This window comes from Protomyctophum bolini, assembly GCF_963924005.1.
Source record: "Protomyctophum bolini genome assembly, chromosome: 11".
Lineage (NCBI taxonomy): Eukaryota > Metazoa > Chordata > Actinopteri > Myctophiformes > Myctophidae > Protomyctophum > Protomyctophum bolini.
This window is the reverse complement of record NC_137872.1, coordinates 14,609,747-14,671,379: the sequence shown is the minus strand read 5'-3', so window position 1 is coordinate 14,671,379 and position 61,633 is coordinate 14,609,747. Positions and strand designations below refer to the sequence as shown.

The following is a 61,633-nucleotide window of genomic DNA, read 5'->3' as shown; positions in this document are numbered from 1 at the left end:
GTATCAAATGGGGGGCTCATCATGTTATTTCCCCCAACACTGTCTTCATGTGACTGGCGGTTGTCAAGGGGTGACAGCGTGTTGTCACTATACTCATATGTTGATCTCTTTATCTGTGTGGATTAAATATTAAACATATGTGTACGCTGAAAACAAATAAATAAAATGGTGTCGTTTTTTTCAAAATTTCAAAAAACATGGGCTATAACCCATCGTTTTTGTAATTTCGTATTTTTTTTCAAATCCTCAAAAATGATGAAAAACGGCGCACTATAGTATGCCGTACGATATGGGCTATAGCCCATGGTCCAAAATGATGAGAAACGAGGCTAACTTTTTTTTTCAAAATTTCAAAAAACATGGGCTATAACCCATCGTTTTTGTAATTTCGTAATTTTTTTCAAATCCTCAAAAATGATGAAAAACGGCGCGCTATAGTATGCCGTACGATATGGGCTATAGCCCATGGTCCAAAATGATGAGAAACGAGGATAACTTTTTTTTTCAAAATTTCAAAAAACATGGGCTATAACCCATCGTTCTTGTCAAATTGCGGTAATTGCAGAAATTGCGGAAATGGAAATTGCGGAAATTGCGGAAAAAACATGGGCTATAACCCATCGTTTTTGTCAAATTGCGGAATTGCGGAAATTGCGGATTTTTTTTTCTTCATTTTTTCATTTTTTTCAAATCCTCAAAAATGATGAAAAGCGGCGCGCTATAGTATGCCGTACGATATGGGCTATAGCCCATGGTCCAAAATGATGAGAAACGAGGCTAACTTTTTTTTTCAAAATTTCAAAAAACATGGGCTATAACCCATCGTTTTTGTCATTTCGTCATTTTTTTCAAATCTTCAAAAATGATGAAAAACTGCGCGCTATAGTATGCCATACGATATGGGCTATAGCCCACGGTCCAAAATTATGAGAAACGAGGCTAACTTTTTTTTTCAAAATTTCAAAAAACATGGGCTATAACCCATCGTTTTTGTAATTTCGTCATTTTTTTCAAATCTTCAAAAATGATGAAAAACGGCGCGCTATAGTATGCCGTACGATATGGGCTATAGCCCATGGTCCAAAATGATGAGAAACGAGGCTAACTTTTTTTTTCAAAATTTCAAAAAACATGGGCTATAACCTTTCGTTTTTGTCATTTTGTCATTTTTTTCAAATCTTCAAAAATGATGAAAAACGGCGCGCTATAGTATGCCGTACGATATGGGCTATAGCCCATGGTCCAAAATGATGAGAAACGAGGCTAACTTTTTTTTTTTTAATTTCAAAAAACATGGGCTATAACCTTTCGTTTTTGTCATTTCGTCATTTTTTCAAATCTTCAAAAATGATGAAAAACGGCGCGCTATAGTATGCCGTACGATATGGGCTAAAGCCCATGGTCCAAAATGATGAGAAACGAGGCTAACTTTTTTTTTCAAAATTTCAAAAAACATGGGCTATAACCTTTCGTTTTTGTCATTTCGTCATTTTTTTCAAATCTTCAAAAATGATGAAAAACGGCGCGCTATAGTATGCCGTACGATATGGGCTATAGCCCATGGTCCAAAATGATGAGAAACGAGGCTAACTTTTTTTTTCAAAATTTCAAAAAACATGGGCTATAACCTTTCGTTTTTGTCATTTCGTCATTTTTTTCAAATCTTCAAAAATGATGAAAAACGGCGCGCTATAGTATGCCGTACGATATGGGCTATAGCCCATGGTCCAAAATGATGAGAAACGAGGCTAACTTTTTTTTTCAAAATTTCGAAAAACATGGGCTATAACCTTTCGTTTTTGTCATTTCGTCATTTTTTTCAAATCTTCAAAAATGATGAAAAACGGCGCGCTATAGTATGCCGTACGATATGGGCTATAGCCCATGGTCCAAAATGATGAGAAACGAGGCTAACTTTTTTTTTCAAAATTTCAAAAAACATGGGCTATAACCTTTCGTTTTTGTCATTTCGTCATTTTTTTCAAATCTTCAAAAATGATGAAAAACGGCGCGCTATAGTATGCCGTACGATATGGGCTATAGCCCATGGTCCAAAATGATGAGAAACGAGGCTAACTTTTTTTTTCAAAATTTCAAAAAACATGGGCTATAACCTTTCGTTTTTGTCATTTCGTCATTTTTTTCAAATCTTCAAAAATGATGAAAAACGGCGCGCTATAGTATGCCGTACGATATGGGCTATAGCCCATGGTCCAAAATGATGAGAAACGAGGCTAACTTTTTTTTTCAAAATTTCAAAAAACATGGGCTATAACCTTTCGTTTTTGTCATTTCGTCATTTTTTTCCAAATCTTCAAAAATGATGAAAAACGGCGCGCTATAGTATGCCGTACGATATGGGCTATAGCCCATGGTCCAAAATGATGAGAAACGAGGCTAACTTTTTTTTTCAAAATTTCAAAAAACATGGGCTATAACCTTTCGTTTTTGTCATTTCGTCATTTTTTTCAAATCTTCAAAAATGATGAAAAACGGCGCGCTATAGTATGCCGTACGATATGGGCTATAGCCCATGGTCCAAAATGATGAGAAACGAGGCTAACTTTTTTTTTCAAAATTTCAAAAAACATGGGCTATAACCTTTCGTTTTTGTCATTTCGTCATTTTTTTCAAATCTTCAAAAATGATGAAAAACGGCGCGCTATAGTATGCCGTACGATATGGGCTATAGCCCATGGTCCAAAATGATGAGAAACGAGGCTAACTTTTTTTTTCAAAATTTCAAAAAACATGGGCTATAACCTTTCGTTTTTGTCATTTCGTCATTTTTTTCAAATCTTCAAAAATGATGAAAAACGGCGCGCTATAGTATGCCGTACGATATGGGCTATAGCCCATGGTCCAAAATGATGAGAAACGAGGCTAACTTTTTTTTTCAAAATTTCAAAAACATGGGCTATAACCTTTCGTTTTTGTCATTTCGTCATTTTTTTCAAATCTTCAAAAATGATGAAAAACGGCACGCTATAGTATGCCGTACGATATGGGCTATAGCCCATGGTCCAAAATGATGAGAAACGAGGCTAACTTTTTTTTTCAAAATTTCAAAAAACATGGGCTATAACCTTTCGTTTTTGTCATTTCGTCATTTTTTTCAAATCTTCAAAAATGATGAAAAACGGCGCGCTATAGTATGCCGTACGATATGGGCTATAGCCCATGGTCCAAAATGATGAGAAACGAGGCTAACTTTTTTTTTCAAAATTTCAAAAAACATGGGCTATAACCTTTCGTTTTTGTCATTTCGTCATTTTTTTCAAATCTTCAAAAATGATGAAAAACTGCGCGCTATAGTATGCCATACGATATGGGCTATAGCCCACGGTCCAAAATTATGAGAAACGAGGCTAACTTTTTTTTTCAAAATTTCAAAAAACATGGGCTATAACCCATCGTTTTTGTAATTTCGTCATTTTTTTCAAATCTTCAAAAATGATGAAAAACGGCGCGCTATAGTATGCCGTACGATATGGGCTATAGCCCATGGTCCAAAATGATGAGAAACGAGGCTAACTTTTTTTTTCAAAATTTCAAAAAACATGGGCTATAACCTTTCGTTTTTGTCATTTTGTCATTTTTTTCAAATCTTCAAAAATGATGAAAAACGGCGCGCTATAGTATGCCGTACGATATGGGCTATAGCCCATGGTCCAAAATGATGAGAAACGAGGCTAACTTTTTTTTTTTAAATTTCAAAAAACATGGGCTATAACCTTTCGTTTTTGTCATTTCGTCATTTTTTCAAATCTTCAAAAATGATGAAAAACGGCGCGCTATAGTATGCCGTACGATATGGGCTAAAGCCCATGGTCCAAAATGATGAGAAACGAGGCTAACTTTTTTTTTCAAAATTTCAAAAAACATGGGCTATAACCTTTCGTTTTTGTCATTTCGTCATTTTTTTCAAATCTTCAAAAATGATGAAAAACGGCGCGCTATAGTATGCCGTACGATATGGGCTATAGCCCATGGTCCAAAATGATGAGAAACGAGGCTAACTTTTTTTTTCAAAATTTCAAAAAACATGGGCTATAACCTTTCGTTTTTGTCATTTTGTCATTTTTTTCAAATCTTCAAAAATGATGAAAAACGGCGCGCTATAGTATGCCGTACGATATGGGCTATAGCCCATGGTCCAAAATGATGAGAAACGAGGCTAACTTTTTTTTTCAAAATTTCAAAAAACATGGGCTATAACCTTTCGTTTTTGTCATTTCGTCATTTTTTTCAAATCTTCAAAAATGATGAAAAACGGCGCGCTATAGTATGCCGTACGATATGGGCTATAGCCCATGGTCCAAAATGATGAGAAACGAGGCTAACTTTTTTTTTCAAAATTTCAAAAAACATGGGCTATAACCTTTCGTTTTTGTCATTTCGTCATTTTTTTCAAATCTTCAAAAATGATGAAAAACGGCACGCTATAGTATGCCGTACGATATGGGCTATAGCCCATGGTCCAAAATGATGAGAAACGAGGCTAACTTTTTTTTTCAAAATTTCAAAAAACATGGGCTATAACGGTACCTTTCGTTTTTGTCATTTCGTCATTTTTTTCAAATCTTCAAAAATGATGAAAAACGGCGCGCTATAGTATGCCGTACGATATGGGCTATGGCCCATGGTCCAAAATGATGAGAAACGAGGCTAACTTTTTTTTTCAAAATTTCAAAAAACATGGGCTATAACCTTTCCTTTTTGTCATTTCGTCATTTTTTTCAAATCTTCAAAAATGATGAAAAACGGCGCGCTATAGTATGCCGTACGATATGGGCTATAGCCCATGGTCCAAAATGATGAGAAACGAGGCTAACTTTTTTTTTCAAAATTTCAAAAAACATGGGCTATAACCTTTCGTTTTTGTCATTTCGTCATTTTTTTCAAATCTTCAAAAATGATGAAAAACGGCACGCTATAGTATGCCGTACGATATGGGCTATAGCCCATGGTCCAAAATGATGAGAAACGAGGCTAACTTTTTTTTTCAAAATTTCAAAAAACATGGGCTATAACCTTTCGTTTTTGTCATTTCGTCATTTTTTTCAAATCTTCAAAAATGATGAAAAACGGCGCGCTATAGTATGCCGTACGATATGGGCTATAGCCCATGGTCCAAAATGATGAGAAACGAGGCTAACTTTTTTTTTCAAAATTTCAAAAAACATGGGCCTTTCGTTTTTGTCATTTCGTCATTTTTTTTAAATCTTCAAAAATGATGAAAAACGGCGCGCTATAGTATGCCGTACGATATGGGCTATAGCCCATGGTCCAAAATGATGAGAAACGAGGCTAACTTTTTTTTTCAAAATTTCAAAAAACATGGGCTATAACCTTTCGTTTTTGTCATTTCGTCATTTTTTTCAAATCTTCAAAAATGATGAAAAACGGCGCGCTATAGTATGCCGTACGATATGGGCTATAGCCCATGGTCCAAAATGATGAGAAACGAGGCTAACTTTTTTTTTCAAAATTTCAAAAAACATGGGCTATAACCTTTCGTTTTTGTCATTTCGTCATTTTTTTCAAATCTTCAAAAATGATGAAAAACGGCGCGCTATAGTATGCCGTACGATATGGGCTATAGCCCATGGTCCAAAATGATGAGAAACGAGGCTAACTTTTTTTTTCAAAATTTCAAAAAACATGGGCTATAACCTTTCGTTTTTGTCATTTCGTCATTTTTTTCAAATCTTCAAAAATGATGAAAAACGGCGCGCTATAGTATGCCGTACGATATGGGCTATAGCCCATGGTCCAAAATGATGAGAAACGAGGCTAACTTTTTTTTTCAAAATTTCAAAAAACATGGGCTATAACCTTTCGTTTTTGTCATTTCGTCATTTTTTTCAAATCTTCAAAAATGATGAAAAACGGCGCGCTATAGTATGCCGTACGATATGGGCTATAGCCCATGGTCCAAAATGATGAGAAACGAGGCTAACTTTTTTTTTCAAAATTTCAAAAAACATGGGCTATAACCTTTCGTTTTTGTCATTTCGTCATTTTTTTCAAATCTTCAAAAATGATGAAAAACGGCACGCTATAGTATGCCGTACGATATGGGCTATAGCCCATGGTCCAAAATGATGAGAAACGAGGCTAACTTTTTTTTTCAAAATCTCAAAAAACATGGGCTATAACCTTTCGTTTTTGTCATTTCGTCATTTTTTTCAAATCTTCAAAAATGATGAAAAACGGCGCGCTATAGTATGCCGTACGATATGGGCTATAGCCCATGGTCCAAAATGATGAGAAACGAGGCTAACTTTTTTTTTTCAAAATTTCAAAAAACATGGGCTATAACCTTTCGTTTTTGTCATTTCGTCATTTTTTTCAAATCTTCAAAAATGATGAAAAACGGCGCGCTATAGTATGCCGTACGATATGGGCTATAGCCCATGGTCCAAAATGATGAGAAACGAGGCTAACTTTTTTTTCAAAATTTCAAAAAACATGGGCTATAACCTTTCGTTTTTGTCATTTCGTCATTTTTTTCAAATCTTCAAAAATGATGAAAAACGGCGCGCTATAGTATGCCGTACGATATGGGCTATAGCCCATGGTCCAAAATGATGAGAAACGAGGCTAACTTTTTTTTCAAAATTTCAAAAAACATGGGCTATAACCTTTCGTTTTTGTCATTTCGTCATTTTTTTCAAATCTTCAAAAATGATGAAAAACGGCACGCTATAGTATGCCGTACGATATGGGCTATAGCCCATGGTCCAAAATGATGAGAAACGAGGCTAACTTTTTTTTTCAAAATTTCAAAAAACATGGGCTATAACCTTTCGTTTTTGTCATTTCGTCATTTTTTTCAAATCTTCAAAAATGATGAAAAACGGCGCGCTATAGTATGCCGTACGATATGGGCTATAGCCCATGGTCCAAAATGATGAGAAACGAGGCTAACTTTTTTTTTCAAAATTTCAAAAAACATGGGCCTTTCGTTTTTGTCATTTCGTCATTTTTTTCAAATCTTCAAAAATGATGAAAAACGGCGCGCTATAGTATGCCGTACGATATGGGCTATAGCCCATGGTCCAAAATGATGAGAAACGAGGCTAACTTTTTTTTTCAAAATTTCAAAAAACATGGGCTATAACCTTTCGTTTTTGTCATTTCGTCATTTTTTTCAAATCTTCAAAAATGATGAAAAACGGCGCGCTATAGTATGCCGTACGATATGGGCTATAGCCCATGGTCCAAAATGATGAGAAACGAGGCTAACTTTCTTTTTCAAAATTTCAAAAAACATGGGCTATAACCTTTCGTTTTTGTCATTTCGTCATTTTTTTCAAATCTTCAAAAATGATGAAAAACGGCACGCTATAGTATGCCGTACGATATGGGCTATAGCCCATGGTCCAAAATGATGAGAAACGAGGCTAACTTTTTTTTTCAAAATTTCAAAAAACATGGGCTATAACCTTTCGTTTTTGTCATTTCGTCATTTTTTTCAAATCTTCAAAAATGATGAAAAACGGCGCGCTATAGTATGCCGTACGATATGGGCTATAGCCCATGGTCCAAAATGATGAGAAACGAGGCTAACTTTTTTTTTCAAAATTTCAAAAAACATGGGCTATAACCTTTCGTTTTTGTCATTTCGTCATTTTTTTCAAATCTTCAAAAATGATGAAAAACTGCGCGCTATAGTATGCCATACGATATGGGCTATAGCCCACGGTCCAAAATTATGAGAAACGAGGCTAACTTTTTTTTTCAAAATTTCAAAAAACATGGGCTATAACCCATCGTTTTTGTAATTTCGTCATTTTTTTCAAATCTTCAAAAATGATGAAAAACGGCGCGCTATAGTATGCCGTACGATATGGGCTATAGCCCATGGTCCAAAATGATGAGAAACGAGGCTAACTTTTTTTTTCAAAATTTCAAAAAACATGGGCTATAACCTTTCGTTTTTGTCATTTTGTCATTTTTTTCAAATCTTCAAAAATGATGAAAAACGGCGCGCTATAGTATGCCGTACGATATGGGCTATAGCCCATGGTCCAAAATGATGAGAAACGAGGCTAACTTTTTTTTTTTAAATTTCAAAAAACATGGGCTATAACCTTTCGTTTTTGTCATTTCGTCATTTTTTCAAATCTTCAAAAATGATGAAAAACGGCGCGCTATAGTATGCCGTACGATATGGGCTAAAGCCCATGGTCCAAAATGATGAGAAACGAGGCTAACTTTTTTTTTCAAAATTTCAAAAAACATGGGCTATAACCTTTCGTTTTTGTCATTTCGTCATTTTTTTCAAATCTTCAAAAATGATGAAAAACGGCGCGCTATAGTATGCCGTACGATATGGGCTATAGCCCATGGTCCAAAATGATGAGAAACGAGGCTAACTTTTTTTTTCAAAATTTCAAAAAACATGGGCTATAACCTTTCGTTTTTGTCATTTTGTCATTTTTTTCAAATCTTCAAAAATGATGAAAAACGGCGCGCTATAGTATGCCGTACGATATGGGCTATAGCCCATGGTCCAAAATGATGAGAAACGAGGCTAACTTTTTTTTTCAAAATTTCAAAAAACATGGGCTATAACCTTTCGTTTTTGTCATTTCGTCATTTTTTTCAAATCTTCAAAAATGATGAAAAACGGCGCGCTATAGTATGCCGTACGATATGGGCTATAGCCCATGGTCCAAAATGATGAGAAACGAGGCTAACTTTTTTTTTCAAAATTTCAAAAAACATGGGCTATAACCTTTCGTTTTTGTCATTTCGTCATTTTTTTCAAATCTTCAAAAATGATGAAAAACGGCACGCTATAGTATGCCGTACGATATGGGCTATAGCCCATGGTCCAAAATGATGAGAAACGAGGCTAACTTTTTTTTTCAAAATTTCAAAAAACATGGGCTATAACCTTTCGTTTTTGTCATTTCGTCATTTTTTTCAAATCTTCAAAAATGATGAAAAACGGCGCGCTATAGTATGCCGTACGATATGGGCTATAGCCCATGGTCCAAAATGATGAGAAACGAGGCTAACTTTTTTTTTCAAAATTTCAAAAAACATGGGCCTTTCGTTTTTGTCATTTCGTCATTTTTTTCAAATCTTCAAAAATGATGAAAAACGGCGCGCTATAGTATGCCGTACGATATGGGCTATAGCCCATGGTCCAAAATGATGAGAAACGAGGCTAACTTTTTTTTTCAAAATTTCAAAAAACATGGGCTATAACCTTTCGTTTTTGTCATTTCGTCATTTTTTTCAAATCTTCAAAAATGATGAAAAACGGCGCGCTATAGCATGCCGTACGATATGGGCTATAGCCCATGGTCCAAAATGATGAGAAACGAGGCTAACTTTTTTTTTCAAAATTTCAAAAAACATGGGCTATAACCTTTCGTTTTTGTCATTTCGTCATTTTTTTCAAATCTTCAAAAATGATGAAAAACGGCGCGCTATAGTATGCCGTACGATATGGGCTATAGCCCATGGTCCAAAATGATGAGAAACGAGGCTAACTTTTTTTTTCAAAATTTCAAAAAACATGGGCTATAACCTTTCGTTTTTGTCATTTCGTCATTTTTTTCAAATCTTCAAAAATGATGAAAAACGGCACGCTATAGTATGCCGTACGATATGGGCTATAGCCCATGGTCCAAAATGATGAGAAACGAGGCTAACTTTTTTTTTCAAAATTTCAAAAAACATGGGCTATAACCTTTCGTTTTTGTCATTTCGTCATTTTTTCAAATCTTCAAAAATGATGAAAAACGGCGCGCTATAGTATGCCGTACGATATGGGCTATAGCCCATGGTCCAAAATGATGAGAAACGAGGCTAACTTTTTTTTTTCAAAATTTCAAAAAACATGGGCTATAACCTTTCGTTTTTGTCATTTCGTCATTTTTTTCAAATCTTCAAAAATGATGAAAAACGGCGCGCTATAGTATGCCGTACGATATGGGCTATAGCCCATGGTCCAAAATGATGAGAAACGAGGCTAACTTTTTTTTTCAAAATTTCAAAAAACATGGGCTATAACCTTTCGTTTTGTCATTTCGTCATTTTTTCAAATCTTCAAAAATGATGAAAAACGGCGCGCTATAGTATGCCGTACGATATGGGCTATAGCCCATGGTCCAAAATGATGAGAAACGAGGCTAACTTTTTTTTTTCAAAATTTCAAAAAACATGGGCTATAACCTTTCGTTTTTGTCATTTCGTCATTTTTTTCAAATCTTCAAAAATGATGAAAAACGGCGCGCTATAGTATGCCGTACGATATGGGCTATAGCCCATGGTCCAAAATGATGAGAAACGAGGCTAACTTTTTTTTTTCAAAATTTCAAAAAACATGGGCTATAACCTTTCGTTTTTGTCATTTTGTCATTTTTTTCAAATCTTCAAAAATGATGAAAAACGGCGCGCTATAGTATGCCGTACGATATGGGCTATAGCCCATGGTCCAAAATGATGAGAAACGAGGCTAACTTTTTTTTTTTAATTTCAAAAAACATGGGCTATAACCTTTCGTTTTTGTCATTTCGTCATTTTTTTCAAATCTTCAAAAATGATGAAAAACGGCGCGCTATAGTATGCCGTACGATATGGGCTATAGCCCATGGTCCAAAATGATGAGAAACGAGGCTAACTTTTTTTTCAAAATTTCAAAAAACATGGGCTATAACCTTTCGTTTTTGTCATTTCGTCATTTTTTTCAAATCTTCAAAAATGATGAAAAACGGCACGCTATAGTATGCCGTACGATATGGGCTATAGCCCATGGTCCAAAATGATGAGAAACGAGGCTAACTTTTTTTTTCAAAATTTCAAAAAACATGGGCTATAACCTTTCGTTTTTGTCATTTCGTCATTTTTTTCAAATCTTCAAAAATGATGAAAAACGGCGCGCTATAGTATGCCGTACGATATGGGCTATAGCCCATGGTCCAAAATGATGAGAAACGAGGCTAACTTTTTTTTTTCAAAATTTCAAAAAACATGGGCTATAACCTTTCGTTTTTGTCATTTCGTCATTTTTTTCAAATCTTCAAAAATGATGAAAAACGGCGCGCTATAGTATGCCGTACGATATGGGCTATAGCCCATGGTCCAAAATGATGAGAAACGAGGCTAACTTTTTTTTTCAAAATTTCAAAAAACATGGGCTATAACCTTTCGTTTTTGTCATTTCGTCATTTTTTTCAAATCTTCAAAAATGATGAAAAACGGCGCGCTATAGTATGCCGTACGATATGGGCTATAGCCCATGGTCCAAAATGATGAGAAACGAGGCTAACTTTTTTTTTCAAAATTTCAAAAAACATGGGCTATAACCTTTCGTTTTTGTCATTTCGTCATTTTTTTCAAATCTTCAAAAATGATGAAAAACGGCGCGCTATAGTATGCCGTACGATATGGGCTATAGCCCATGGTCCAAAATGATGAGAAACGAGGCTAACTTTTTTTTTCAAAATTTCAAAAAACATGGGCTATAACCTTTCGTTTTTGTCATTTCGTCATTTTTTTCAAATCTTCAAAAATGATGAAAAACGGCGCGCTATAGTATGCCGTACGATATGGGCTATAGCCCATGGTCCAAAATGATGAGAAACGAGGCTAACTTTTTTTTTCAAAATTTCAAAAAACATGGGCTATAACCTTTCGTTTTTGTCATTTTGTCATTTTTTTCAAATCTTCAAAAATGATGAAAAACGGCGCGCTATAGTATGCCGTACGATATGGGCTATAGCCCATGGTCCAAAATGATGAGAAACGAGGCTAACTTTTTTTTTTAAATTTAAAAAAACATGGGCTATAACCTTTCGTTTTTGTCATTTCGTCATTTTTTCAAATCTTCAAAAATGATGAAAAACGGCGCGCTATAGTATGCCGTACGATATGGGCTATAGCCCATGGTCCAAAATGATGAGAAACGAGGCTAACTTTTTTTTTCAAAATTTCAAAAAACATGGGCTATAACCTTTCGTTTTTGTCATTTCGTCATTTTTTTCAAATCTTCAAAAATGATGAAAAACGGCGCGCTATAGTATGCCGTACGATATGGGCTATAGCCCATGGTCCAAAATGATGAGAAACGAGGCTAACTTTTTTTTCAAAATTTCAAAAAACATGGGCTATAACCTTTCGTTTTTGTCATTTCGTCATTTTTTTCAAATCTTCAAAAATGATGAAAAACGGCGCGCTATAGTATGCCGTACGATATGGGCTATAGCCCATGGTCCAAAATGATGAGAAACGAGGCTAACTTTTTTTTTCAAAATTTCAAAAAACATGGGCTATAACCTTTCGTTTTTGTCATTTCGTCATTTTTTTCAAATCTTCAAAAATGATGAAAAACGGCGCGCTATAGTATGCCGTACGATATGGGCTATAGCCCATGGTCCAAAATGATGAGAAACGAGGCTAACTTTTTTTTTCAAAATTTCAAAAAACATGGGCTATAACCTTTCGTTTTTGTCATTTCGTCATTTTTTTCAAATCTTCAAAAATGATGAAAAACGGCGCGCTATAGTATGCCGTACGATATGGGCTATAGCCCATGGTCCAAAATGATGAGAAACGAGGCTAACTTTTTTTTTCAAAATTTCAAAAAACATGGGCTATAACCTTTCGTTTTGTCATTTCGTCATTTTTTTCAAATCTTCAAAAATGATGAAAAACGGCGCGCTATAGTATGCCGTACGATATGGGCTATAGCCCATGGTCCAAAATGATGAGAAACGAGGCTAACTTTTTTTTTCAAAATTTCAAAAAACATGGGCTATAACCTTTCGTTTTTGTCATTTCGTCATTTTTTTCAAATCTTCAAAAATGATGAAAAACGGCACGCTATAGTATGCCGTACGATATGGGCTATAGCCCATGGTCCAAAATGATGAGAAACGAGGCTAACTTTTTTTTTCAAAATTTCAAAAAACATGGGCTATACGGTACCTTTCGTTTTTGTCATTTCGTCATTTTTTTCAAATCTTCAAAAATGATGAAAAACGGCGCGCTATAGTATGCCGTACGATATGGGCTATAGCCCATGGTCCAAAATGATGAGAAACGAGGCTAACTTTTTTTTTCAAATTTCAAAAAACATGGCTATAACCTTTCGTTTTTGTCATTTCGTCATTTTTTTCAAATCTTCAAAAATGATGAAAAACGGCGCGCTATAGTATGCCGTACGATATGGGCTATAGCCCATGGTCCAAAATGATGAGAAACGAGGCTAACTTTTTTTTTTCAAAATTTCAAAAAACATGGGCTATAACCTTTCGTTTTTGTCATTTCGTCATTTTTTTCAAATCTTCAAAAATGATGAAAAACGGCACGCTATAGTATGCCGTACGATATGGGCTATAGCCCATGGTCCAAAATGATGAGAAACGAGGCTAACTTTTTTTTTCAAAATTTCAAAAAACATGGGCTATAACCTTTCGTTTTTGTCATTTCGTCATTTTTTTCAAATCTTCAAAAATGATGAAAAACGGCGCGCTATAGTATGCCGTACGATATGGGCTATAGCCCATGGTCCAAAATGATGAGAAACGAGGCTAACTTTTTTTTTCAAAATTTCAAAAAACATGGGCTATAACCTTTCGTTTTTGTCATTTCGTCATTTTTTTCAAATCTTCAAAAATGATGAAAAACGGCGCGCTATAGTATGCCGTACGATATGGGGCTATAGCCCATGGTCCAAAATGATGAGAAACGAGGCTAACTTTTTTTTCAAAATTTCAAAAAAACATGGGCTATAACCTTTCGTTTTTGTCATTTCGTCATTTTTTTCAAATCTTCAAAAATGATGAAAAACGGCGCGCTATAGTATGCCGTACGGATATGGGCTATAGCCCATGGTCCAAAATGATGAGAAACGAGGCTAACTTTTTTTTTCAAAATTTCAAAAAACATGGGCTATAACCTTTCGTTTTTGTCATTTCGTCATTTTTTTCAAATCTTCAAAAATGATGAAAAACGGCACGCTATAGTATGCCGTACGATATGGGCTATAGCCCATGGTCCAAAATGATGAGAAACGAGGCTAACTTTTTTTTTCAAAATTTCAAAAAAACATGGGCTATAACGGTACCTTTCGTTTTTGTCATTTCGTCATTTTTTTCAAATCTTCAAAAATGATGAAAAACGGCGCGCTATAGTATGCCGTACGATATGGGCTATGGCCCATGGTCCAAAATGATGAGAAACGAGGCTAACTTTTTTTTTCAAAATTTCAAAAAACATGGGCTATAACCTTTCCTTTTTGTCATTTCGTCATTTTTTTCAAATCTTCAAAATGATGAAAAACGGCGCGCTATAGTATGCCGTACGATATGGGCTATAGCCCATGGTCCAAAATGATGAGAAACGAGGCTAACTTTTTTTTTCAAAATTTCAAAAAACATGGGCTATAACCTTTCGTTTTTGTCATTTCGTCATTTTTTTCAAATCTTCAAAAATGATGAAAAACGGCACGCTATAGTATGCCGTACGATATGGGCTATAGCCCATGGTCCAAAATGATGAGAAACGAGGCTAACTTTTTTTTTCAAAATTTCAAAAAACATGGGCTATAACCTTTCGTTTTTGTCATTTCGTCATTTTTTTCAAATCTTCAAAAATGATGAAAAACGGCGCGCTATAGTATGCCGTACGATATGGGCTATAGCCCATGGTCCAAAATGATGAGAAACGAGGCTAACTTTTTTTTTCAAAATTTCAAAAAACATGGGCCTTTCGTTTTTGTCATTTCGTCATTTTTTTTAAATCTTCAAAAATGATGAAAAACGGCGCGCTATAGTATGCCGTACGATATGGGCTATAGCCCATGGTCCAAAATGATGAGAAACGAGGCTAACTTTTTTTTTCAAAATTTCAAAAAACATGGGCTATAACCTTTCGTTTTTGTCATTTCGTCATTTTTTTCAAATCTTCAAAAATGATGAAAAACGGCGCGCTATAGTATGCCGTACGATATGGGCTATAGCCCATGGTCCAAAATGATGAGAAACGAGGCTAACTTTTTTTTTCAAAATTTCAAAAAACATGGGCTATAACCTTTCGTTTTTGTCATTTCGTCATTTTTTTCAAATCTTCAAAAATGATGAAAAACGGCGCGCTATAGTATGCCGTACGATATGGGCTATAGCCCATGGTCCAAAATGATGAGAAACGAGGCTAACTTTTTTTTTCAAAATTTCAAAAAACATGGGCTATAACCTTTCGTTTTTGTCATTTCGTCATTTTTTTCAAATCTTCAAAAATGATGAAAAACGGCGCGCTATAGTATGCCGTACGATATGGGCTATAGCCCATGGTCCAAAATGATGAGAAACGAGGCTAACTTTTTTTTTCAAAATTTCAAAAAACATGGGCTATAACCTTTCGTTTTTGTCATTTCGTCATTTTTTTCAAATCTTCAAAAATGATGAAAAACGGCGCGCTATAGTATGCCGTACGATATGGGCTATAGCCCATGGTCCAAAATGATGAGAAACGAGGCTAACTTTTTTTTTCAAAATTTCAAAAAACATGGGCTATAACCTTTCGTTTTTGTCATTTCGTCATTTTTTTCAAATCTTCAAAAATGATGAAAAACGGCACGCTATAGTATGCCGTACGATATGGGCTATAGCCCATGGTCCAAAATGATGAGAAACGAGGCTAACTTTTTTTTTCAAAATCTCAAAAAACATGGGCTATAACCTTTCGTTTTTGTCATTTCGTCATTTTTTTCAAATCTTCAAAAATGATGAAAAACGGCGCGCTATAGTATGCCGTACGATATGGGCTATAGCCCATGGTCCAAAATGATGAGAAACGAGGCTAACTTTTTTTTTCAAGATTTCAAAAAACATGGGCTATAACCTTTCGTTTTTGTCATTTCGTCATTTTTTTCAAATCTTCAAAAATGATGAAAAACGGCGCGCTATAGTATGCCGTACGATATGGGCTATAGCCCATGGTCCAAAATGATGAGAAACGAGGCTAACTTTTTTTTTCAAAATTTCAAAAAACATGGGCTATAACCTTTCGTTTTTGTCATTTCGTCATTTTTTTCAAATCTTCAAAAATGATGAAAAACGGCGCGCTATAGTATGCCGTACGATATGGGCTATAGCCCATGGTCCAAAATGATGAGAAACGAGGCTAACTTTTTTTTTCAAAATTTCAAAAAACATGGGCTATAACCTTTCGTTTTTGTCATTTCGTCATTTTTTTCAAATCTTCAAAAATGATGAAAAACGGCACGCTATAGTATGCCGTACGATATGGGCTATAGCCCATGGTCCAAAATGATGAGAAACGAGGCTAACTTTTTTTTTCAAAATTTCAAAAAACATGGGCTATAACCTTTCGTTTTTGTCATTTCGTCATTTTTTTCAAATCTTCAAAAATGATGAAAAACGGCGCGCTATAGTATGCCGTACGATATGGGCTATAGCCCATGGTCCAAAATGATGAGAAACGAGGCTAACTTTTTTTTTCAAAATTTCAAAAAACATGGGCCTTTCGTTTTTGTCATTTCGTCATTTTTTTCAAATCTTCAAAAATGATGAAAAACGGCGCGCTATAGTATGCCGTACGATATGGGCTATAGCCCATGGTCCAAAATGATGAGAAACGAGGCTAACTTTTTTTTTCAAAATTTCAAAAAACATGGGCTATAACCTTTCGTTTTTGTCATTTCGTCATTTTTTTCAAATCTTCAAAAATGATGAAAAACGGCGCGCTATAGTATGCCGTACGATATGGGCTATAGCCCATGGTCCAAAATGATGAGAAACGAGGCTAACTTTTTTTTTCAAAATTTCAAAAAACATGGGCTATAACCTTTCGTTTTTGTCATTTCGTCATTTTTTTCAAATCTTCAAAAATGATGAAAAACGGCACGCTATAGTATGCCGTACGATATGGGCTATAGCCCATGGTCCAAAATGATGAGAAACGAGGCTAACTTTTTTTTTCAAAATTTCAAAAAACATGGGCTATAACCTTTCGTTTTTGTCATTTCGTCATTTTTTTCAAATCTTCAAAAATGATGAAAAACGGCGCGCTATAGTATGCCGTACGATATGGGCTATAGCCCATGGTCCAAAATGATGAGAAACGAGGCTAACTTTTTTTTTTTCAAAATTTCAAAAAACATGGGCTATAACCTTTCGTTTTTGTCATTTCGTCATTTTTTTCAAATCTTCAAAAATGATGAAAAACGGCGCGCTATAGTATGCCGTACGATATGGGCTATAGCCCATGGTCCAAAATGATGAGAAACGAGGCTAACTTTTTTTTTCAAAATTTCAAAAAACATGGGCTATAACCTTTCGTTTTTGTCATTTCGTCATTTTTTTCAAATCTTCAAAAATGATGAAAAACGGCGCGCTATAGTATGCCGTACGATATGGGCTATAGCCCATGGTCCAAAATGATGAGAAACGAGGCTAACTTTTTTTTTCAAAATTTCAAAAAACATGGGCTATAACCTTTCGTTTTTGTCATTTTGTCATTTTTTTCAAATCTTCAAAAATGATGAAAAACGGCGCGCTATAGTATGCCGTACGATATGGGCTATAGCCCATGGTCCAAAATGATGAGAAACGAGGCTAACTTTTTTTTTCAAAATTTCAAAAAACATGGGCTATAACCTTTCGTTTTTGTCATTTCGTCATTTTTTTCAAATCTTCAAAAATGATGAAAAACGGCGCGCTATAGTATGCCGTACGATATGGGCTATAGCCCATGGTCCAAAATGATGAGAAACGAGGCTAACTTTTTTTTTCAAAATTTCAAAAAACATGGGCTATAACCTTTCGTTTTTGTCATTTCGTCATTTTTTTCAAATCTTCAAAAATGATGAAAAACGGCGCGCTATAGTATGCCGTACGATATGGGCTATAGCCCATGGTCCAAAATGATGAGAAACGAGGCTAACTTTTTTTTTCAAAATTTCAAAAAACATGGGCTATAACCTTTCGTTTTTGTCATTTCGTCATTTTTTTCAAATCTTCAAAAATGATGAAAAACGGCGCGCTATAGTATGCCGTACGATATGGGCTATAGCCCATGGTCCAAAATGATGAGAAACGAGGCTAACTTTTTTTTTTCAAAATTTCAAAAAACATGGGCTATAACCTTTCGTTTTTGTCATTTCGTCATTTTTTTCAAATCTTCAAAAATGATGAAAAACGGCGCGCTATAGTATGCCGTACGATATGGGCTATAGCCCATGGTCCAAAATGATGAGAAACGAGGCTAACTTTTTTTTTCAAAATTTCAAAAAACATGGGCTATAACCTTTCGTTTTTGTCATTTCGTCATTTTTTTCAAATCTTCAAAAATGATGAAAAACGGCGCGCTATAGTATGCCGTACGATATGGGCTATAGCCCATGGTCCAAAATGATGAGAAACGAGGGCTATAGCCTATATCGTACGGCATAACCCCCAACCGTTACTTTTCAGGAAACAGGGGGAGAGAGCACCGTCTCCCGATGGTCCTTCCCAGCACCTTGATGTCATGACATGGGACTTGAACCGGCCAACTGTCTGAAGCAGAGGCAACGGGTCAAGCGCTCCACACCATTGAGCCAAGGCACCTTGGGGCATTCAGCAGATGTCTCCTGGTGCTTTTGAGTTTTTATTTTTTATTCAAGAAAGTCAGTGTGCAAAGCAAAGTGTCACAGAGCCACATGACTAATGTGGGATTCGAACCCTGGACCTGTGGATCACAAACACAGACACTCATCACACTGAGCTAACTGCTGGTTACTACAACACAGCTTTTCTGTGCTAGTTGATGTTAGTGTGGAATGCAAAGTGTCAGTAAAGAATGGGGTGGGATTGGCCCCTTTATTTTTTTGTTTGAACCTGAGTGGGGTTTGAACCCACCATCTCCCGATCATGTGGCAGCATTCTAACACACTGATCCACTGGCTCCAGACAATTCACACTTCTTTTTTGTTTCTTTTGTTCTTCTGTAAACTCATAAAGTTTTTCACTCCGTGAGATCAGCCAAAGAGTCGAAGGGTTTTCTGCACCTCATTTGAACTGCCTAAATCCAGGATTGAACCAGGGACCGACGTTTAAATCTTCAGCCTAACGCTCTACAAACTGAGCTATTTCAGCTTGTAAGTGCCACATCCAGAATGTATTTTTCAATTGATTGTTATTTCCTGAACAAATAAAGTCATACAGTATTTCCCCCAGTGAGATGAGCCTGAGAGTCATAGGGTTGTCTGTACCTCATTTCAACTGCCGAAACCCGGGATTGAACCAGGGACCTTTAGATCTTCAGTCTAACGCTATCCCAACTGAGCTATTTCGGCTTGCAAGTGTCAAATCCAGCATTTATTTTTACATTGACTGTTACTTGTTACTTCTTAAAAAAACGCATAAAGTTTTTCACCCAGTGAGATCAGCCTAAGAGTCATAGGATTTTCTGTACCTAATTTCAACTGCCGAAAGCCGGGATTGAACAAGGGACCTTCAGATCTTTAGTCTAATGCTCTACCAACTGCACTATTTCAGCTTGTAAGTGTCACATCCAGAATATATTTTTCAATTGATTGTTAGTTCTTAAACAAAAAAACTCATACAGTTTTCCCCCAGATCAGCCTGTGAGTGATACGGTTTTCTGTACCTCATTTGAACTGCTGAAAACCGGTTCCATTTGTACACTGTCAAAGTAACTAACTTAATACTATCAACATCTATCTATTCTATAGTCCCTCTACAACAGTGGTTCCCAAACCTTTTCTTGTCAAGGACCCCCAAATTTACACTTTATTAGCCCGTGGAACCTGAACCTAACCCTAACCCTAATCCGAACCCCATAAGAGAAGATTGTTACGGATCTAGCAGTGATCTAGAATTATCAATTATATTAATGAAAATGAAGAAAATGAAGTTGAAGAATCACTACAAATCTAAAACAGGCCAGAGTATTTCATCCAGTTGTAAACAAGGAAGTGGTCCGGGACTGCGACCATTTCATTGGAGGAGACAATGTAAGGAGCCCTAGGATTGGGCGAACACTCCGCAATTCATCTTATGGTGGACATGTTTGCCTGAAAAGGAATCTTTGAAATGTGTCATAGTTTTAGAAATATAGTGCTTTCAAATTTGAGACATTTAACATGGGGCTCAATGGCAGCTTTATAGGCACTCAAAAATCACATTCACCTAGAAACTCCATTCACACTTTTTATTATTCAGCTTACTGTGGAGACACATGCTGGAAGTTTTTACTTTGAAATGTTTTGTAGTTTCTGAGTTATTTAACTTAAACGCCCAATGCATTCTCTATGGCAATAGCACAAACTTTGGCATGCTACTAGTCCTACATACTTAAATATCCCATATCGTACGGCATACTATAGCACGCCGTTTTTCATCATCTTTTTTTTAAAACGATGGGTTATAGCCCATGTTTTTTGAAATTTTGAAAAAGAAAGTTAGCCTCGTTTCTCATCATTTTGGACCATGGGCTATAGCCCATATCGTACGGCATACTATAGCGCGCCGTTTTTCATCATTTTTGAGGATTTGAAAAAAATGACGAAATGACAAAAACGATGGGTTATAGCCCATGTTTTTTGAAATTTTGAAAAAAAAAGTTAGCCTCGTTTCTCATCATTTTGGACCATGGGCTATAGCCCATATCGTACGGCATACTATAGCGCGCCGTTTTTCATCATTTTTGAGGATTTGAAAAAAATGACGAAATGACAAAAACGATGGGTTATAGCCCATGTTTTTTGAAATTTTGAAAAAAAAAGTTAGCCTCGTTTCTCATCATTTTGGACCATGGGCTATAGCCCATATCGTACGGCATACTATAGCGCGCCGTTTTTCATCATTTTTGAGGATTTGAACAAAATGACGAAATGACAAAAACGATGGGTTATAGCCCATGTTTTTTGAAATTTTGAAAAACAAAGTTAGCCTCGGTTCTCATCATTTTGGACCATGGGCTATAGCCCATATCGTACGGCATACTATAGCGCGCCGTTTTTCATCATTTTTGAGGATTTGAAAAAAATGACGAAATGACAAAAACGATGGGTTATAGCCCATGTTTTTGAAATTTTGAAAAAAAAAGTTAGCCTCGTTTCTCATCATTTTGGACCATGGGCTATAGCCCATATCGTACGGCATACTATAGCGCGCCGTTTTTCATCATTTTTGAGGATTTGAAAAAAATGACGAAATGACAAAAACGATGGGTTATAGCCCATGTTTTTTGAAATTTTGAAAAACAAAGTTAGCCTCGTTTCTCATCATTTTGGACCATGGGCTATAGCCCATATCGTACGGCATACTATAGCGCGCCGTTTTTCATCATTTTTGAGGATTTGAAAAAAATTACGAAATTACAAAAACGATGGGTTATAGCCCATGTTTTTTGAAATTTTGAAAAAAAAAGTTAGCCTCGTTTCTCATCATTTTGGACCGTGGGCTATAGCCCATATCGTACGGCATACTATAGCGCGCAGTTTTTCATCATTTTTGAAGATTTGAAAAAAATTACGAAATGACAAAAACGATGGGTTATAGCCCATGTTTTTTGAAATTTTGAAAAAAAAAGTTAGCCTCGTTTCTCATCATTTTGGACCGTGGGCTATAGCCCATATCGTACGGCATACTATAGCGCGCCGTTTTTCATCATTTTTGAGGATTTGAAAAAAATTACGAAATTACAAAAACGATGGGTTATAGCCCATGTTTTTTGAAATTTTGAAAAAAAAAGTTAGCCTCGTTTCTCATCATTTTGGACCATGGGCTATAGCCCATATCGTACGGCATACTATAGCGCGCCGTTTTTCATCATTTTTGAGGATTTGAAAAAAATTACGAAATTACAAAAACGATGGGTTATAGCCCATGTTTTTTGAAATTTTGAAAAAAAAGTTAGCCTCGTTTCTCATCATTTTGGACCGTGGGCTATAGCCCATATCGTACGGCATACTATAGCGCGCAGTTTTTCATCATTTTTGAAGATTTGAAAAAAATGACGAAATGACAAAAACGATGGGTTATAGCCCATGTTTTTTGAAATTTTGGAAAAAAAAGTTATCCTCGTTTCTCATCATTTTGGACCATGGGCTATAGCCCATATCGTACGGCATACTATAGCGCGCCGTTTTTCATCATTTTTGAGGATTTGAAAAAAATTACGAAATTACAAAAACGATGGGTTATAACCCATGTTTTTTGAAATTTTGAAAAAAAAAGTTAGCCTCGTTTCTCATCATTTTGGACCGTGGGCTATAGCCAATATCGTACGGCATACTATAGCGCGCAGTTTTTCATCATTTTTGAAGATTTGAAAAAAATGACAAAATGACAAAAACGATGGGTTATAGCCCATGTTTTTTGAAATTTTGGAAAAAAAAGTTAACCTCGTTTCTCATCATTTTGGACCATGGGCTATAGCCCATATCGTACGGCATACTATAGTGCGCCGTTTTTCATCATTTTTGAGGATTTGAAAAAAATTACGAAATTACAAAAACGATGGGTTATAGCCCATGTTTTTTGATTTTTGAAAAAAAAAGTTAGCCTCGTTTCTCATCATTTTGGACCATGGGCTATAGCCCATATCGTACGGCATACTATAGCGCGCCGTTTTTCATCATTTTTGAGGATTTGAAAAAAATTACGAAATTACAAAAACGATGGGTTATAGCCCATGTTTTTTGAAATTTTGAAAAAAAAAGTTAGCCTCGTTTCTCATCATTTTGGACCGTGGGCTATAGCCAATATCGTACAGCATACTATAGCGCGCAGTTTTTCATCATTTTTGAAGATTTAAAAAAAATGACGAAATGACAAAAACGATGGGTTATAGCCCATGTTTTTTGAAATTTTGGAAAAAAAAGTTATCCTCGTTTCTCATCATTTTGGACCATGGGCTATAGCCCATATCGTACGGCATACTATAGCGCGCCGTTTTTCATCATTTTTGAGGATTTGAAAAAAATTACGAAATTACAAAAACGATGGGTTATAGCCCATGTTTTTTGAAATTTTGAAAAAAAAGTTAGCCTCGTTTCTCATCATTTTGGACCGTGGGCTATAGCCCATATCGTACGGCATACTATAGCGCGCAGTTTTTCATCATTTTTGAAGATTTGAAAAAAATGACGAAATGACAAAAACGATGGGTTATAGCCCATGTTTTTTGAAATTTTGGAAAAAAAAGTTATCCTCGTTTCTCATCATTTTGGACCATGGGCTATAGCCCATATCGTACGGCATACTATAGCGCGCCGTTTTTCATCATTTTTGAGGATTTGAAAAAAATTACGAAATTACAAAAACGATGGGTTATAACCCATGTTTTTTGAAATTTTGAAAAAAAAAGTTAGCCTCGTTTCTCATCATTTTGGACCGTGGGCTATAGCCAATATCGTACGGCATACTATAGCGCGCAGTTTTTCATCATTTTTGAAGATTTGAAAAAAATGACAAAATGACAAAAACGATGGGTTATAGCCCATGTTTTTTGAAATTTTGGAAAAAAAAGTTATCCTCGTTTCTCATCATTTTGGACCATGGGCTATAGCCCATATCGTACGGCATACTATAGCGCGCCGTTTTTCATCATTTTTGAGGATTTGAAAAAAATTACGAAATTACAAAAACGATGGGTTATAGCCCATGTTTTTTGATTTTTGAAAAAAAAAGTTAGCCTCGTTTCTCATCATTTTGGACCATGGGCTATAGCCCATATCGTACGGCATACTATAGCGCGCCGTTTTTCATCATTTTTGAGGATTTGAAAAAAATTACGAAATTACAAAAACGATGGGTTATAGCCCATGTTTTTTGAAATTTTGAAAAAAAAAGTTAGCCTCGTTTCTCATCATTTTGGACCGTGGGCTATAGCCAATATCGTACAGCATACTATAGCGCGCAGTTTTTCATCATTTTTGAAGATTTAAAAAAAATGACGAAATGACAAAAACGATGGGTTATAGCCCATGTTTTTTGAAATTTTGGAAAAAAAAGTTATCCTCGTTTCTCATCATTTTGGACCATGGGCTATAGCCCATATCGTACGGCATACTATAGCGCGCCGTTTTTCATCATTTTTGAGGATTTGAAAAAAATTACGAAATTACAAAAACGATGGGTTATAGCCCATGTTTTTTGAAATTTTGAAAAAAAAAGTTAGCCTCGTTTCTCATCATTTTGGACCATGGGCTATAGCCCATATCGTACGGCATACTATAGCGCGCCGTTTTTCATCATTTTTGAGGATTTGAAAAAAATTACGAAATTACAAAAACGATGGGTTATAGCCCATGTTTTTTGAAATTTTGAAAAAAAAAGTTAGCCTCGTTTCTAATCATTTTGGACGTGGGCTATAGCCCATATCGTACGGCATACTATAGCGCGCAGTTTTTCATCATTTTTGAAGATTTGAAAAAAATGACGAAATGACAAAAACGATGGGTTATAGCCCATGTTTTTTGAAATTTTGGAAAAAAAAGTTATCCTCGTTTCTCATCATTTTGGACCATGGGCTATAGCCCATATCGTACGGCATACTATAGCGCGCCGTTTTTCATCATTTTTGAGGATTTGAAAAAAATTACGAAATTACAAAAACGATGGGTTATAGCCCATGTTTTTTGAAATTTGGAATAAAAAAGTTAGCCTCGTTTCTCATCATTTTGGACCGTGGGCTATAGCCCATATCGTACGGCATACTATAGCGCGCCGTTTTTCATCATTTTTGAGGATTTGAAAAACATTACGAAATTACAAAAACGATGGGTTATAGCCCATGTTTTTTGAAATTTTGGAAAAAAAAGTTAGCCTCGTTTCTCATCATTTTGGACCATGAGCTATAGCCCATATCGTACGGCATACTATAGCGCGCCGTTTTTCATCATTTTTGAGGATTTGAAAAAAATTACGAAATTACAAAAACGATGGGTTATAGCCCATGTTTTTTGAAATTTTGGAAAAAAAAGTTATCCTCGTTTCTCATCATTTTGGACCATGGGCTATAGCCCATATCGTACGGCATACTATAGCGCGCCGTTTTTCATCATTTTTGAGGATTTGAAAAAAATGAAAAAATGAAGAAAAGAAATCCGCAATTTCCGCAATTCCGCAATTTGACAAAAACGATGGGTTATAGCCCATGTTTTTTCCGCAATTTCCGCAATTTCCATTTCCGCAATTTCCGCAATTTACCAAGAGACTTTGGTCTGACTGATGCAGTGGTCTAATCAGTCTTTCAGTAGACATTCCATGTTCAAGTCCCATTCCTCCTACAGCTCAATGCTGCAGTCATTTGAACTTTTCAAGGCTCGAATGAAAAAAGAAAAACTCAAAAGCACCAGGAGACATGTGCTGAATGCCCAAAGGTGCCTTGGCTCAATGGTGTGGTGCGCTTGATCGGTTGCCTCTGCTTAGCTGGCCATCTATGTTTTTACTATAACACCCCCACTTTATTTTCTGGAAACCACAGGGAGGACACAGCCTTCTCCGTGCTCACCGCTCATGCATCGATGGGTTATTTTGCCAGCCGCCATTGGTACCGGCCAATTCACACTGCTTAGTTATAACACACTGCTAATAATCAGAACACCATCTTCCAATATCTAAAAATCACAATATCAGTTTGCTTTAGGTAATGAAATGAAATAATTTTTTGTATTTTTTTAATAAAGATTTTTGTATGCCTTTCTTTCAGCAGGATACATTACATTGAGTATTTTTTTAAAGCGCTCCTTCAACACTAAACACAGTTTTCATGGTCCAAAAATGTGCTGCTTTGTCCATTTCAGAAATGGAATTTGGTCATTGCTTTGCAGTGTTCATTTTAGGAATTCAGCACTGGTAGAAAACAAACTGATTCGCTGAAAGGTAAGTGCCACTATTTCAGAAATTCGGTACAATGGAAAATGTAACTAAATTATATTAGGCTATTAATGAGAATGGTGGAGATTACAAAAGGGTTACACAGTTAAGATATGTGCACTGGTCCTGATTCAAAACCATTAGTTGTAAAGTAATCATGTTGTATTACTCTGATGAAGTCATCAAAATGATCATATTTTTCCAATTCTGCAGTAATCTGTAACAGATACTTGTGAAAATGTAACATTTCCAAAGCTAAGAACACAGAAGTTCAGCAAAGCAACAATGTCGGCTCCTGCTGGTACAGCTGTTTGCAAAAGGCAAAAATAAGGAAATACAAATTTATCTACAGTTCTACACAGTATAATCCTCTGCATGAGTCAAAATAATGTTTACATTCTAAGGGCTTGTAAATCTGATATTTTCTGCAAACATTTCCCCCAGAATACGGATGCTGGGGTTTGGGGCAGAAACCTCTTATTTTTACCTATTGTGGTTTTTTTTGGGTAAATTTGCACCCTACTACAGCGTTCGCACAGCGTTTTGAGCTTGTAGATCTGCTGCTTTTGCTACTTTTTGGTTTGAAGGCTGAAAAGCAACAGTTTTGGACGGTTTCCACCCGACAGAGTCGATATCTTCAAGATAATGTTTTGTGCGGTAGCTTGAAGATCAGTATTGGTTGTATAAATTTGGCATTATTTTAAGACCAAGGATTATACTCTGTACGATACATTACCAGTGGTGGAAAGTAAGAAGTAAGAATATTTACTCAAGCGCAACACCACATGGTGTTGTGTGGTTTGAATGTGGTTGAAACAAACAGGGTGTGTGTGTGTGTGTGTGTGTGTGTGTGTGTGTGTGTGTGTGTGTGTGTGTGTGTGTGTGTGTGTGTGTGTGTGTATGTGTGTATGCGTGCGTGCGTGTCTGTCTATCACGCGTACAGCCAGTGGCTGCTGCTGTCCTCCCAGCAGTGCAGTTCGTTGAGGCGGAACCACAGTGCAATCTCCCTCTGAGCGCTCTCCACAGAGTCACTGCCATGGACCACGTTCCTGCAACACAACAGTATTGATTATATTTGGTCCTTGACATGAAAAGGAACCACTGGTCTAGAGTGGGTTGGGACCCATTTGTGGGTCGCGGACACATTTTTATGGGTCCCTTTCAAAACATTTTCAAAAAACATTAATTATTATTTTCAGTAATTTCATGAAGAAATGAAAAAAATAAAATCTAAGAAATTCTATAAATTAGAAAAATGTTTAAGAAGTAGTGAAAATGGCCCAGGCGGTGGTGTAACCGTCTGGGCACCCGACTGGTGATCCAGTCGCAGTGTGCCGCGGGTTCGACTCCCGAGCCCGACACGTCCTTTACTGCATGTCATCCCCCCATCTCTCTCCCGTTTCCTGTCAGCCTACTGTCTGTCCCTTATAAAACCAATAAAAGGCGTAAGCCGCAAAAAAATATCTTAAAAAAAAAAAAAAAAAGTAGTGAAAACAGCTGATCTACAAGTAGATCTCTAATTTTCACTAGTTTGGGTCCCAGGCAAACGTCAAAAAGAATGTTTGGGTCTTGAGCTAAAAGGTTTGGGAACCATTGGTCTACTCTCGATAAGACGGTTTAAGTGGTTCAATTGGTTACTGGTGGTGGGTGTCATACCTGCCCACTTCGACACCGTAGTCTCCTCGTATGGTTCCAGGCGATGAGTCTCTGGGGTTGGTCTCTCCCAACATCTTGCGAGACATCTTGACCACATCCAAACCCTGCCACACCTGCAAAACGCAAACATATACGTGAACAACACCCACAGCTTATCACGAACTGAATGTTTCTTTCACAATATGCTGACCTTGAAATGTATTTCTTAAATGTGTTTCTGTAAAACTAAATAATAGAAATAATTGCTAAGTGTAGAGTGTTTGTTCAATAACAGGGAGTTTCCCCATCTCTCCCCCTCAAAGATAATATTTTCAAAATGTTGAGCGGGTATTTTAGCAATTTTTTTGCTATTTCAACAGATTCATTTATATCGTCTCTCTCGGGTGGAAACCTCATACTGTATGGTGTTAATTTAAGAAAAATACACAAAAAGTTAGAATATGGAGATAAGAGGTTTCTGCCCGTCACCAGCGATATATAAATCGAAACAATTTATGCAAAATAATTGCCATTATGTATCTCAAATAATCGCGATTGTGTGACTGGTGGGTTTTTAGTCAATCATGTACTGTAAGAAGTTGGACATAGAAAAGGCCCATCAAACGAGGGCCACTCATTAAACAGTTTAAGTTCACAGTTCAATGAGCTTAAACTGTGAAATTCAACAATTTAGCGGGAATTGTAGATTTGAGCCAAAAAGCATTATTTTATACTTTGGCTATTAAAAATAGCTGATATACAAGCTCTCATGGCACGTCACTTGGTCATTAGGACGAAGGCTCATTGTTCCGAAATTACTAACCCTATCCCTAACCCTAACCCTAACCATAATCCTTAAACCGCAAGCACGGGAGCAGCGCATGTTCAGGACTTTGGTGTTATGGGCAGTCCCCGCGTCATGAGCTTGTAGATCTTCTATTGTTGAAGAATGGTGAACATTTGTGCAAATCTGTATAAATATTGTGAAAATAGTATAATAATAATAATTTTCTTAACTCAAATCTTTGCTTCTGGGGGTCCCTGGAATGAAATATTATAACATATAATACATATAATTGTGGACCTGAAAATGTTTGAGCCACCAACAAATGTCTTCTAAAAGGTTTCAGAAAACCCTTTAGAAGACATTTGTAGAATTAGCCTGTGGTCCTAATGGGTTAAACTCTACGCTTGGTAACAATACACAAGTGTGTGTGTGTGTGTGTGTGTGTGTGTGCGTGCGTGCGTGTGTGTGTTAGATCTCACCATGGCAACAACAGGCCCAGAGCTCATGTAGCGAATCAGTCCACTAAAGAAGGGTTTTCCTCTCAGCTCCCAGTAGTGTTCACGTAGTAGATCCTCAGAAGCCTGAACACACACACACACACACACACACACACACACACACACACACACAAATTATAGCATATCGCATATAACTATAAATGCACCAAGTCTCTGTACATCTGTACGTACGTCTGTAATCCACATAACTCGAGAAACGTTCACCTCACTCACTTCAAGTTCGACACACGCATTCCACCCCACCACAGGGGGTGCGGTGCCCCACTGCCCGGTGTCAGTCGGACCCATGGTTGTCCAGAACCGCCCCAAAAAGGTCTCTGCCCGGGCTCTGGACCTGCTCTCCATATGGAGCTGTCCTGTTCATTCTGACCTCTGCATAGACTCCATATTTGGGCATGCCTGACAAAGAACTGCATCGTTCCAAGTAAGTCAGAGCCCAATGGCACCGCTCTAGAGGCTCTGGACAGGGCCCAAATTAGCCAATTGATCACACCTGATCACTCTTGATCTCCATATAGGGAGCTGGCCTGTTCTGACATCACAATTATGTTATTACATCTGCATAGACTCCATATTTGGGCATACCTGATAAAGAACTCCATATATGGGCATAAAAGGCACACTGTGGTGGGGCATTTCCAAGTAGGCCAGGGCACTGCTCTAGTTATAATTGAATATTCAAAAAGAGTTTTTACAGAATCACATGACACATGAATCGCCAGGATCCTCCTGGATGGCTTGATTCTGAATAGACATAAATATTTTTTGAAATCTCTGTGGGAAAAATGAAAATGGGGTCTGGAACGATGGCAGCAGAAAATGCCCTATTTCTGTATAAGGTAGGGAAAAAAAGAAAAAAAAATAGATTACTCATTGATTGTGGCTCTGGCTGAAACTTATGTAAAACATTTGTAACAATTGAATCACTTAATGATCAATTTTCAGATGGGGCGGGTACATGCAAATGTTTGACAACTATTCATGGTATTCCTGGCCGATTACTGGGTGAACTTGAGTACTACAACACAACAGGGGTGTAAAGTAACTAAGTAGGCATGGTACTCAAGTACTATTTTAACTTGAGAAAAGGGACATTTTGAGTGAGTACTTTTACTTGTGGTACTTTTAAGTACATTTTTAATGGCGACAACTTTGTACTTTTATTCAAGTACATTTTTAATACGGGACGTCTACATGTAACATGGTTAATTAATCTATTTATCCTGCAAGGTTTTTTCCCTTTCAACCCATATTTTGAAGAGCCAAATATCCGCAACCAGATGTTACGATGACGTAATGGTGTGTGTGGTGTCTTGACCAGTTGTTCTCTCGCCTGGTGCAGAAGAAATCCGACCGCGAGTATCACAGCGCCTGCTGTCGGTCGTTGAAAAACGACATTCATTGCGCCGATTTGGAGATACAGGCCATTGAAAGCAGCACATATTGTGCAAGTGGATGCGTGCGCATTTTAAAATGGCCGTGTCCACTGTCACACTTTACACTGGGATGCTAACAGGAGAGAGCTATCGATTCGATCCGATCAAAACATGGATTAAATAATATAAAGCCTAGAAAACGTAGCCTACGGTTCTGGCGGGTTGCTAGACTAAAGCTTATCTAACGTTACTATGTTTCTGGTGGGCTTCGTGTTAAGTAAAACATGTGAGTACTTCTTCCATCACTGCCACACACTGATCCAATACTGTACCTGCAGCAGTTTGAGTCCCACCAGTTTGAAGCCCTTCTTTTCAAAGCGTCGTATGATTTCGCCCACCAGTCTCCGCTGTACGCCATCTGGCTTCACAGCGATGAAGGTGCGCTCATTGGGCCCGGTCCAGCCTACAGGCAAAACAACAACCCATGTACAGTACTGTAGTACATTAGGAGGGGGGCGGTGGTTCTCAAACTTTTTCCATGTCAAGGACCTTGAAAATGTTTTGATATATTCAAATACTTTCTTTCTTCATAAATAGCAGATATACAAGCTCATAGCAGGGCACAAAGTGACGTGCTATTTGTGTTTATTGTTAAAGGGCTGCTACTGAATAATCACTATATCAACGATTACTCAGAGCTTTCACCTTTTCTCACAAAACATAACTTATAATAAATGTAATTTTACCCTACCTTTAAGTCTGCTATAGTTGATAATACTGCTTATTAAATGCTTATTAACTTCACCTCCGGTAGATCTGTAACCCCACAATGGTGTAATCAGAGACAGGGACTGACTAATCCAAACACAAGCAGATGGTATTATTATAAAGGATTTAGTAACAATGGCTGATTATGGCTCAGATATGAGCTCTGTGTTACAATGTGCTACAATAAGGGAAGCATCGTGGCACTGTGACCAAGAGTCCCCCGTCCCCGTCCCCCGGTTCAATAATATGAACTCTTCACTGACTGTACTGTACATATACTGTTTTTTTCTTACTGCTTGTATTATTATTGTACTGCATTGGACTGATGCCAACAGATGAATTCCGTTGTACGTGTGTAACAGTGTTCAATGACAAAATAAAATCCATCCATCCACTGTGCAGAGCCCCCATAAATGATGCTGCTGCTAGTTAGCCTGGCATTGGTCTCATAACGTGGATTCACTTACACGTTCCTCCCCAGAGTCCCTACGCGTTCGTGAATCCACGTTATACTTATGAGTCTGGCCAATGCCAGGCTAGCTGCTAGTGTGCATGGTCATACATTGATTCAAACCAGTGGAAACATTGTTTGGGACTTTAGGTTCAGTGGTGGGTTAGGTGAGGTCCAGTCTCTCAAGACAGACTGTTGAAGAGGGCACTGTTTTTCCTTTGTTTTGCCAATGGGTTCCCAGAGCGGGTGGTCAGTCTTGACTATAATTTCAATGTATGCATTAATAGGCAATAATGAGAGACTACAGGGCAGCGCTCTGTGGATTCGTCTGTATCTTGCAGCTGGCAATGGGGTCCGAGTTTGCAGCAGTTCATTGTGTGTCACAATCAACCCCATATTTGTTTATTCACAACGAAGCTCACATATTATGCAAGCTTGTATGCATGCCTATCTTAAAAATGTTTGAAAAATGTTGAATGATTTAGATTTGATTGGGGGGGGGGGGGGGGGTTCTAGTGTACTGCACTAGACGCTCTGTCCTATCTAGAAGGTTCTAGTTCTAGTTTGTCTCACCATCAGTCTCCTCCTCTGGCTCTGTCCAGACTGTCCGTGCGCGTATTACAGCCAAATCCTCCAGTTCGTCTACTAGGCCTACATCATTGCCTACTAGGCCTACATCATCGACTACTAGGCCTACAACATCGTCTACTAGGCCTACATCATCGACTACTAGGCCTACATCGTCTACTAGGCCTACATCATCGTCTTCTAAGCTTACATCATCTATGTCTGACATCATGGTGCGTCCTGTCCTGTCCCAGCACTGCCAGTATCCAGACTGACAGTCTGAATGCTCTGACACCAGAACAGTAGCAGAACGGCAGCAGGTCTAACTAGCTGCTGCATAAGCAGTGTTGCCATGTCCTCTTATTATAAGCTACTTTTGGGCTTGTTTCACTGTAAACCATGTGGACATGGTTCTCAATATATTTGCATGTCAAGGACCCCACATTATTTTGGCTAATTGTCACACAATCTGGGAAACCATCAGGAATAATAATAAAATAATAATCTGTCTCTGCATTCAGGCTTCATCTGTCTAACACTGTGTGTTACCACCTCACATGAACACTTAATTAAACTAAGTTTAACGTGCTCATGTGGCCTAGTTACTTATTTATTTTAGGTTTATATTATGGCTCGTTTTCCTAGACCTTGGTTGCTTATTTATTTCTCTCACAAAATCTGGCAACGCTGTACATAAACTATTAATAGGATGATGATGATGCGTCACTCATTAACACTGAACAATACAAAGTTGGATTAGCTACAGCTCAATGCAGATGGTCGTAAAAACAATCTAGCTGGCACACGTGTCAAAGCCAATGCCATCACCATGTTAAATGTGCAGTTATTTTTTAAACAAGAAACAATAGTTCAGCAGCTCGAGTTGACCAAGTTGTGGTCGATCGATGCTCACATGACGCGCCGGCGCGGAACTATGTATAGTTTTGTCAAAAAACACAAGGGTTATTCACTCACTGCACTCTTCTCATTTGCACATTTAGACGGGTAAAAAAAGGAACGCTCACAAACACATGCAGTGTTTTCAGTTTGCAGGCGTAGTTGAAAGGCTACTATCCAGTAGCTTCATCCCGTCTGTCTGCCCCAAGTTCAAATGACGTACGAGTGTCTGTCTGTCTCCAGCATGTATAAAGCATGGAATGTGATGAGCAGTTTTAAGTAGATAGATCGCCAGCAGCACTACTAACCTGTCTGAAAAATGTTCGCAAATATGGTCAAAACAAGACAGATCATGATTGCAATGTGCAGGAGCAGTTGCCGGTGTCTCCTCTCCACTCTAGTCTCTCTCCAGAGTCCACACAGACATCCAAGGAGGAAAAGGAATTAAATGGGTTGTCCGCGCGAGTTGTGCGTGACTCGGCGCGCACGCTGCTTAAAATGTGGCCAAAGTAGCCTACAGGCACGAGCGCGCACACGTAGGCTAATTGGCAATTGCCAAATGTGTCCAACTAAGTGAGAGAAGTTAGAGAACGTGTGAATTATGCATGTCTAGTCTACTATACAAACAAAAGTTAACCAACTGTAACTTCGATGTCACCCTGCCATTAATTTAACATGCATGACATTTGTATTTGCTCCTCTTTATGGAGGGATTTTTTCTACCACATCTCATTGAGGACTCCTTGATTGTAATTTTGCTTGATTTCTTGATTTGGTATCAAACTCCCAAAATTCACCAGAACCACAGGACATTACATCTACACCACTCTGTTAGTGTCTGGGGGAGGACCCCCTCTTGGGGGGTTGTGATCATGCACTGACCACAACCTATCTTTGTATGTATGATAAAAGATAGGATATTCACCATTAAGTAATTCATGGTTGTTTCTTTATTTACCCAGGGTAGTAGCTGAGCACCATTTTCAGCAACGCCCATGCACACACAAGCATCCGGCAACAAGGGCGCACTAACCTTTAGGCCACCACTGTCCCCGTTTTTAATATGGGGTTATCAAATACATTTCTGTAAGCCTACTTTTAGCTTTTTAATGGATTTTGCTGCGTCAGTTTTCCGAAAAATGTGTCCAGTGTGCAACCACCTTAAGGGTAAGTGATGTTTTTCGGTCAAAACAAAAAGGTTTGTGTTAAAAAGTTACCACTATATTCTGATAATATTCATATATAGTGTTTAAATAAGTCTTCCTATCTCCTGCATATTTCTTTGTGTGATCACTTTCAATTTCACTTGCGAGTTCTCTTGGACTGGGGGCTATTGTAAACTATTTCAACAATGGTTTGACTTCCACACCATAAAGAACAAATCTTCAAAGGAGTTACACCCTCAAAGCTGCTCATACTGGTGATATGATGCATCACATTTAACATTTACAGCATCACACACAAAGAAACCATGACAAAAAGACATCTGCTTGTCATGATAAGATGGCATAGTTTACGTTCAGCCATTATTTAGTAGGAAAGGTTTTCCAGAGAACAAAAGTGCACAGTAAAATCGTTTGAGCACCACTGATATAGCAATATATGTTTTTCAGAACAGTTTACTGTTAATACTGTATTCTAACTGTTTATTTTTTATCTTTGGAACACAATCTACATAATGTGTGTTAATTTACTGGTCCGTTTGGTTCCATTTGTATGCTCTCAGAGTTACAGACCCTTAAGGGTCCACTTGGACAACCTGGTGGTCCCCGGAGTCGACGTTAAGCACCAGCATTTCAGCAGAAAGTTGCATCTATCGCAAACTCATCACATCATAAGGACGGGATATAGGTTGAAAATCTATTGTGACGTTTTGCTTTCAACACAGACAATTTCACTGTGTAAGTATAATAGAAGTACTAATAGAATGATTTCTCCTAGTATCAACAAAGAATGGCAGCCTTGCTAGTAAATGGCTGAACACGGTTGTTTGCTGCTCCGTTGTTGTGTCCACCGTCACACAGCAGTTCCCTCCTCCTGCCTCCGCCTCTCTTGTTCCTGCCTTTCGAAATAGTCTTTACTGAGCAGGACATCCCTCCGTAGCGGCAGGGCAGGCTCCTCGGGTGGCGCACTACCGTCTTTGCGCCGCAGAGTGGCTAGCATCATGGCGCGGAGAAGGGGAGGGTATGGGACGTAGCGCACAGGCGGCTCAGGGAGTGGCTCAAAGTCTGTGAATTGCTGCTCTTCGTGTTTAGGCACCAGTCGCCAGTCGTGGTACATGACCTTTTCCACCTCTTTGGCCTCACTCTCCTGTTTTCCTATCAAAGTGCACAGTTGGGGAAGAGGGTTAGCACAGGCACTTGTTGCCAGGGAATGTGTAATTGTGTATGTGTTTACTCTGTAATGCTACAACATGATTTGAGAATGAATCTAAGGTGTAACATTTTCAATGAAGTTGAAATGCATTAGATTAATAAAGTTAAATAGAATCTCCAACTATTACCTTTATAGGTAAGAAATCCCCATGCTGTGCCATGGTCCAATTTCTAAGAGCAAAGAACAGAGCAAAAGAGTCACATGCACACATTTTTCATTTACTCATCATAAATCTATATCTAAGGGTTAAATTAACACTCAGGGTTATTACAGTGTGTATATTGGGGCTTAAAAGAAAATGGTATCAAATGAGGGTCCGTGGCCAGTTTGTCTATCAAACGGAGTGTCCGTACACTGGATCAAGTTCCAAAAGTATTATTTCAGTTACATACTATCATACATGGTGGCCCACTGACAGAACTGATGACATCACTGAGCAGTGGTCTCCTGGTCACCTCAGTACAGTGAGCACATCCACTAAAGACAGTGGCTACGAATAAATACTTCAGAATAAAATACATCCGATGTAATGTTTTTTGCCGCGAGTTTACATGGGAAATGGTCATTCCGAATGAGTGTTTATATGGAGAAGTGATAGAAGACATGATACATGTTAATTCACGTGAAACTACGCCATCTGTTGGACACATAAAATATAGGCAGTTCATTCATTGTGACTGTCTCAACAATACAAACATGATATTACAGACGAAAGACGATACTTTGAAATCCCATCATTTCATTCCGCAGTAGCTTTGATGCTGCTGGTTGGATAGGGGCGGCGCGGGCATATATGTTTAGTGTTTACCGTCTTTTTTTCCCCACCCGCTGCGGCTCCGCTTCTCCGCTGGGAAGGTTAATCATCTCGTTTTTATTTGTAGGCCTACTAGTAGTAGGCCTACAAATAAAAACGAGATGATTACCTACTACTATACTTTGTATCTACAGCACGGCCAGGGCACGCAACGCAACACTGATGATTATTATTGTATCGGGTCGCTCGTTATTTTTGAGAGAGAGAGAGAGAGACCGTTGAACACACACACACACACACACACACACACACACACACACACACACACACACACACACACACACACTGTGACACACACACACACACACACACACACACACACACACACACACACACACACACACACACACACACAGATCAGGGGTATCTCATCTGCTGCTGCTCCACGTTTTTTTTGTGGATTTCGGATCTGAAAAAAGGAACGAAATAACGCGCTCTATGTGCAAACTCCTCGGCGCCGACGGCGCGCCTTGGATATGAGCGCCTTGGAGCATGCTCAGAAAGACCAGAATTAATTTACATCCGAAGCAGTGTATACATAAGTCAAATTTTCTTTCAATCGCATTGAAAATCGGAGTAATCCGGCCAGTGACATCGGAATGGTTTTTAGATCGCATCGAGCGTTTTCATTCGGATGTAAGTTTTTGTAGGTGTTTACATAACAACGTTTAATAGGATTGAACTTCTATTCGGAATGAAAAGGGGATTTAACTGCTCATGTAAACGTAGCCAGTGTGATTCATTCATTCAGACCAGCCTGTCTGTCTGTCTGCCTGTCTGTCTAGCTGCAAAGAAAACATTGGCTGAGGGAGTTTATATAGACCTCTGTCCCCCTCTAGTGACCATTCGTAAACACAAACGGTCACAATATTCTTTAGAAACATACCCGCTGTTGATAAAATATCCAAATGTCAATCCTTAACCTTTAACCCATTTTGGGCGGGAACCCCTTTTGGTGTTAGCATTATGTTATGCTTTAGCTATTGAAAAATAGCAGATCTACAAGCTCGTAGCACGGCACCGAGCTTGTAGGTCTGCTATTTTTGAAAAATCGAAGAGCATAGCTTTTTCAGAAAACTGTCATTTTCAAACAGACATTTTTAGAATCTGATCTCAGGTCAAAATGGGTTAACTTCACTAAAACTATGCCTAAACCTAACCTTAAGCCTAACCTCACAAACACATTTGCATTTAATTACTTGCGCAAGCAGAGTGCGCAAGTAATAATTTCGCCCGGTCTCTTCAACGTGACAGCCGTCAACCACATTTCTGTGTAAGCAAATCTGTGCCTGGTTTGCTGGGACCAGATTACACAGATGACCATTTCTCTTACGTCATCATTGAGAGCTAGCCATACACAAAATTGACGGCTGTCACTTTTTGGCACCAAGTAACCACAGTATACTGCTAATCAAATTACAACTACATACTCTATATAGTATATGTATATGTATACTTCTGTATACTGAGATGTGACAGTTTACAGCGGTCGAAAGTACTTGCGCGCTCTGCTTGCGCACTAGTTGGCCATTTATGGCCTACTAGTGTGCAACAAGCAAGTATGCACTCGGCAGAGTGCAGTTCTAGTTTACTATATTTTCAGGCCTTCAAATCTAAGAAAAATATTTAGAGATGGGGGGTCGGCAGCCAAATACATAAAATTACATTGATATAGCAACATAACATTTTCAGAAAACTGTTAAGCCCTAACCACATGCCATGCAACATGCAACTCCATGCAACTACTTGCAACCATTATTCCCAATGGCAGTTGCAAGGAGTTGCATTGGTATGGTTTGTTTTGTTGCAAGGAGTTGCGAGTAGTTGCAAGGAGTTGCAGCTGGTGTGGTTTGGGCCTTAGGATTGAGAAAGCATTTGTAGAATGGGCCATATAGGTCTTAATGGGTTAAGATAGTCACCTCTGCAGTGTAGTCCACTTTGACTTTGGTGATCTTCCAGTAGCTGGGCTCCGTGTGGTCTGCCAGCCAGGATTTGCGTGTGAAGAGGCGACCCACTCCAAAGAGCCTAAGACCTGCAAGTAGGCGTTCAATAGTTCATGAAACTAAATATATTTAATCAATTATAAAATACAATCTTCAATAATTTTGTAAAGTAACCGATTAATGGACGATTGCTGTTTTTAGGCATATCATTATAGAAAAAGAAATAATCTTACATAGTGAAAATATCAGATCTACAAGCTCACCGAAACAGTTCAGAAACCCTCCTACCAGTGATATCGATGGGGGGGGGGGAACTAATCTATGAAGCCAATATAATCTGCAAACTTTCTATTCCTGACTAGTTGGCATGGTATAATGGCCATAGTTCTAATTACAACTACAAATCAAAATAATAAATGTGTTCGGGGAAAAAAATTAAATAAATCGGCCTAACGATGATGTCACTGGTAGGCATGTTTTCTGAAGTGTCCACAGCCTTCCTCTGAGAAACGGAGAAAAGTAGAAACATGGTATGGGACCATTTTAGTTTTACCAAGACCAAAGTTGTTATTTTATGGAAAGAATAACCACTAACTTACTAAGAGAATAAGCGCTGGTCACATCCTTACCTGCAAGAAGGGAGAAGAGGCGGTTCTCCTTGCGCACATCCTCCCAGGCCATCACAGGAAGCATCTTCCCAGTGAGAGGACGCCTCATGGTCTCATAGTCCAGGGCGTACTTCTCAGAGTCCCGAGGCTTGTTCTTCAGCGCACGATGCGCACGCACCCTGGCGGCAAACGCCGCTATCAAACGGAGGCGCTTCTTTTTAACCATCGTTGCGGTATCCTGCAAGTCGTGTTGTGATGGGGGAAATGCGTTAACCACTTAACCCTTAAGATATATCGTTGCTGTCGGGGCAGAAGCAAGCTTGTCAGAAATATCCTGACACGTGAAAGGGTCTCTCTCTCTTGGTGAGAGCTGGTCAAGGCACTTGAAGGTTGAATGCGAATATAGCCTTGAGAAGTGGGCATCAGGGAGATAGGCGAAGAGCGGAGGAAATAATGCTTGCATCTGAAGTCAACCGTTTATAGAGTTTGGCATCTTGTCACGATGCCAGTCGGCTAAATCCATATATGGATGGATACATTGGCTGCATGATGTCAGCACTAAATGTCTCTGACAGTCTCCATCAGTGAGGTCCATATATAGGGTTTGTGATGTCAGACTTGGATATGTTAGTAAGATATGTCAGGTATCTTCATATGGAGTAAAGATATTCAGTAGCGACCTATCAAATACCCATAATGACGTGAAGGTGAGTGAAAGCCTTCATTACAAGTCTTTTTTTGCCCCAATCCCAGAATAGGTATATCTCGGACATGGGCCCCACTCTTTTTTGATCTATCATGTGGTCAGACTGGGCTAGACGTGATCAATTGAGTTGATCAAAAACAACCATTAACCATTATTGTTAGCTGTGTTTCTCTCCATTAAATGTCCTTAGATAGTCATATTTGTAATTTGACCTATGCAATCATTCTTTGTAAGGTTTTATTGTTAGATTATTTACTTATTCTATGCTTGGAATATTCTAATTGGCAGCTCCAGCTCATATAAGACATAAAAGCAATGTTGGTGGCACTGATGACGGAAAATGGGCCGCTGATTATGTGCCTGGAAAAGGTTGCCCAGTTGCTCATACGGAACAAGTTCGATACTTCAACATTTTGAATTCATTGAATCATAAAGAATGAAAATAAGTGAGCATCCTCCCCATCATGCTCCACGGGCACGGTGTTCTGTTGGTCAGTGTCGGAGTCTTTTATACAACACCGCTAGCTCTGGACCTCTGGTCCATAGCCTTACTGCAACACCGACGCTTCCCTGGGGTAATTACACTGTGTGGTATGACTGACATGTATACAACAAAGAAAGTAAAACATCGGTTATATTTATACCTGGAATTATGTTGCTGTGCAAGAATCTGATTGCTTGACCTCCGGATTGCAGATTGCACACGACTCACAACTTCCGCTGGTGCTTCGGGCAAAGTGTTCCGAGTGGAATCGATGTATTATTTTATTGTTCCGCTTAGGTTTGATTGAAGTATTAATTTATAGATTGGAGAATTACAATACATTTAAAGCACAACTCAATACAAAAATGTTAACTGTGGTGTGAAGCATACTGTACATCTCCCTCGAAATAAAGCTTAAATAATGGTTCCTCCTAAGACTTTTACTCAAAACAAGGCTTATTTAGAATAATTCCACATCACAGCTGTGTTTTTAAGCCACTCATTTCAATTAATATACAGTGTATTCATATTAGTAGGCTACCATGACAGTTGCCCTACTACTGTATAACCGCTGTGCTGTAAATGTTGAATTGCTCAGATGGTACATTGTTGTTGACTGACTATGTTATCTATATAGCCACACAGTACATATACTGATCTATCAATCTATCTACAGTATAAAGAATGTCTGCAGACAGCCATATTGTTGTGCATATTTGACTGGTTTTATTTTGAGAAGGCCATGCTTTAAGTATACAGAAAAAGAGAATAAAGGCCTACACATACAGTATTAACATGACAGAGTAGAGTACAGAAGAACCATAGATTTTCCTATTTACAGTAAGTATATCAGTAAGCAAAAAGTGCTTGAATGCATAAGTGACCAAAAAATATACAGCAAAAAAATTAAATATAAAATATCTGTTAAAACTACCAGCCACCACTTTGTTACTTGGCTGTTAAAACGCTGGATTTGTAGGAGAGTGTGTCCCACTTTGCAAATCACAGTGCAAACAAATAGTCTAACCTAAAATTGGCAGAACTAATAGCATGTACTGTAACCATCTCGTCCAGAATAGAAAATAACAAATTGCTTATATTATCAGTCGGGTGGAAACCTTGCATGTCCAAAACAGTTATTTTCATGAAACGGAAATGAGAACCTGTGTTCCAATTACCTGGGATCCCTATTTTGGACATGTCATTTTAGGCAAAAAAAACACACACGACAATCTTAAAAAATATAGCAAAAATAGCCAACCTACAAGCTCTTGTTAATCAGCTTTTTGCACTACATTTGCAAGACAAAGTATAAAATAGGGCATTAATTTATGGAGAAAAAAAAGATTAAATAGGTTTCTTCCCAAGAGCAACTTTATGGTTAATACCTTTCATGGAGACCTGTCTTTATAATGACCTATGATACTGCTTCTTCAGTAGTTGTTACACCCATCTGAAATCTGTTTCTCACAAAATGCTTGCATGATGCATAACATTGTATAGAAAATGAAATCTTGGGTCAAACTGGACTGATTCTCCTTTGCCTTGGATCAGTGCCACTGCCACTTCAGTTCATCAAATAGGACAATAATTATTTACTTAACTTTGTCTGTCACAGTGACAAAGTTACTTGATGTTATCTGTGGTTCCCACTGCCAGACATAGTAAACCTACAGTATCTTGCACACAAGCGCTTTTTAAAGACAGAACGAATGGTTCGCAAATACCATTTTACACATTTAGTGGCTCCTACAGCAGCAACCCACCGACTGCTCTGCTCCGAGCCAAGATTACCACAGTAAAACAGAATTGCTAGCTTAACTCAGTGTAGAAACTGAAACCTAAGTGTCCAATTTACACTTGCAGGGTTAAATTAACATTTTGTATCTTACTGTGTAGGACAGGCGATGAATGGAATACAATACGGCCTCAACAGAATAGAAATAGTCAAATGGTTCTTTACATGGACTTTTCTTTTTAACCGTGTAATCTCATCTTGGTTCCAACAAAATGACAAAAACAAAAACAACAGATAAGGCATAACACATTGGCTTTCTTATAAGTAGATTACTAGATCTTAGTTCACAGATAAATACTTGATTGTTTCATGTATATGACTTATCAAAGCTTAATTGAATAACAGTAGTTCTCAAAGTGGGGTTCAGGTTCCTTGAGGGGGTTTTAAATGGACCCTGACCGGTCTGTAACTAAGTGTGTGCAAACTGCTAAGTAGAACCACATTTTGTACACTCTCAAAGAGTTATGTGGGACCACTGAATAGACAGTACGGACATATTTTCGAGTGGTGCAACCACTCCAGCAATGTCCGTGTTAACCTATGTGACTATGAGTACCAGTAGGGGCAAAAGTGGCGCTGTTGTGCCAGAAACAGAGATAGTGCTGCACTGTTGCCTGCTAATGAGTGAGAGGGTGGGGGTGGGGGTGGGGGGCAGGGGGAGTTGCACCACTCAGTTCACACTGGTGTCATTTTTTGTTTAAGATCTTGTTTCTAGTATCAGGGGTTAGCAGTGGCTTTTTCTGTGTATTCATTCATACGACTGGGACTCTGGCTACAGCATAGTAACAAAGCAGATTTGTGGAGTGAGTTTCATTTTTTACTCCAACTCAGTGGTTCTCAAACGTTTTTAATTTCAAGGGTCCCTGTACCCCACTTTGAGAACCACTGATCTAACTTCTCAAGTGGAGAAAAAACAAACAAACTGATAAATAGGTGTAAACACTGGGTGCAGATGACATATCTAGCATTTTAAGACCAGTCACAATACAATACTCTCAGTTGGAGAGGGGAAACAAGACGGTAGGCATTGTACTGAAATTAAATCAATCTCCTTGTAATATTTCTAGAGATACTCACCCATTCCGAGTGCCAGAAAAGTGTCAAGAGAAGGTGCTGGGGACAAATCAACAGAATACGATTTGACAGGATGCATCTTGTTTTTTGTTTCAGTTGCATGTAACATATTTTGTATCAGGGCTGCAACAATCCATTACTTTCTAAACGATAATTCTTTAGATGAATTGATCAAGTGTATTTACAAATATAGCTTTAAAATTAGTTTTACAAATTATCCAATCTATTAACTTATTTTAATCATTTTATACTCAAGTCGTACAACAGTGTTGCACAAAAGTAGTGACAATAAAGCTTACAATGCGTAATTATAAAAAAATAAGGTTTATCCTATAATGACATGGCCAAAATAGGGATCCATTGACAATTGATCATTTTATTATTGTATGATTATCACTATTTCTTCAGAATGGATTAAATTGATTAGTTCGATTAAACTGTTGCAACCCAACTGATATCCATGCTTAGCAACGCATAAGTACACATACATAACGTATGAAAGCTGTGTGGCTCACGGTTTGATATACATACCGTATGTAAGCTGTGTGGATCATGGTTTGATTAAGCTGCTAGCATTGTGGTTGACATCAATACACACAATTTCCAGACAAGACGAGCACACTCAATAGTTATGTGAGACATACTGGCTCTTATACCCTTTCATATATAATATTTTATGTGCGCTGAAATTTGGAAATGTATCTAATTGGTGACACACTGCAAAATCCACCAATTGACCACATCATCGGCAAGTGGTCTAGTTTTCTTTCTTTGTGGCCTTGAGAAATTCATATTGATACGGCCTCAGTCACTGGGTGAGACAAGCTGCAAGGTAAGTGAACTGTTTTCTAGGGGTAAAGGTGGTTGCACACTGGACGCGTTTTTCGGAAAACCGATGAAGAAACGCTGCTAAAAACGCCCTCGGTTTGTGGGGACCTTAAGAGCCCACCCCGACACATCTGAAATATGCAAGTAGAATACTTGTGATTATACAATCCATTTTACCCACTTAACACTTAACCACTTTCACCTATTTTGGGCATATCATTGTGTTTTTCAAACATTTTCAAACAATGTTTGTTCATTTCCTAATAGGGCTTAAGTGGTTAAAATAAAAGTTATTACACACCGGGGTGGGGTGGTTGCATCACAACTATTCATATAGTTTTGTTTGCTGTGAAGTTTTGATCTTGTTCCAAATTAACAATTATGTAGCTTTATCGCCATGTGATATTTGCATTCTGGTTGGGTATAATCATGACAGTTTAGAAATATATATTTTCAGGCGAATTCATCACACGATAGACACCCCTGGTGTGTAATGACTAACACTCAGGATTTTGCTGTGCATTTAACGGCTGATGTGTAACTTCTAGCCACTAGAGGGCGCTTGTATTCACTTGCTGAACATACTTTAACATTTCTATGCTACTGTAATAGCATGAGAGATAACCTGGGAAAAGCTACAGGCAATGTTTCAGTGTAATTGTCACAGGTCTGAGATCCATATGGGGCCACACCACCATTACGGCCAATATCTGCATTAGCTGCAGATTTTCCCAGATTATTGTACAAATGTTATGTACTATAGTTGTTTTTAAGTTTTTAGGTGTGCTTGTACTGAACAGCACAATCACCCTCTAGCAGACAGAAATTACATGTATTGCACTTTTAACAGTAACAGGCTGTCAACACTAGAATGAGTGCGTTTTGGGCAGAGTGAAATGTGGCAGTCTGTGAGACAAGGTGTCGGTCAGAGTGGCAGTCATGTCCAACGACATCTCTTTCTCCGGCAGGCCTCGGGGTCCGACTCGGTACAGCCCTCGGAGTCGCTCTCGGAGGAGGAGGGTCCGGCCAGTGCGGGAATAAGGGAGTGTGAGGGCTGCTCAGGCCCCTCCTCTGTGCTGCCGTTATTGAGACTGAGCACCCAGCCCAGCTTGTTTTGCAGCAACTGGCGAAGCCCCGGTGGCAGGGGCAACACGCCAAGAGTGTCCGTACAGTCAGGCAGAAGTTGACGCAGGCGGGCACAGCACAAGTACTGCAAGGAGGTGGGTGCAAAGCAGGACCGGATCACCTTCATGCTGCTTTTAGCTGCCGTGGAGCATGCCATGGGGTAGAACTTCTTATTTTGCAGCTCGGTGGTGGCGACACCTGACATGAGAAAACATTATTAATTCCCTCTAATTTCAATTGCCTGACATTTTCTCTTGAACTGGAGCATCGGTGAGTGGCATAATTTCATCACAAACTCGTGTGGCCGCACACTTGTATAAAAACTAGATACTAGATAAAATCTGCAGATACTGCCTAAATGCTGCGAGTAGTATGCCAGTCTATGACAATCTGATTAAATTCTTATAAAGCTTTACAACAATCATGCAATATGTATTGCCTTTACTGACCATGGTGATCAAACCAGTACTCATCCCGGTACAGTACTAACCTATAGACTTGCGATTCTTGAAGAATGTAAGTGTGCCATGCCAGGTGTCCAGATGTACTCCAATGATGGAGCCCTGGCCAAATCGTGAAGAAAAGTTTGTCTTGTCTCCTTTGTGATGCAACAACCCTGGAGAGAAGTGAACAACTACTGAGGAATCGGATATGCAGTGTAAACCGTCAAATCATTAGCATTGGTGAACCTCTCTGAACTAAACCTTCAATGCTTTGCGAAAAAAAAACCAGTCATAGTTCTTACCAGTGTAAGAAAGACCCCAACTGTCTTCATCCTTTCCCAGCAGGCTACAGAAGGTATGTCTGTACTTGTCTAGGTTGACGTCAGAAGTGCCAATGCCGACCATCTACATAAAAATAGAATACAAGCCATTTCACAACCTGGACTAAACATCTATCTATTCACACGCTTAGCAATTGCATTAACAATTTACACTGACCATCCCCTGTATCGCTACTTTGACCTCATCCCATCTGGTCGAAGATACAGAACCTTGAAGTGGGAAAGGTTTGTTTTAGCAGGAGTTTTTCCCCCCTGGTTTTCTATGTACAGTGGGGACCAGACCTCATGTAACGTGTGATATGTTGTTTTGTTCTACATGGTTGGTTATGATGTGTTGTTTTTGAAAAGACTGAAGACAAATATGGTGGGGGGGGCACAATAGGGTGCATGTGTTTGGTCCGACGTACTAAACGTACTACAGTCATGAGTCCTACACTATGCCCAAAACCCAACCGTAAACCTAACCTCACAGGAAGCCATGGGTTAGTTTTAACCTCGGCATCTCGGGAGCTACCGGTTAGTTTTAACACGCCACAGGTTAGTTGTAACCCGCCACCGGTTAGTCTTAACCTGTGCGCATGTCGGGAGCCACGGGTGAGTTAACCCGCAGAACGGGTTAGTCTTACCCTGCGCGCATGTCAGGAGCGACAGTGTTGTCGAACTAATGCATGTTGGACAGTTATGTCTACCCAACGTATGAACCCTGGGACAAGAAATATTATTATTATTGTTCTACACACAGCTTTCTTGAGAATCTTACATAACATGTCAAAAGGACTTCACGTATGTATCCTTACCATGTCTGTCCCGTACACCGGGGATGTCATCTTGATTTCCCAGAAGTGCTGTCCCTCGGCCAGCTCCTTGGAACCACGGATAGCTGCTGTACCACAGCTGTAGTCGGTGTGAAAGTTGACTTTGCGACTCTCGCAGGTTAGAAGTGTTGCGGCGGATCGACTGTTGGCGTCCCAGACCCAGTCAAAGTCTAAAAGATTAGAGGGAATTTGTGAGCACAAACACTATTTATTTTTAAAACAAAAGGTGAGATGTCACTAAAACACAGTGGTTGTCCAGTACCTTGATCATCCTCTCCACAGTGGCAGTCTTTAAGACGGCCAAAGCCCCGCTGCCCCGTAACACTTACAATCCTGTAGGTGCTCTCAACCTGGGCGTTACAGCTACAGTAGGACTCCCCTGTAACAGGCACCGCACTGGGGACTGGAGGGACCACTACTGCTGGGTACTCTGCCTCCGAATCTGAGTCACTATACTTGAATAACAAAAGAGATAAGCAAATAAAAACATTTTTACATTTAAAGTATGGTGAAATGGCTTTTTCGGTCAGTTTATTTAGAAGTTTCAGTGTGAAACTTGGTCTCAATCTGGTCCCAACCAATTAGAAGGTCCCTGGTGGACAAAATAACTAGTGCTTATGTGCCACGTGATCAGGGGGATTTTTTTTACTATGAAGCCGCCCTGGTTGTCGCCATCTTGGATGCCAACAGTAATAGCGCCAATGCTAGAGAGCCAAGACTTTGACTAACCCAAAGTGAGTTAGTCTGCTCAAACGTTACTCTTTTACCTGCTTTTTACTAAAACTAACTTTACAAAGATGTCCAGAACATCAGGATGCACCTGTGTAGTTTATGGCTGCTCCAACAGTAGTGGCAAAAATTCAACTTTGGAGAGATACGTAATGTCAAATATGAGCGCCCGCCCGGATTTACTAGTGTAATTATGGCCCCGCGAGACCAGAGGGCTGAGGTAAGTACAGCAGCCTTGTGTTCATACAACAGAAAGATTGGGTAAGACCGACATTATGTATCTTTCAGGACCTTTCACTGCTTCGTCTGAGCCACCGCGGTGCCACTGCAGCGGTGCCGTTTACAATACTAAATGTGCAATGAAATCCGGGCAGGCTCGTATTTTACATTCCGTTTCTCTCCAAAGTTGAAACACAGAGGCTTCCATTTCAGAGTGAAACTACAAAATAAAATGCCCAAAAAAAGCCATTGCACCCCCACTTTAAATGAAGCCCTAAAAAACACTTGCAACTACTAACATTTCCAAGCAACTTTACAGAAAAACCAGCCCACAGACATGGCAACACAGTCGGCGAATGTCGCACTGGGAGGAGACCCCCGGGCAGACCAGATGGGGGGATTATACTGCAATAGAGAACTCTGGATTCATGTGCACCTTGACCAAAACCAAAACACAACAAAATGTAGTCCTATCACAAATATTGCATAATCATCTAATCGCAATTATTTAAGATAATGGCAATTATTTTGCAAAATTGTCATAATCGTTTCAATGTAGAAACGTCATAAATAGTAGATCTACAAGATCACGTGTCGCGATACGATGCAATTTGTGCTTTTTTAATTGTTGAAAGTAGTATACAATTATTAAATATGTAAATAATTTCTCTCTATATTCTAGATATTTATCATATCTGGGGTGCAATGTTTGTTTAGAAAGCCTAAAGCCAAACAGTAATATTTTCATCATAACCCTAAAGGTCAAATATAATAACAATCTCAAGCATTAGCTGGTGTCATACGTGTTGCCATGTCCTTGTTTTTCTGTAACTTTATGTCACTTCGTGTGATTTGAGTGGAATGTCCCTATGTTTGGAGTACCAACAGGGGGCGCTGTTGCACCACTCATTTCAGAGTGGTCTGATTTTTATTTTTTATTATGGTTGCCGTTTTCAAATAGCCTGTCTATAATGAGGAACATTACCTTCCAATGTATGAATGAATGGACCATTGTAAGGCGCTATAAGAATGCATGGATTATTATTATTATTATAGATTTAAAGTGTGAAAACGCAAGTTTGGGCAGGTGCTGAGAGACGAACAGTATATGGAACAAAAACATTAAATGTGACAGATGCTTTTTATTGCACCAGAATTATCTGTGTCATAGACAATGGTTGCTCTCTGTTTTCCCCATTGCAAAATTGGCAACACTGGTCCTTTATACCTGTAAGCGCTCATAACCCCATTCTTCACTTTGGGAGGCCAAGACCAGTGCCCGGGCATCAGCATCCCGTCTTATTCCACTCCACACATATCGCCACGCTCGGCTATTCCTGCTCCGCCTGGACATGGCATCAGCAGAATTTACACCTGTGGAGGAACCCTGGTTGTCAGTCTGAGAATACTCTCAATACAACTGCCTCATAACATGAGGTTGAGGCAAAGAGGTTCAACTGCAGCAGTGGTTCTTTAACTCACAGTTTCCCAAACAGTGGGTCGCGGCGGGTCCAATTTCATAGTTTGTGAGTAAATATACGCTTTATTAAATTTAACTTTAGTTTAAAAAACTAAAGATTTCATGAATTAAAAACACATTCAGATATTTCGCTAGATAATTTCATAAATAAATGCCAGAAATCAAAGACATTCCATAAAGTAGTGGTGAAAATAGCCAATTTACAAGCTCACGGCATGCTGAGCATCTGCTTTTTAATGAGTTAAAGCAGTGGTTCCCAAACGTAGCCTATGGCCAAATGCATACACATTCGGGGCCCAAGAATTTGTATGCATTTGGTCATTTAGATCACATCCGATTTTTTTTTGTGGCTGACACACACATTAAATATCTGTTTTGTTCAATTTATTTCAATACGTTTTAAATAATTTAGAAGCTTACAACGCATCACATCATGAAGCTTAGCTTATATATAGGATTTTAAGTGGTCATATTGTTATTTATATTATTATTATATTAACACATTTAGCTGGGGCCCCCGGAACCCCCTCACTTGGGGGTTCCCACCCACCCCCCACCTTGAGAACCACTGATGATTTGCAGTGGTGTTTTAGTAAGAGAAACACCCATTGCCCACATTGTGCTCGGATGACTAGAAAGGCATTGGGAATTTTCCCGATTTTGCCGAGACAATGCAGGAAGCCTTGCAAACAATATACGTTTATCCTGTCAATAAAACAATGTTCAAATGACGGTTTGGATACGTCTCCTCAAGATATGCCTATAACTAAGTACATAAATACATAAAGAAAGGGAAAGAAGCATCACTTGTTTTTAATTATATTATATACAAGGTACAGTTAACAGTTGTTGTCTAATAAATGATAGCTCTGGTCCTATAGTCTAATAGATGATGCATGCATTATTCACCATCTGATTTTCTGTTCTTTATAGCATGCTCAATGTTGATAGGGAAGCCATTACCAATCTGTAAATACATAGTCTGTCTTTTAGGTTGGGTTAAGTAAACTGAGTTAGCTAGATTTGAGCTAATCAAGCAGTAGCAAGATGTTTAGCTTGGTGCAGAGCTAGCTAGCAAACTACTCCCAAAGCAAGGTCAGAAACCCAAGTTCCATTCACGTCAGCAAGCACAAACAGAACTCTTTGTAGCAGCTATGTTCGCCCTGGATACAAGCATCACAATATTCAGTGACAAACGGGCTATCTATGCACTACATACACAACCCCAGTAACGCAACTAAACGTTAGCCGTCGGATAGCTAACAGGAAGTGGTCTTCTTCAGGCTAGTTAGCTTCACAAGCTAACTAACTATAGTAGCTTGCTACCGTATCTCAGTGTCGCTGTTAGCACCAACTTGGTTTTTACGTGCCTGTTGTTGTTTAACCAATTGATGTGGCGTTACGGTGCGTGTAAGGCCTTTTGAACTCCGGACTCGGTATCAAAGTTGTTGTCAATAAACTCCACAGCACGACAAGTCGACTTCCTTGCTAGCAGCAAAAACTAGTGCTACGCGCCCCATATATTCGTCGTACGACGTTGCCGCGCGCCGGTGTGAGTACCAGATGTCTTCGGCTGCAAATGAAAATAGACAAGCTACAGCACTTCTAGGTTTTGTTTTGTTAAGCTATAGCTATTGGTACATACTGATAGCTTGTTGTACTTTATTTTTTATATTAAAGCTCAAGGACAGGTTTTGGTAAATAAATGTTCATTTAGCAGGGGAAAAAGGGCTATTTCGCCTAAAAATAAGCACAGAAGAGAAGAATGCAGAACCGTTCTAAAGGTACCTTGACTACCTTCTACTAGCCAGATCCAACAGTCATAAAGGACTTGGAGTAAGAATCACTGCTCAGGCTGCTCTCCTTCATAGCCGTTTAAGTAGCCGCAATTTGCAACTCTAGATTTTTGAGTGGTGCACTCCCTGGGTCTGTCCCTGGGTCCCTGTCCGAGCCAGTCTATGGTGAGCACGAAAATTAGGCCTATAGCGTTTGTTAATTGTTCACCAGTGTCACTGTTGCACAGCCTAACACTCAGACACACAGGCCAAGGAGGAGGGCTTGTACAGTACAGTACCACTCACTTCAGACGGGTCTGATTTTTTTCTGAAAATAATGGGATGAATCTAGAGTTGCTCCATTGACATCCGATCGCATTGATCCAAATTGCATTTCCCATTTGCTTATATTAAACGACGTTAAACTCACCAACATTGCAGCTGTAGGGAAAGCTTGAATTATCCTCTTTCAAACTGCAAAGCGTTTGTTTCATAAAAGTCCCACCGTAGGCATGTTATATCAGTGTTGGTTTGGAAGCGCTTGTCGAAGTCACTGAACGGCCCTCATTCGTACCACCTGTTTCAAATTTTCACATAATGGAGGCAGCAGCACGACCCGTTAATAAAAACGAGTGCTTCCAAGATACCATGTCAATTATAGTTTTCTGAACAGTCTGTGGAGCATGTCACACCAATATTTCACTGCACATACGACATACCTGTATGAGTAATTTAGTATAATATTATGCTACAGGTTTTATTATATATATTGAACAATTAAATATTAAAGTATGAAAAGTTCAAAGGTCCAGGGACCAGTCATTAACTTTATTTGATTTTAAACTTAACTTCGATACATCCACCATAACAATATGGAAAAAGAAAATTAAATGTTAATAACTCAAAGCCAATTTTTTAAATATAGTTCAGAATAGGCTACAGCTTCAAAACAAGAACCGATTATGGGATTTACATTGCCAGGTGAAAATGAAACTGGTGTAATATCATTAATTTGGTGCCAATTAAGTCTAGATAGCTTGGCCACGTCAACTTATCGTATTTATTTAATCGATGACCAAAGTGCAGTACAGAGACAGAGCCATTTATGGAGACCACCGTTTCAGCACCATGGATAGCACTCGCATCAGCCTAGCTCTAGTCACAAGTCTTTATGAGAAAACACATTTTGTTGTGGTAACAAGTCAATTTATTCTTTCACATTTACTTTAAGTATACTATTAGGCAGTATTGATGTCAGTAAAACAGCAACAGATTTGTAACCATAGAGTTCCATTTCAAATCAATTAACCAGCAGGAAATATCTGGAGCTGTGTACAGCATGCATGTGACAATACAGTACATTGACCTACAACTGTCACGATTATGACATTTTACTTGACGATTAACTGTCATACAAATAATTGCGGTTAACGATTTAATTGTGACTTTTAGGCTAGATATGACAAAAAAAACTTGAATACACAAAGAAATGACTGACAATGACCAATAATCAAAATCAATGTACGAACAAACAATGTCTCGTATTATGGTCAAATTACACCATATTTTATATTTTATACTCAAAATCTGTGGAAATAGCTGGTCTACAAACTCACAACCCTTTGTGTCTGTTGTGTACATGATCACACCAACAGAACTCACTGTCAGGAATGGATTTGTTTTTCACATTAAAATAAAAACTTAAGAACATTGAGCTTCTGGAGTAGGTTGAGATTTATTTGGAAATCTGACAGGCATGGCTGAACAGTGAGCTCTCAACTTAAAACGAAATCAAGACGGCAGCACTACAGGTAAACGCTACTAGTGTTTTGGAGAATGTCATATTAAACACGTATTCACTTGCACGCATTGTACACTTTCAGGTCACACACACACACACACACACACACACACTTAAACCCTATTTCAACATCTGGATGTCAGTGACATCCCTCCTGTAAATACCACACGTGACATCCAGAGGAACTCCAAGCACTTTGAACAATAACCCACAGTGCAATTCATCTAACTATACACAAATCATGTATATATATTTATATATATTTATATTATGTATGTATATATGGAATTCAGTAAACCATATTCAATTTAAACACTTTCATTAACAATTCAAAAACGTCAGTTTTCATAAATAGTGAAAAAACAAAAACAAAAAACAGTTATGCCTCGACTGTTCCTCACCATTATGATTTGAAAACGGTGCCCACCCACCTAATTAAATAAATAAAAATGTGCATTTGTCAGTTTCTTACTGACGGTAACAGTATTAACCAAAAATGACCAACAAAAACATAGGGAAAGGAAAAGGGTGGACAGGGGTGGTAAACGCTGATATTCACACTCACAGCACAGACGGGTTACTACATACACGAGGGGAAGGAACTCTGGACCACTGTACAGGTTAAGATCACACGACAATCATGGAGACGGTTCCACACTTCATCCCAAAACAACCCATATAACACATCTCCACGCACCCACTCCTCTGCATACACAACACCTGACACAACGGGATGGCTTTGAACAATATGGAAGACCACATCTGTTGAGAAATCAGGAGCCGACTTAACAACCATACCATTATGGCCATCCTATCCTGTCAGAAATGCAGGTGTCACAGAATTAGGTGAAAGTCTCCTATTTTGTTCTTGCCGCTTTGAGGTGGAATGGATGAGATGGCGCTGAATCGTCGGGCGCTTATTTGGTGGAGAGGATGAGGGCCACGATGAGGCCGTACAGTCCCAAGACTTCGGCGAAGATGAGGATCAGGATCATACCCACGAACAACCGGGGCTGCTGGGCCGTGCCCCTCACGCCAGCGTCGCCCACAATGCCGATGGCAAATCCAGCTGCCAGACCACTGAGGCCCACACTCAGACCAGCTCCGAGGTGGAGGAAACTCCTGTTGGAAAACAGCAGATTATTCATCAACACACGGCAAACAATAATGTCCCACTCAGCTGGAGTGGTTCTTGTTTACTTGGTTAGACTAGCGCTCCGAACGGCTTGTCATGGCAGCTTGGTTACAACCGAAACTGACTTCCTCTTCAAAATAAGAGCCACTTGTAATGATTAGTCAACACAATTTTTATTTCTAAGTCTACTTACAGGATGTAGATAAACATTTGTAGTACGTGACACCAGAGCTCGTAATGGGACTTGCTTCTACATTTTGACGAGTGCCTGGCTGTAATGCAGCGGAATGTTGTTTCAGGATACTTAGGAAGTAAATTCCTGTCCCAGCGGCCCCAGCTCTTTGTACACAAAAGCGCCTCCTAGCCTTTGATCAACAATGCAGGCGCACTGGTGCTCCAGTTATTTGCAGCCCTGTATATAACTGTTACTCATACTAGACGCTTGGAGTGTTACATGCTCGTTCTCCTTTTCAAAGTGAACATTGGCAGTTCTCAGACAGGATTCAACACATTAAATGACGGGATTTCGCCATATAAATAATCGATCATTTCAGTAGCAAGAGCTCCAAAATGTCTTCTAAATCTAGTCAACAGGGCCTGCAGTAGGCCACTGGACAAATGCGCATGACATTTTTTCAATAAATGCGTGAACGCAATAAACATGTGAACGCAAACACAGCAAATTAAATATGCAAGATGCAACTCCACCCCACAATCGCATCAAGTTTACCGAAGTAGAGGCGAGAAGAATGCAACCTTACTTGTAGAGGGTGAGTCTTTCTGAGATGTTGTTTGCTATGAGCACCGCCACCACCAGCCCGTAGATGGCGATGATACCAGCCATGACCACAGGGATGATAGACTTCATGATGAGTTCTGGTCGCATCACAGACATGGCAGCAATACCCGTGCCACTCTTGGCTGTTCCATATGCTGCCCCCAATGCTGGAAATACAAGAATGTTTAGAGAATGTAATTTGAATACAACCAAGTCAAGGAGTTTCAATGCTTTAAAACATGTAGGCCAACACCAGTGTTGATTTATATCATCTATGGGAAGTTATTGCTTCATTTATTGTAGAGACTAGAGAAATAGACAAGACAATTAGGCAGAGAGAAGAGGAAGGACATCATGCACGACATTATGCAACCAGAATCAAATCAGGCATGTTGCGATTTGCTCAACGTATCCGGATCACAGTGGTTCTCAAACATTTTCATGTCAAGACTTTTCAAAAATTATAACAGAACTACAAGCTTGTGACTGAGTTTGTAGATTGAATTGAATTAGTGTTTTAACCCTATATATTAACTTCCTGTCACTGCCAGTTCCTACTGTTGGTCTGGGGAAGATGTACAATGGTTTTATTTTTTGTCTATTCCATGTATTGTGCCCGGGAGCCCCCTTGAAAACAAGGGGTTTATGCTCCACTTACATTTTATAATATGTCCAAGTCTCGTTACCAAGGCCACAATATCAAGGCTCCAAAGCGTGGCCTGCCTAGCGATATCATGTGAGGTCATGTGAGAATGTTTTGAATTTAAACAAACGCATGCTTCTCTATATGACACTTACTCTGAAATTGCCGTTGGCCGTGTTATTTTTTCCAATCGAACCCAGTCTAATTGAACAATAAGAAAAGCCCATGAGACTATCTGCTAAACCCTTAAACTTGTATTGATTGATTCTCCATTTATAACTCTGAATGTGCCCTTTACTTTACTGTGAATCACTTGCGGTGTCAATGACTTTCTTCAGCCAAAAGTTTCTCTTTATTTTATGTCAATTTCGACAAATGAAAATACTCAAGTTAATGCAGAGAATTTGTAGTGTTTGCATGTACATATTATGCATATCACAAATTCCACATTGGATTTATTTGGTTAAGAGGTCAAGATAAGAATTCAGAGCTGAGCAGTGAGCAAGTTCAATGAAATGCTATTTGTGTGTTCAGAGCCAATGGATCTGAAATTTCCCCCAACAGTAGCTAACAATTTGAAAATCTGTGAGAGTAGTTTTTTGTTTTTCTTATTAAATTAAATATTCAAAAATGTTAAAATCAGTCATGTCAGTTAAATCAAGTCCACTTAAAAAAGTTTAAAAAAAACTTTATCCCACGATTTTGTAACCCAATTTTCACTCGTGTCAACTATCTAATGTGATTCTGGTCTCACAACATCCGCCAACCTGGGGAGAGCAACGGACTTGAACTCATCCTTCCTTCATGCATCAGTGTCCAAGTGACTACTGGCCCATCACAGCGCATCTTTTCCGGGACTTATCAGACCTGAACATGCGCTATGTGAGACACACTCAAGCTTCCGCGGGGCTTCGCAAGGAATCTCTGGAATTTCTTGCCCTATGATTCCAACCAGTTCCTTTCCCCTCCATCAGGCGCCCCAGCTGGCCAGGGGAGGCAGTTTAGAGACCAGGATTACTGCATGTTTTTTGGGAATATTTTGATGTGTCTGGCTTTGATCGGCAATGTTTTGCTCGCTGTGTGTGAAAGGCTCTGCGAGAAGATAAGAGCACAGATAAAAGCGCTCGCTGACGCCTTCCCGAGCATTTCTGAATATTTAGCAGGTTTGATATTTGGCTCTCTCACCGACTGGACATCATACAGTATAAACTGGTTTGCGACCGTGTCCCGAGAAGGCCTGTATTACAGCTAATGAGAGCACAGGACACTGTCTGTCTGTCGATCGATGATCAGATGAAAATATATAAAACCTTTATCCCTGTGTCGTACAAATTGGTAGCTATATTAGCCCAATGTTGCGTGCGACCTTCACTTGATGCAGGCCGCATTAAGTGAAGCCGCCAGTTGATATTAACCTGTGGGTCGCACGTGCGTGAGATTTCAAAATGAATTGGAATAAAAAACAAATGATGTAGCCTATATGTATCGGGTCTGGATCGCATCTTGACCTCTTGCAGTGTGTGATGCCCATCAATCGTTTAGTGTGAAAGCCACACAGATATGAGTGGAGCAAGCCACTCCCTTACGAACTTATGTGTGTGGGTGCCTGCCTGCCTGCCTGGCTGGCTGGCTGGCTGGATGGGTATGAGCATGAAAACAGCATGGTTGTTTTTCACCACCTGTGCGCAACCTAACACACACAAACACATTAACTGTATATATGATGATTTCGGGTGTGCCAGTACAGTATAGTGACAGTACAGTACAGTAGAGGGTACAGTAGAGGGACCGGCCAGGCCCCCTGGATGCGTTCCTGGGAGTCTGGAACTACCCACCCCCGGGGACCACCACACGGAGTTGCACCACTCACTTCACACGGGTGTGATTTTTTTCCTTTCCATTCTGGTCGCCAGGAACAAGCTCAATGTTTACAAAAACAGACCACCGTCACTCTATTTTGAGTCATGTGGGCTAGAGTTTAAATCCCACAAAAATGGCGCCACTAGCTTTTCAGACGCCGCCCCCCTCTTGGTGACGTACACGTTTTTACAAACTATAGGAACAGTATGCATGGCCAGCGATTGTGACAGTGACACGATATTAATACTTTTGGCCGATAACTGATAACCGAAGCATTTTTTTGCACCATTTTGCATGCCAAAATCAATCAATTCCGATATTGCAAGTTTACATTAGGGTTTACCTTAAACCTGTTCCATACAATAACTGATTCTGGGTGCAGAATCGCAGATGACTTTTAAACAGTGCATTTTTATTACCTGATTAAGGCCACTGATACAAATATTAGTTCAAACAACTTAAATGTAGTAAAGATGTAACATTTTGCCAACTATTTAGCTAGTAGCTTTTATTTATTATATGGGTATAGATTTTCTTTTGGAAAGCTTCCACGGATAACACTGATTGAATCAATAACAAAAGGTTTTCTCGGGATCACGTTCAAACAAATATTATAAAATAATATTGGCTAAAAATAGTGATCATTTTGCCAAAACAGATTTTACTGAATAGATATTGCATTTCAAAGTAAATATCAACCAATACGAGCAATGCATTGTGCTTCCTGACCAGTTAACTGGACCAAAACAGACAAGCTGCAACACAAATCTTCCAAATCAATTTCTTACATGTAACTGCATGTTCTACAAAGACTGCAATCTGTTTGTGCACACACACACACACACACACACACACAGCTCCTCCCAGCCTGCTGTTACTTCAGGCTTTGCGTTAGGTAGGTATTATCAGAAGACGTACCTAGGCTAGCTACTGCTAGCACGGTTGTCTCTGAGACATGAGCTTGTAGATCAGCTCTTTTTGACAAGCGCCTCGTTTGCTGGACGTGACGTCAATGGCAGCGTCGTCATGCCCCCCAACCCCCAATCGGCATGGCCTCTCCTCCTCAACACTTTCTCATCTTCTCAATCTCTACATATTTTTTTTCCTACTGATGAAACATGATTCGTATTGCAGTAAGAGCTCTGCTTAAACTGAATCATTAAACTTAGAAAACTGAAATTTTAATTATGATTTAATTTGTATTTATTTTATAAACCACTTTTTTTTTTAAAGATTTCTTCCTTCTTCTCTAATACCATGATATTCAGAAAATCACCTGGCGACCCGCCCATTATTTGGCGACCCCGGGGGTGTCGCGACTCCCATGTTGGGAAGCACTGTTTTAGCACACTCACTGACAGGTGTGTGAGCTGCTTACCTCACACACCATCTTCATCATCACCCCCCCACCCCCCCCCCCCCCCCCCCCCCACCCCGAAACCTGCTCTGTCTCACGAATCACTATTCATTCATTTTACCAGGCTTTCCCGATACGTATTATAGACATATGCGTAGTATAATATACACGTACTAATAATACACATTCATGTAGAGTGGAAGGCCAGAAACAGAAGAGGAATTAACGGTTGATGATTATAATTACCGCTGAACACCATGGCCGCAGTGGCACCCATCACGGCGAAGAACGGAGAGTATTCGGGGCTCTCGGATGAAGACATTCTTGCACGGTTCGAATCGATTGCTTGTTTCTTTTTCCCCTGTGTGGGAGGAGGAGGACGGGCTCTGGTCTGGAGCTGCAGAAGATGGTTGATCCGATGTTGGATGTGTGTGTGTGTGTATGTCTGTGAGCAGGGCAGGCTGGTGGTGATCAGAGCAGAGCAGAGGGCAGTCAGACACAACCTCTTCAACAAGAACGCCGGTGCAGCAGCAGAGGAAAATGGCGAAATGGAAAAAGTCACGTGACTCACGTCTTGGAAGCGTCCATTCTGTTGACAGGGGGGGGGGGAGGGGCATGGGGAGGGAGGGGGTGCTCTTGTTTTTGTGCCTTTTGTATTTATTGTATTAGAATTATCATCTTATAATTATCAATTATTTTCGGCGAGTTCATTTTGGGGTATCATCACATAAATCAGCGAGGTTATTTTCCAAATGAAGAATTGTGTACATTATGTGTTGTGCTTGTTGTGGTATGTTCTGCTGCAAGTCCACTCACTGCCTGCAGTTTCAATGTTTCATTGTTAATACTTACTAGTAACAACTTCAGTGTGTGTGTGTGTGTGTGTGTGTGTGTGTGTGACTGTGTGTGTGTGTGTGTGTGTGTGTGTGTGTGTGTGTGTGTCTGTGTGTGTGTCTGTGTGTGTGTGTGTGTGCGCGCGCGTGTGCGTGTGTGTGTGTGTGTGTGTGTGTGTGTGTGTGTGTGTGTGTGTGTCAAATATAAAGTGTGTTATTTACAAATAGCATTTATTATTAAAAAAAAAAATACTGTATTTTGTCATTTCAGCTCACTTCTCTCTCTATGACATTTAGAAGTTCAAAATCATGTCTGCAGAAGATGAGAAATGAAAATACATCTTTTAGTCATTCTGTAGGCCTAAGCATTATTTTGTCACCACTGACCTAGTCTCTTAAATCAGAGGGGCCGCTGTTTTCCCGAATATTTGATGATGGGATTCTCAGATTGCCACTGGCCTAGCCCTATTCTGAGAAGAACTTAAAATAGCTCACAGGGCAACTAGGCTTTGGGAGCTTGTAGATCGGCTATTTTCGGAAAAGTGTGGTGTACAGAGGGAAAGAAGAACAGACCAAGTACAGAGTGAAAGGTCAAGTTTAAGTAAGTATTGACGGTTTAACTTGTGGTTAAATGTCTAAGAATGCAGTGACATTAACATCCAGCACAACGCTTGACAGTGCTAGTCAAACAAACAAGTCTATGAAGAGATGTATGAAATGAAATCTATGAAAAAGTTTAATCTGCAACACAATGTTATACAGTGGGGGTCCCTGCTTCATCTCCCTCACCCGGGTCCTTGTGATGAAAAACATTGAAGATCCTAGCCACAATTTGTAACACTAGATTTGTTTATATTGGATTCCCATTATAACAATAGCCTATAGTGTTTCAAATTGGGGCTATGAAGATCCCTGATCTAGAGGTTCCTGGAGGTACATGCCTTTGGCCTACATCTACTGTAGGCCAAACGCTGTGTTTCTGGCCCATAAAATCAGAATGTCATAATAATATTATTATAATTATTTTATGAGCAGACTCATTGTCTTCAGCAGATCATCATGCCAAAATCATATGATGACATTTACCAGGAAATAATGTAGGCCAGTGGTCTTCAACAGAGGTTGCTTGGAGTTACGCCTAATATTTATGTGATATTTATTTTTTCATGGTATAAGATTGGGGAAAGGCCAAAATGTGAAGCTTATATCTCTACAGAATTTCATTATTTATTTGTAAACCAATATACATTTGATTTATAAATCAATTGTGGTATATCCTTAATACCTTATCAAAGGTGTTAATGTTTTAAAAGCTCTATCATGTTTACCTCTGTCAATTTGCATTCACTTCACTTAATTAGTCCAAGAGGCAGTTGATTCAGTATTGGAAGAAGTACTCACATTGTTTTTACTTAAGTAAAAGTATTAATGCCACAAGGTAAATGGTAAATAAAAAATGGTGCATTTATATAGCGCCCTTATCCAAGGCGCTTTACATAGATTGTGCATTACATTCACACATTTGCATACACCGATGGCAGCGGAAACCATGCAAGGCACCAACCAGCACATCAGGAGCAATTAGGGGTTCAGTATCTTGCTCAAGGACACTTCGACACTAACTCTTGGTTAGTGTCTGGATGGCTGGATGGTAACCTTGCGGTTACCATCCAGCCACTCTACCCTTGAGCCACCGCCACCCTTGTAAAAGAGTAGAAATACTCTTTTACACGTAAAAGTCAGATATTGAAAAATTACTTGAGTAAAAGTACATAAGTGTTGGCATCAAAGTATCAGAAGTAAAAGTACTCATTACTCAGAATGTACCATTTCACAAGTTTTCGAAATGAAAATGAAAATAGCATATAGCAGCTTCTAGATCGGCTATTTGCAAATAACCAAAGTACGCAGTACTGAAGTGGTTAGAGTATGTTTAAAGTATGCAGTGCTGAAGTGGTTAGCGTATGTTTTGTAATAAAGTAACAGTAACTAGTAGCATAAGTTTTCAAATAAATGTTGTGGAGTAAAAGTACAATATTTATCTTAAGTACAGTATTTGAGAACATGTACTTAGTTACTTTACACACTGTGTTTCTTATAGAATGCACAGCATTTCAGTTATATCTGCGTACTGTGCATATACATTGATTTGTCCACATTCTCCACATGACTGTCATGCACCCCGACTAGCCCCCCCCCACTCACATGCGCTGCACCAACACTGAACACACCACTCCCCACTAACCCAGTGCAATCTGTGTGTCAGAATCCCACAACTATTCGCTCTGAGCTCATTCACATGACTTGTTCCCAGTGGTGTGGGGGAAAAGTACTCCTTCTTTCTTTTTTTTACTTAAGCAATAAAAGTATTGGTATGAAAATGTGCTTAATGTACAAAAACATAGAAAATACTCGTTATGCAATGTCCAATTTCAGAAGTTTTCAAATGTATAATATGTTTAAAAATATTTTGAAAATAGAAGATCTATACACGCTCACAATAGGTCATGACTCATGAATCACGATCGGCTATTTTCAAATGGCTGAAATTGGGCTGAAGTGGTATGTTATGTGATAATAATTAAAATTGACCTAAGTAAGTAGTAACTATAAAATATTCAAATAATTGTAGTGTAGTAAAAGTATAATATTTGCCTTTGAGATGTAGTGGAGTAGAAGTAAGAGTAGTGAAAATGGGGAATACTCCATTAAAATAAAAAATACCAGGTAAAAGCGGTCCGTCTCCACTGTCTGTATCAAATACAAAAGGCTTGAAAATGACCAAAAACATG

General features: G+C 38.9%; 4 protein-coding genes across 5 annotated transcripts; all 4 read right to left on the bottom strand.

Annotated features, from left to right (window-relative positions):
• Positions 1–25,682: 25,682 nt before the first annotated feature.
• Positions 25,683–33,296, bottom strand: nme3 (NME/NM23 nucleoside diphosphate kinase 3). The gene is made up of 5 exons (XM_080775757.1): positions 33,185–33,296; positions 30,526–30,656; positions 28,779–28,880; positions 27,534–27,646; positions 25,683–26,926 (listed from the first exon to the last, which is right to left on the bottom strand). Exons 1-5 carry the CDS (start codon positions 33,228–33,230, stop codon positions 26,809–26,811), a joined length of 510 nt encoding a protein of 169 aa, XP_080631883.1. The 5' UTR covers positions 33,231–33,296; the 3' UTR covers positions 25,683–26,808.
• Positions 33,297–33,811: 515 nt separating this feature from the next.
• On the bottom strand, positions 33,812–40,055 carry mrps34 (mitochondrial ribosomal protein S34). The gene is made up of 5 exons (XM_080776872.1): positions 39,968–40,055; positions 38,639–38,855; positions 37,986–38,098; positions 35,380–35,422; positions 33,812–35,194 (listed from the first exon to the last, which is right to left on the bottom strand). The coding sequence occupies exons 2-5, from the start codon at positions 38,841–38,843 to the stop codon at positions 34,893–34,895; spliced, it is 663 nt and encodes a 220-aa protein (XP_080632998.1). The 5' UTR covers positions 38,844–38,855; positions 39,968–40,055; the 3' UTR covers positions 33,812–34,892.
• A 462-nt stretch (positions 40,056–40,517) lies between these two features.
• Positions 40,518–50,174, bottom strand: spsb3a (splA/ryanodine receptor domain and SOCS box containing 3a). Of its 2 annotated transcripts, none has more exons than XM_080776604.1 (7): positions 50,030–50,174; positions 48,408–48,553; positions 46,494–46,686; positions 46,214–46,401; positions 45,378–45,480; positions 45,123–45,248; positions 40,518–44,830 (listed from the first exon to the last, which is right to left on the bottom strand). In XM_080776604.1, the coding sequence occupies exons 2-7, from the start codon at positions 48,531–48,533 to the stop codon at positions 44,445–44,447; spliced, it is 1,122 nt and encodes a 373-aa protein (XP_080632730.1). In that variant the 5' UTR covers positions 48,534–48,553; positions 50,030–50,174; the 3' UTR covers positions 40,518–44,444. The 2 variants fall into 2 exon arrangements, with proteins under 2 accessions (XP_080632730.1, XP_080632731.1); XM_080776605.1 differs by having other exon boundaries at positions 46,494–46,681.
• Positions 50,175–51,975: 1,801 nt separating this feature from the next.
• Positions 51,976–58,525, bottom strand: atp6v0ca (ATPase H+ transporting V0 subunit ca). The gene is made up of 3 exons (XM_080774878.1): positions 58,255–58,525; positions 54,132–54,315; positions 51,976–53,357 (listed from the first exon to the last, which is right to left on the bottom strand). The coding sequence occupies exons 1-3, from the start codon at positions 58,328–58,330 to the stop codon at positions 53,153–53,155; spliced, it is 465 nt and encodes a 154-aa protein (XP_080631004.1). The 5' UTR covers positions 58,331–58,525; the 3' UTR covers positions 51,976–53,152.
• Between the last annotated feature and the right edge of the window lie 3,108 nt (positions 58,526–61,633).

Excerpts from the sequence above, each read along its gene's own strand:
- atp6v0ca (XM_080774878.1), bottom strand. The coding sequence starts at position 58,330 with ATGTCTTCATCCGAGAGCCCCGAATACTCTCCGTTCTTCGCCGTGATG. Across the intron at positions 54,316-58,254 it reads TGCGGCCATGGTGTTCAGCG|CATTGGGGGCAGCATATGGA; the intron begins GTAATTATAATC and ends TTGTATTTCCAG. Across the intron at positions 53,358-54,131 it reads GAAAGACTCACCCTCTACAA|GAGTTTCCTCCACCTCGGAG; the intron begins GTAAGGTTGCAT and ends GTTTTCCAACAG.
- spsb3a (XM_080776604.1), bottom strand. The coding sequence starts at position 48,533 with ATGTCCAGGCGGAGCAGGAATAGCCGAGCGTGGCGATATGTGTGGAGT. Across the intron at positions 46,402-46,493 it reads CTGTGGAGAGGATGATCAAG|ACTTTGACTGGGTCTGGGAC; the intron begins GTACTGGACAAC and ends CTAATCTTTTAG. Across the intron at positions 45,249-45,377 it reads TTGGGGTCTTTCTTACACTG|GGTTGTTGCATCACAAAGGA; the intron begins GTAAGAACTATG and ends ACTTCTCTCCAG.
- nme3 (XM_080775757.1), bottom strand. The coding sequence starts at position 33,230 with ATGATCTGTCTTGTTTTGACCATATTTGCGAACATTTTTCAGACAG. Across the intron at positions 30,657-33,184 it reads TGCGAACATTTTTCAGACAG|GCTGGACCGGGCCCAATGAG; the intron begins GTTAGTAGTGCT and ends TTTTGCCTGTAG. Across the intron at positions 28,881-30,525 it reads TGGGACTCAAACTGCTGCAG|GCTTCTGAGGATCTACTACG; the intron begins GTACAGTATTGG and ends GTGTGTGTTCAG.
- mrps34 (XM_080776872.1), bottom strand. The coding sequence starts at position 38,843 with ATGGTTAAAAAGAAGCGCCTCCGTTTGATAGCGGCGTTTGCCGCCAGG. Across the intron at positions 38,099-38,638 it reads CCTCTTCTCCCTTCTTGCAG|GTCTTAGGCTCTTTGGAGTG; the intron begins GTAAGGATGTGA and ends GCCTACTTGCAG. Across the intron at positions 35,423-37,985 it reads AAGTGGACTACACTGCAGAG|AAATTGGACCATGGCACAGC; the intron begins GTGACTATCTTA and ends CTTTGCTCTTAG.